The following is a 64,305-nucleotide window of genomic DNA, read 5'->3' as shown; positions in this document are numbered from 1 at the left end:
AAAAAGTAAAGTGTGCGGAAACCATTCAATGGAATTTCCTCACATCAGGATTCCAGTCAGTGAACTTTTGATAAGATCAAAACTGGAACAACAGACTTTGCAAGAAGTCTTATTATTTGACAAATTGAACCGCCGGTCGATCCGTCATCAGCCTTATCTCACGTTGGCATTTTCTCTCTGTATTGGAATTTACTGCTCTTTGCAACATTTTATTCCTGTTTTGAGTTAATTCCTGATTTTTAGACCATATTGTTTGTCTCTATTTGTCCCTTGTTGTGCTTCCCCTCCCTGTGCAGTTTTATCCCTTGGATAAAACATATATATATATATGTATATATATATATATATATGTATGTATTAGTTTGTTTTTTAATGTATTTTCTTTGTATTTGCCCTCTTGTATTGTTTGCTGTTGTTTTTTTTTTCCCACTGCCCACTTTTGTCTGTGCTTTTGTTCAAAATTTGGTTATTGATATTAATCATTGCTCTCTTTATCATCCCTATTTTCTTCGTCACCTCACTTTTTTTTGTTGTTGTTGTTGTTATTCCTCTTTCCAAAAGTTGACTGTAACCAATAAACTCATACAAAGTGGCTGATTAACGTCATTTTAAAATGACGAGCTTCCGAATTGCAGATCCGCCGGCGAACATGAAACGTTTAACGTTTAACGTTGCAGTCTTCTTTTCCTAAACCAGCTCCGGTAAAGTCAACAGTTTTCACACCCGCTGTGGGCCGAATGTCAAGTATCACCCGTAAACAGGAACAAATTTCTATTTTTTCAGCCGATGCTGTGTTACAACTTGTATCGGCGCCCTGACTCACTGCAGCTCCAGCTATCCGACCCGCAGGGTCACCAGATGGTTGGTTCCTGTCCAGATCAACTACTTTTGATTACGTTAAGACCTGGAAAAACAGCTTTGACCCAGTACATGAACTCTGGGCTTCTTTGCTTCGCCTTTTGCATGTTTTAGCGATATCACAACATTAGTTTTACGAGCAAATGCGACAATATAAACTTGGGCAGAAGTTCAAACGTGAGGCGAATCAGGTAAGTGAGGGAGAAAAGTCCGCAGTGGTTGAGACCGTCATCATCAATAACACTGGCGCTGTTTCGGCCTCGATAAGTTATTGTGTCAAATTGTTTTCATTTCAAACATAATTTTACACCTTCTGTTTGCACTCTTCATATTGTGGCCGATCCGCGGTGGCTTTACGCATGAATGTTGCCGTTCCTGTCGTCTTTTGTTTTGGCCCTTAGGGCGTTTCTCCAGTTTCAGGCGCAGCTTTAAGATTTTACCTGTTGAAAAGAAATTATTTGATCACTAATTACAACATGGATTGTAACTTTCACGCACGCCCTTCTCCACGGCGTTGACATAGAAAATTGTCATTTTTAATGATTTACCACCTAAAATGCAGCAAATGGTTTTTACAGAAAAAAAATCCCATTGTTTCATAGGAAAATTTGGCAGATCCAGACAGAGTACATTTAGATGAAAGTGGTTGTTTTAAAGTTATCGTAACAATCTTTGGCAAGCTGCTTAAGATGAGTTCTAACATGTTACTGCACAGTTCAGAAAGCTGGAAAACAGCAAATAACAAGTGGATTTTTTCTTCACAATTATCCGCCCTGATCTTATCTGTAATGTTTTCTCTCCTCACTACTGTTGGCAGCACTTATAAAGCAGAAAGAACAAATTGCCCCAAATGTGAATGTCTGTGTGAAGGCGTCATGATCAAGTTTAGATCAATTTACAACACGTTTGAATGATAGATAATCAGTGAGACTGCACACCAGTATTTATCCTTAAATGACATTTACGGACATTCTTGTGGCCTGCATTCAGCGACCGGGTTTGACTTGGAAATGCAGTTCGCTTGGAATTTTCTTGTTAAATGTGAGGGTAACAATTGCCCCCTTGTAAAATGGGTTACCCTGAAAAAAAAATCTAAATTTATATATCAATTTGGACCATTAACTAGTATAAATGTGGGAGGAAAACAGAGGCCTGCCTTCTGAAACACGTCCATCGATTGTAAGTAGTTGAACTAAACTAAACCAACTAAAACCGCCCTCTCGCTAGTTCTGTGTTCAGGATTTGCAGAAACAATGAATAAATGAAAACACACAAGATGTATCGAGGAAACGCCTTGTGGTACCAGTGCAACATTATTCTTATCATTTTCAAACTTCATGATTCAAACCAGTGAGTTATTTCTGTGTAATTTTGTCTCGAGGTTTTGTTTACAAATCTCCAGGTTCTCCGGTTTCCTCCCACAGTCCAAAAACATGCAGCAGGTTAATTGGAAAAAAAAATAACGGTAAAAAATTGCCCTGCACGAGTGAATGTTGCAAGCTTTGTACGGCCAACAGTCAGCCTTGTTTACCGATTTTACTTGAGATTCAGCCGACAGCAGGTGTAAAAGATAATGTTTCAAACTACAGGCCGAGCCGTTTCAGGTGCCCTCAGCCCTTGTGTGGGACGGGGTTTGGTTTCAAGACTCAAATGTTAATCGGACCCCCTCGCCTGAGAACAATTATTTATAATAATGACCTTTACAATGGTTAAGTGCTGGATCAGGTTATTCGTTGAACTCCAGCGAACAAACCCAGACACACAGAGATAATGTTTACTGTCCCCGGAGAAAACCTGATGACAAGAGGAGCCCCGATACACCGTGACTCGACAAACATTTAGGCTGCAACCCTGGTCCAATATTTAGCAATCCAATAGCATTATTTGGGTTAGATACCTTTTAAAAATATATCGTTTTTTGTGATATATTTTCACATTAAGAGGCTTGGAAATTATTTGAAATGACAGTATATATATATACACACACACACATACAGTATATAGATATATATACTGTATATATATACTGACAGTATATACATATACATATATATATACTGTCATTTCAAATAATATATATCACAATAAACAATATATTTGTAAAACGTATCTAACCCAAAATAATGCTATATGTATATATATATACTGTCATTTCAAATATGTACATATATATATACACACACATACATATATATATATATGTGTATATGTAAATGTATATATATGTGTGTGTATATATGTATATATTTGAAATGACAGTATATATGTATGTATTTGCATGCATGTACTATATACATACATAAATACATAAATAATAATGCTTAAATGAAAAAAGTCCAAATCTAGTATTATATAGAGTGGTTATGAATACTTTACTACCATTTTACTGGAAAAAAAAATGAAGGCAAAAAAGAAAAAGGCACACAAAAGTGTGGATCTTAAGGTTTTTATCTTTTGGTTTCCTCTTTCTCTTTCATGAGTCCCCCCTCCAATAAATACAGCGATAATCTGCTGTATTTGGCTGGGTTGCATAATGTTCATTAATTAGAAAATAGAGGCATGTTTAACATTGAGGAGGGGGAAAATGTGAATGTTCAAATTCGGTTCAGGTTTTTATTGTGGGCAGATTGTTGCCAGAAGAGTGATCAAATCGCTTCTTAAAACCTGCCAAAAACAGCAAAAAATCTTGGGCTGCGCCAGAAACGAGGGATAAGCTGTAAAAAGGATACATGAGTTGGAAAATTAAACAAAATCTTCGCGCATCAATTCATCTAGTACAAAAAAAATATAAATTGTGAAATCCCCCTTGGGTTTAGACAGTAACTGCAGAAAAGACATTTCTGAAAAGAAAAAAAACATTATTGAAATGAAATGTGAGCAACAAAATACCTGTACATTTCACGATGAATCTGATTTAAATATTGTTCTGTGTTGCCAATAAATGAATAAAAAAGAAAAGAAAAACAAGAAAAATGAATTACAAAAAATGAAAAAAAAATAAAATAAAATAATTTAATTTAATTCAATTTTATTTTATTTTATTTTATTTTACAAAAAAGAACTTGCATTGACCATTATTTATTCAGCTCACCCCAACAACTTCTGACATATTATTTCATGAGAATGTCAACAAAGTGTGTGCTATAAGTGAGTGAATGCAACAAAATTCACATTTTAAGCTAATTTTATTTGTGTTTGTGTTTTAAAAAATGTCACTTTATTGATGCCAAGCTATGAAAACCAAATGGTAAATTCTTTCTGCCATCCCAGTGCTATTTTTCTGCAGGCCAATATAATCAAAGCAAGGCTTACTTGGATAGAAAATAACCCCCAGTTCCACACAGCGATGTTGGTGAGAGGCACAAATATTTATAAATATGTGTGTTAACAGTTAAAGAAAGGGAAGAGGAACTGTGAAAGAGCGTCTCAACAACAATGTTTACTGATTCCCCCTGCAGCAGATGTGAAAACCATCGAACTGATCAGATGGTAAAAGAATCCTCAAAGTAACTGTTGGGCTGCAAGCAGGAATAAATAAAACGCCGTGGAGTTTCACACAGCACGCATTTAATTAATTGGGATTTAATTCTCTTAGAAGATGTGATTGAAAGAGGTTGGTCCACTGTGGTGCACATCTTTCACACAGCTGGACAACTTTGATTTTAAGGTGAAACAAATGGTCTTAAATTAACAGATGTAACATTTCACATTCCTCCTGCGCGGAAACAAAGATGTAGGTGTTAAATCGGAATCAGAAATACTTTATTGAGGAAATTGATTAGCTGTAATGCTTTTGCAAATTTGCAACCTTTTGCACATTCGAGGTGTTTTTTGGATATTTGTACTGGAAGTTGCTCATTGGAACTGTTTTGTTTTTTTTTTTTTTTCAACTTTCAACTTTGGCCCGACAAAGAAAATACCTTTTCTCTGAGCGATGTTTGAATTGTAGTCGGGAGAGGCAGCAACCTAGATCTTGTAAGGATGTGCAATAAAACCTCGGGCAGGACAAATATGATGTAAGCTGCTATAAACTGTATCTTAACAGGAGCAAAGAACAAATCAGAACGAATAGAGGCTCCCATTTCCCGACGCACGTCAGCGTTAAAATTGTTTTCATATTTACGTCAATGGAGCTTTGAGAGAAAAAAAAAAACAATTTGATTGCATGTTAATCTCCCGGAGGAAAAAAAAAAAAAGGGTTTGTGCTTATTTTAAAGTCATAATCTAACACTATGTGTTGCACCTCTTGCTTTTTGAACTTCTATCTCATCGTGTTTTCATCAAAACACCACCCGTGAAGTGCGATGGGGGGGAAAGAGAGGGAGGCGAGCTCAGTGCAAAGCGAGTAGAGAGGCTCCTCCTTATTTGCCACTGTTTCTCCTGATTTTCAGCCTCTTTCTCAGTCACTCTCTCCTCTGGCAGACGCTCAGAGGCTCAGAGGAAGATTCTCACCCTGATAGATAAACAACCTCATTTTTTTTTTTCTCAGAAGAGGTCAACAAGAAAAAAAGGTACATATAATGTGTTGATTTTTTGGGGGGTTGTGGGAGCAGCTCGGCCTCCTGCGTGGGTTCAGCTCTGCAGGATTGTGTTCCCAGATGGAGAGGATGCAGGGGCAGGGAGAGCTGGACCACCCGGAGCGCCCGAGTCCGCTGACCGACAAAGAGAGACTCTTCGTCCAGGACTCCTGGGCTAAAGTCTACGAAAGCCGCGACGAGGCCGGAGTCGCGATACTACTCAGGTATGTCTTTATATTTCTAGAATTTCGTTTTATTGTTAAATCCTCGGCGTGGATCGGCGTCTTGCTCAACGACGCTCCGGGGAATCGAACCCGGAACTTTACGGATCGGCTCTACCGGCTTAGCTACGCCTCTTCCGTTTTATGGATTTCAACGAAAGAAATAAGACTTTATCATGTCATGGAAGCCCGAGAGTCCTGAAAACTGAATTCTAAGAAAGAGGAACCGTGGGATTCTGAAAAACACAGGACAGAAACACATGGGTTTGAAACTGAAATGATTCACAAACCGTAAAAAAATATGTTTATTTGTCATTTCATGCTTCTTTTTTTTAAGTTGCATGTCACGCTTTCCTTGGGGGCAGTCGGAAATATTTCTCAAAAATTAAATAAATGAATTAAAAATCGTAAATAAAAAAAAATATATATTATTAAAAATATTATTAAAAAATATTGACGAATCATATTTGGTAATTCCCCCAACAGGTCAATAAAATATTACAGCGAGTCATGAATGTTGGGGTTCATGTTGATGCTTATTTTCTGTGTGACTTTGGGGGTTGCTGGGGATTTTGTGGTTGCGGTTCGGGGTGCAAGGAATTCTGTTTTTTTTTCTTTTTTACCTGGAATTGAGCAGGAACAGTTAGTTTTATTGCAGGCTTATGTGGCGTGGCTGTGGTCAACAACGGCGATCGCTTATTAAACTGACGTTTTACCGCCAACCGGTAGTTTTCCCTGATTAAAACGCTAAAATATCACATTATCTTTTTCATTATTAATCGCTTCTTTCCAGCTCACTGAAAGAAACGCTCTCTGCCATTCAAGAGAATGACAATTTAAAAAACCTGTTTTAAATTTAAACATTGCAACACAAACTCAGCTTTTCACATGAAGTGGCCCACTTTTTTCAGAAGAGTGAATAAGAATTGGAAAAAATCATCAGTTGTGCTTTTGTATATCACAACTACGTATGATCATTAATAATTGAACGCATGTTTTTCAAAATCCGCAACATTTCTGTTTAAATTCTGGAATGTTTACTCATCGATCCAACATGAATCAGTAAATGTGCGATTCAGGACGAGCGGAAAGTTTGCTACCATGGAAAATATCAGAGGCGTGAAAACCAATCAATCTGAAATATCAGATTAAAATCACGTGTTAGCTGTCATCGATCTCATCGAATTTGTGAAAGATGTTCAGACGAACGCGGGCTTTTGTGTTTTTGACGTTCAATTTTCTCACTCCCCCTTGTTTCCTTAATCCTGTTCATCAGATATCGGAGGAAAAGTACAAACACCGCAATCCATCAGCCAGACATCTTTGGCTTGCTCAGGGATCACACCCTCAGAGCAAGCCATGCTTGCAGCGCTTTCCTTTTCTTTTTTTTCCACAATCTTCTGTCAATGGGTTTCACTGTGCAGAATGTAACGGAAAAAGTGTTCAGCTGCCTTCCAAAAGGCAAACTTCAAACAAAAAAAAAAAAAAAAAATGATATATATTCAAACATGAAAGCAACCCTCATTTAGTAATAAACCCATCTTTTGTCAGCGAGTGAAAAGGTGAGTCTGTAGCAAATTTACAGATGAAAAGAATGCAAATTGAATTACTAAAAAAATGTGAAGAAAGTAGACGGGTGAAAAATCAGTTTGGAACTGATTTTAGAATACTTGTGATATTTCTTCATAATAATTTTAGGGTTAGATGGAGAAAGTTGATCCCCTGGAGGGAAAAGCCAAAAAGAAGAAGAAGAAGATTTCTTTATAATACTGTGTCATTTTAAAGAAAACAGAAATTGGTTTTGAAGATAAATTTCCCGGGTCACCCGTCTTCCGAGCACCTCTGGATCTTTGTAAAGGTGAAGAAATTAATTTTATCAAATAACCAACTGCTTTATCCGCATCAACCCTCGTAACGGAAAAGATGGTGAAAAGAAAAAAGAGGAAGATTACCGTGCAGACGGAGGAATTTGCATTTGGATCTGCGATACGTCTAATATGCGATGATAAAATTGCATCGATGAAACGGTCAAATATAAAGCAAATCCGTGCAGCACCAGAGGTCGCATTAAAAGTAAGGCATATTTCATTTTTCGTGCGTCAAAAATACTCTATGGCTCTCGATGAAACATGTCAAGAAATATTTGGCTTTTGTGGCTCTCCCACTCAAAGAGGTTCCCGACCCCTGATCTAAAGCATAGCTAAAATTCTTGTCGACATCTTCTCGTCGTGGCAACGGGACTTGAATATCTTGACTTGAAGATGTTTCTTCAGTCTCAGTGATCTGCAGGCAGGTTCCAAATAAAACCACCAGGGTTTTGGGCGGGTCGAGGCATCGGTGGTTTGTTGCGTAGATGGAAGAGTCGATGTGCAGAAACTCTACGGGTGTTCTTATGCTAACGTGGGTGTCGTTCGTCGGGGAGAAAAGAGCGACTTCTGCGGTTTGACCCGGACCGGGATGTGAAAAGATAAAGCTGGACAAAGGAGTGAAAGCTGTTGGATCACATGACCTGAAGCTCATGTGGACGTTGCTCCTGGTGGTTTGTCTTTCCTGGTTGTAGGAAAGAAACTCCTCTTGGTATCCATCCCGGTACGACGTCGTACCTTTGTGAAAGATCACGTCTGAAGCCCCTCCTCAAAGACGGACAAAGACGTCTCCTCGGACTCCTCCGTCCAACCATCTGTCTTCTCAGGCCAGGACACACACATTGTTTCCAAACAAATCGCCTTGGTCCTTCAGGTGCAGGTGGACCGCCGGGTCCTGTCCTGAAGTGGTGGCTCTCCTGTGTTGGACAGACGTTGTTTTTGTCTCCAATGGAGGCGTCGTCACGATCCTCGTTGCAAGTGAGAGCAAACATCACATTCTTCATCGTATGCCTGGATGTTTTGTCTTGAGGGAGCACCGGTTTTTGTCCCGGGCCAACATATGGTGTGAAATATACATATATATAATATACACACTGCTCAGAAAAGTAAAGGGAAAACTAAAATAACATCCTAGATCTGAATGAATGACATTTTCTTCTTACCTTTTTTTTTGTTCTTTACATAGTTGAATGTGCTGACAACAAAATCACACAAAAATGATCAATAGAAATGTAATGTATGAACTCTTGGAGGTCTGGACTCCAAATGAAAGTGTAAAAACACACGACAGGCCGATCCGACGTTAATAAAATGTCCTTAAAACAAGTCCAAATCAATCATTGTTGCTTCCTAAGTGGACAGCTTGATTTCACATAAGTGTGACTTGGAGTTAAGTGTTCCCTTTGTTTTTCTGAGCAGTTTATGTATATATATATATATATATACTGCTCAAAAAAATAAAGGGAACACTTGAACAACACAATGTAACTCCAAGTCAATCCCACTTGTGTGAAATCATAGTGTCCACTCAGGAAGCAACACACATTCATTTGGACTTGTTTTAAGGACATTACATCAAAGTTGGATCAGCCTGGAGTTTGTTTTTACACTTTAATTTGGAGTGTGATTCCTCATCCAGACCTCCATGGGTTGATACAATTGATTTCCATCGATCATTTTTGTGTGATTTTGTTGTCAGCACATTCAACTGTGTAAAGAGCAAAGTATTTCATAAGAATATTCCATTCATTTAGATCTAGGATGTGTTTTTTAAGTGTTCCCTTTATTTTTTTGAGCAGTGTATATATACATATATATATATAAGGAAACTCCCCACGGGTCGTAAGAACTGAAGAAGCCTCTGGAAGGAAGGGTGAAGAAATTCAAGTCCAGTTGCCACAACAAGAAGATTTTGATAAGATTGACTTGATAAGAGTGCCTCCAGGATCATAACAAAAACTATGAATCAGAATGAAATACAGTTAAATTTCAATATGAGGGTGGTTTGTGACCCATCATGAGTCAAAAAAAGCTTCCCATCATCATCATCATAGCTTCATAGCCCATGTCTCTGCATGTTTGTATGGAAATAAATGGCAAAAAGATGGGAAAAAAAAATATTAAAGGGTATCATCATGCCACTGCATGCCTTTATTATCTCTCAGGTTAAATTCAAAAACAGCACGGTAGTAAGTTTTTATAAATAATCCACAATGAGATTAACTGCCGCATGACTCTTCCTGAATTTCTCTCGTCTTTCCCGCATCACATTCCTCGGCAGAGACATCGTGACCTCGAGGAATTTCAGGAATTATGACCGATCGATAAGCGCGACAAGCGCAAATTCTCCAAACGGCTTTGAGAACGGACTCTGCTGAACCTCAAACCTACTGTCTGGATGCTGACAGATAACCAGGGCAGAAAACTGACAGGCCCTCCAGGAAATTAACAGCTTTCTCTTGATCTCGGTGCAGAACAGATAAGGAAGGACCGCAGATCATCCAATTACAAATGGTGGATTTTGAGCGTTAGTTTTAATCATTAGTTGACAGACAGAAAAATGAAATGGCTACTTTGGATGTAAGATAAGCGACTATCCGCAACTTTATTCTCTTTATATTTTACGAGGCCGAAATGGCCATTTGCATTGAATCAATTGTCTGGAATTAGCTTTAATTACAGGTGTAAAACATTTCCAAAACAAACTCTGGCTAACTTGGTCGCTCAGTCCACTATCAGACGTACATTTATTCATTTTGTTGATATTATTATTAGTAGTAGCAGTTAGTTTGATTTTTATTATCATCCTCGTCATCCATTTTTAACATCTTCAGCAGTTGTTTTGCAATTTTTAAAACAACACACCCCGAAAAAAAAACTTGACAAAGAATGAGAGAGGAAGTATTACACTTGCAAAAGTGCAAAGCAAGGAGGAAAAATCGCAGCAATTCTATTTAGATTTGAGCTAATTGTCCCATTTCATCTGACTAAAATCAAATTTGTGTTTTGTTTGTTTTTTTTTTCTCACGTCGGTGTGTGTTTGTTTATCTGAATGTGTTTTTGCAAGTGTGACGGGCTCTTAAAACATTATTCATTATTAGTATAAGCATTGCTTCTAGATGCAAAACGTGAGTAACCCAGTTGTGGGCGGCTGGATTACGCCGCCGTTATGTCGCCTGGTTATTAATCTTAGATGCGAGCGAGATAACATCTCCCGTCTTCCTCCCTTTCGAGACAATAAAATTCACAACCCGGCCCTGGAGAAACCTTCAAAACCGTTTCCCGAATAGAAAGGGTTTCGCTTCCTTTGTGTGTCGATGTTACGGAGAGAGGAGGATTAAATAGCCGGCAACCAGATGCTCTGGCCCGGTCCCAGATCTGAGGAGGGAGGAGTTTTTACTTTCCTCTTTGTTAATTTTCTCTGATGCCTCTGAGGGTCAAACAGGGGTGAAGTCAAAATGAAAATAAATCTGGATATATTGTTTGCTATCAAAAAATGAAATCAAATATGATATCCGGGGCCCGTCGCGGTTCATCCGTGTACTCGATTTAATACTTCTTTTTTGTGCCCGATAAACAAAACCGCAATAAAGCGGCGGCTCATGAAAATATAAACATCATCAAAAATGTATTCGGTCATCGTCGTGCGTCATGCAGGGGGGAAGTTTGTGGCAAAAAATAAACACGTTAATGTTTAAACTGAACCATTAAACAGTGAGATAATCACGTTTTACTCACAAGTGTTTTCAAACTTACGTTTTCAAACTAGCGATTCGGGTCATCGGAGTTTAATTTGCCGAAAGCTTGAAATTGGGTGAGATTTGTTTTTTTCGAAAGCATCTTTCCAGAACAATGTTTGCGGAAAGTTTGAAAATAAGCCGACACAAACAGTGTTATTGTTCCCCGCTGACTTCCAAACTTGAAACGATTAAAGCAAAGGGAGAATCAATAATCTAAAAGGAATTCCTTCGGGACAAAATATGCATTTTTTTTTTCTCCAAAGCTCAAGATTGAAATTGAAATCTATAATATAAAATGATGAACGAGTATGAAGAGTCAGGATCTTATATAAATGAGGAATAGCTTTGGTACTGGTGCTGGGATACGGGGTGTTTCACGGAACGCACAGCTGCAGGCTGGCTTTGGTGAGATTCATACATCATTAAATATCCAACACAGATTTGGGAATCTATTTTCCTGAGGCACGGCTGGAAACTTCAATCATTTCTATATTGATGTATTTAATATCTTTTAATTGAATGCACACCACCTGTCGGCCAAATGTAATTGATGTCACGAGGAAATATGCGGCGTTTTCATGTCAGTATTTGCAGATGATATCTTGCACGCTCACGCAGAAATATACAGGACCGTCTCCGAAAATTAGAATATTGTGATAAAGTTCTTTATCTTCTGTAATGCGATTTAAAAAAAAAAACAAAAATGACTTTTTCATGATATTCTAATAGTTTGAGATAGGATTTTTGAGTTTTCTTAAAGGCTTGCAAAAATTTCAGTTGATTTGTAATGAATCCAGAATGTATGACATTTTTGTTTTTGGAATTGCATTACAGAAGATAAAGAGCTTTATCACATTATTCTAATTTTCGGAGACAGTCCTGTATATCGTGGTTTTCCACGGGCGAACCGCGGCACCTGCTCCCTCCTTAATTCTTCTCCTCCCTTTTTCCAGGTTCTTCGTGAACTTCCCGTCATCCAAGCAATACTTCAGCCAGTTCAAGAACATCAAGGACCCGGAGGAGCTGGAGGGCAGCGCCCAGCTGAGGAGTCACGCAAAGAGGGTGATGAACGCCATCAATACGCTGGTTGTGAATCTGGACAACTCGGAGAAGGTGGCCTCAGTGCTCAAACTGATGGGCAAAAGCCACGCGCTGAAGCACAAGGTGGACCCCGTGTACTTCAAGGTACGGCACCTTTCACAGAAACTCCAGATTTTGATTTCCCCACGCCACGATTTAGTCTCTGGATTTGGGTTCTCTCTTCGTGTCCAGGAAGAGGTCCAAGTTCCAGCGTCCCTGCGCGCAGCTTGGATAAGAAAGTGAAACCAATTAAAATGATTTCATGAACATCAAATCACCATCTTTCAAAGAGATACTCGCTCCGAAAGGCAATGAGACGGTATCAGAGTAGCCCGAAGAAGTGCCTGTTTGCTTGGATGGTGATGGTAGAACAAGACGATGGACGGTTTTCTCTTCTCTGTGACCTTCAGACCTTTTAATCCTTAGCTTCGCCATTGGAGCAGTCGGCTGTCGGAAGCGTTAGCAAACAACGCAGAGAAGAAGACGGCATCAAACCTCTTCGTCCTACGACAAGAATGAGGGCAGACAAAAGAATAGCATGTAAAACATTTTAAAGCGTCAGTGTAGATCAGGGAGAGGGATGAAGGTTAGTGGCAGCAAGACAGAATATATGTGTGTGAATGAGAGGAACTCGGGTGGAACGGTGAGGCTACAGGGAGTGGAGATCAAGAGGCTGGAGGATTTCAGGTACTTAGGGTCAACAGTCCAGAGCGTAGGAGAGTGTGGAGAAGAGGTGAAGAGACGGTCCAAGCAGGTTGGAATGGGTGGAGAAAAGTGTCAGGGGTATGAAGAGGTAGAAGACTATCGGCCAGAATAAAAGGAAAGGTGTACAAGACAGTGGTGAGACCAGCGATGATGTTTGGACTAGAAACTGTTCCAATGACCAAAAGACAGCAGGCAGAACTAGAGGTTGCAGAGATGAAGATGTTGAGGTTCTCTTTGGGAGTGACCAGGATGGAGAGGATCAGGAATGAATCTATCAGAGGGACGGCACATGTTCGATGTTTTGGAGAGAAGGTCAGAGAAGCCAGACTGAGAGGAGGAGGGATGGAGAATATATTGGTAGACGGATGCTGGAATTGGAGCTGCCAGGCAGGAGGTCTGGAGGAAGACCAAAGAGAAGATTTATGGACGTAGCGAGAGAAGATATGAAGGTAGTTGGTGTGAGAGGGGAGGATCCAGAGAATAGGGTTAGATGGAGAAAGTTGACTCGCTGTGGCGACACCTGAAGGGAAAATCTGAAAGAAGAAGAAGAAGAAGAAGTGTAGACCAGGGGTGGGCAAACTACGGCCCGCGGGCCAAATCCGGCCCGTTGCTCTTTTTAATCCGGCCCGCCAAAAATCGGTTGAATGGTTGGTTGAATGAATGCGGGAGCTCTAACAGGAGACTATTTCATTTTCGGAGCTACTTGAGAACACTTGAGAATTTTCCTGAGCTGAAAGGCGCAGATTAGCTTTGTGATTTAGCCTTTACAGTGGACATACCGACACACAAAGCTACGAGGGAAAAAACAGTTTGTTCACGAAATGCAAACAAACGTCAAAACCGAGCTGCTTTTATTTTCAAAGCAAATGTCGGACAATGATCGGACGAATGTCGGATGAATCCGATATGCACTGGTAACAAATGCGATTTTTAGAATTCTTTTATATGTATCACATCTTGTGGTGACATAAAAATCGACTAATCTGTGAAGTGTTTCTTTTATTTCTGACAAACTTTGCATTTTAGTCTAACGTACGCAACACGTTCGCCACAGATCCTGAACGGCGTGATCCTGGAGGTCTTAGGAGAAGCCTTTCCGGATGTGGTCACGGCAGAGGTGGCGGCAGCGTGGACCAAAGTCCTGGATGTTGTCTACTACGGAGTGACGGCCATCTACAAGGAGGTGGGATGGACCGAGCTTTCGACGTCGGCTTCGACCGGGTGAACGTCGCTCGGCGTCCCGTCACGTGATCTATGGTGAACGGCGTCAGGAGCACGATGCAACTGCCTTCTGAGGGGGAATTCAAAACCTAAAGTGGATCACTTTTATCATTTTTAGCTAAATCGTGGGAAAGCTGGGAAGGGAATAATTTGAGATTGAAATGGAAATTCAATTTGACCGCAACGTCTTTGTCACATTTACTTACATTAACCGATGCATCCGTTGCATTCAACAATACCGGCTCTGTCGAAGTCATCAGTATTATCTCAGGTTTTATGATAACAGTTTTACCAGTTCGGTGTTCCAAAATATTTGTTCAGAACATGTTACTGTCAGAAAGGAGAGAAGACGGCCCTCGCTTGCCAAACCTCCTGCTCTGATTTTATATTATAATGCAACCGTCGCTCTCTTAAATGTCCTGGCGTTGTCAGCTCTTGACCGAGCAGCAAATGTACGGATCGATAAGGACGAGATGAAGGTGACGGCAATGAAGGGACTCACTTTGACAAACCTCAGAGATACGGTTCTTTTGTGATCTAACATCCTTGCGGCCGGCTGAACGTATGGTTTTCCGAAACAACAAACGGTTATGCGCTATTTTAATGGATTAGACGAAACAGCTGAAAGCTCTCGTCCTTTGTGAGGGTGATATAAAGGACCGAAGTATTTAGAGGAGAGAGAATGAAGCAAGCGAATAAAACCCTGTAATGGTGAGAGGTCACATTTGACTTGAATGTGCCTTCTAATAAATGTGCATATCTAAAAAACTGCCATGTAGACGCCTGTCTTCAAGAATATCTTCTGATGTTTCTCTGACAGTGTTTTATCGCTCCGTAACCGCTGTACATAATTATAATGAAGAATATCAATACATTTTTACATTTTTAAATGCAGTGATTGTATATGATGTCATTGTGTTTGACCTTTATACAGTATATTCACATTTAATTGCAATTTAAAATTAAAAAAACACACGGAAACACCTATGTGATGCCTTATAATTCTATCTTCTGAAGCAACCTAACATTTTGCAATGTGTGGGATTTAAAAATATATATATTCTTATCTTATCTTATCTTATCTTATCTTATCTTATCTTATCTTATCTTATCTTATCTTATCTTATCTTATCTTATCTTATCTTATCTTATCTTATCTTATCTTGTCTTATCTTATCTTAACTATGTTATGTGAAGGGCTAACCTGAAATTATCTGAAATCCACTAACATTGAAAACAATTAAAAAATATATGTGTGTGTGTGTGCGTGTGTGTGTGTGTTTGTGTGTGTCCGTATATTCCGTATATACTGTACATTCCATACACACACACACACACAAATATGTGAGAATGTCAGAATGTCCACATAAGCATAAAAAGAGTCAATAATGCCCCCAAGGATTTGCAAGAAAACATCTCAAGGTTCTATGGAATTCAGAAAATTTAGCAGGAAATCCCTTAAAATACCATTTATGTCATTCTGTTTCATAGAAATACAAAAAATACATTTTATATGAACGTATAAACCTAATACATTTGCTTTTCCAGTGGCGGCAAATGACGGATGGAGCAAATGTGTTTCCCACCATCAATGTGTTCGACACAATTGATTATCAATCTAAACAAATACAGGAACAGAGTGGTGTGGACAACAACATTTCAGTTTTTCAATTGCTTTTAAAACTTGAAATGTTGCCGCTTTAATCCATTTTAATACATGTTGCTCATCAAGACGATAAAAAGAAAGTGAAGAGCGTGAAATATTTTTTCAAATTTGTTATTATAAGTGAAATACTGATATAACGGACTGATTTTTTAACTTATTCTCATTTCATTTTTTTATAAAACTGAAAACCAGTTGCCATCTTACGTTAATTTCTTCACAAAGTCAATGAGCCTGTACTTCGTTCACTTTGTTCTTAAAGTCCTCCCTATTTCTTATTTTTATTTTTTTTATTTCGATTGATTTATTATTTATCTTATTTTATCCTATATCGCTTACGGAAGGACGACAGCGACGGGTATCGGTCGGCTTATGTACCGTCTGCCTCAACTTTTCACTTTATTCTGCAGTTTATTGTCTCATCAGCAAGAATAATTCTGTCACACTGACATTTAAAACATCACATAGGCTGTAGAAAGTCATGGTGTATATGATAAATGTAATATAATATATAATGCGTATAATACAATCATAATAAATGTAATGTAATCTATTACTTTTACCTCTATACCTAAGATAACAAATCTTTCTTTGGCGTGTTCAGAGGTGAGGCTCGGCGCTCCGCTGCCTCACCTCGGCTTTCTGCCCCGTATTTGATCTGGAAATAGGGGATCGATAAAGTAAAATTAATAAAAAGAAGTGGAAGCGAACATAAAATACATTTATAACATAGATCAGTTGACACATATTGATTTTTTTCACCTTATCAATATCAGTTATATTACTTTCACTTAAAACCAATTTGACCAGTAAAAAAGGAAAAACACTTTTTGAAAGACATTTCTTTCCATAAACAGTGACAAGTGCACTTTCTTCTCACAGTTAACAAACAAAATCAAGCTGTGTTCTTCAAACCACATTACACATGTTAAACATTGTGAAGTAAGAACATTGCTCAACAGGAAGTTGACAGGCGTTTTTTTTTTTTTTTTTTTTGTTTGTTTGTTTGTTGCTCGGTGCCAGCAATGAGTCTTTTTGAACTTTTGTTCCACCCGGATGTTGTTGCCCAAGTCAGTGTGTCGAGGAAGCTTCTGCCATCCCTTACAGACCAACCTGCGTTCACGTTTGAAGGGTTAAGGGGAAAAAGTCGATCCCGAGGCTCCGGAGATGCCGTTTAGTCTTGGCACGACATTTCCGGAGGCAAATAATCCTAGGAAAGGAGGAGCGCTTTGATACTTTCTTTTCCCTCCCGATCTTGTCGTTCATCAAAACAACAAGTATCGTTTCGCTCCCTTCTGTCTGAGCAGAACTGGTCCCGAGCCGCCATCACACCACTCACTTCAAGTGACCCAAATCCAGTTTTTTCCCCCTCCATATGACACAGATTGCATCTGGATCATTAAAGTGTCATCGGGGAAAAAACACACATGGAATCCCATTTCCTCAGAAAAGGCTCGGAGTTCTTTCACGTGTGGAAATAATTGGAAAAATGTGCAACTTCCCACATGTTAGTTGCTAAAACGCTGAAAGTTCAACGGCGGTCAAGACTGCTACTATTTTTCTGTTGTGTACATCCATAGGAAACTGTCTCGCTACTTCTAATCTGACTTCCTTTTCTGGGCTGGAAGACCAACTTTTAAGAAAATATCCTGCAGATCCACACGAGTCTCGAAAAGTGAACGCGAACATTCTGTCAAAAACAAAATCGTAGGCAACAAAAGCCGTGACCCGGAGCGGATATTCAGCCTTTAGGAACAAGAACGTGGCATTTTATTTGTTTCTCGGTGCTTCTAGAAATTATCGCCGCGCGCAAAATCAGCTACTCCTCATTCACGACGGCATCACGTGCGCTTGCCTGCAGCATCCAGCTGCATCCGTCACCACGACCCGGATGACTGAGAACCTCCACAGACACACATTCCTCACCTTCATCCATCTTACATCATTTCCATTTTATTTTGAAGGTTTATAGGTCATATTTGTTGGTAGGAAGCGGCAGTTTCTCGGTAGCGCTCTTCCAAAAGGGTGTTTGTCGCGTCAAACCTCGACGGCGGAAGCTGCTTATGTTTCCTCAGCAGACACCCAGCTGACTGCGATACGACATTTAAATTGAAAAAGGCTTTTGCAAGCGAATGAAAGAAGACGCTTTTTTTTATTATTTGATTGCATTTGTTTCAGGACGTCGTTTAACAAGCGTTTGAATGTCAGGTGTAAACACGCTCGTGCTAAAAGCTGCCCGCTGGTGATCAGATCATCGGGATGCATTTAAATGCCAGGTGTCAACATGCCAAAGAGCGTGCACGTGGAGATGCATTTTAATGGAACTTAAAGCTGTCAGTTTCTGATTGGATCACTCGCATTGCATGTTAATGAATCGTGTAAATAAGGCCTCAGTTTTAGGGGCAGGAGCTTCTCTTATCCCTGTCACAGCAACTTGAGGAAGTGCTCATTCTTGTGCGTGTATTCAGATTCGCCTTATAAATGTTGTACATTTTGTATTTGTATTTGTAATTCTATAAATCAATACAGACATCGCTTTCTATAAACGTTTCAGGGGTTGTTGTGCAGGTTAGAAGTCGATCTGCCAATTACAAAGTTATTCACTGTAATGAAAGGCATCAATAGATTGGTTAATAAGAAGAGATACGTGGAATGGAGTGTGTGTGTGTGTGTGTGTGTGTGTGTGTGTGTGTGCGTGCACACTTGACATGTTGCTCTTGTTGCTGCCTCACACACCCACTGACGCATGGTTGGAATAGCTGAACCGAGAAAACAGCAACCGCCCCTTTTGCTCTCAGGCAAACACAACACGAAATCTCGAATATGCAAAAATAAAATATCAGACGGCGATTATCAACAGGAAATAGAGATTTAATCACTGACATACTTAAATCCTTATTCCTGCAAAACCTGAGCTTAGTTTATTTTGCTTGAATTCAAAGATCATCCATCCATCCATCGCTTCACCATATATTGCTGTTTGTTTACTTTTGAAAAACAATATTAAAAATCAGTGTTAAAAAAAAAAACGTGTGCATGCTCAATATTTCCAAGAATAATTTTTGGGATTTGTGGGATATTAACAAATTGATATTTATTCAAAGATGGTCTCCTTAGATACATTATAGATGGATCATTTTTGTAAGTAAACACTATATTTTAAACAAAGGCCTCTCGATGTCAACGGCATATTTCCCTTTGCATTTTCCTAAAATTTAGAGACAAATAACAAACCATTTAGATGCAAAGAAGAGCGTAAAACTGGTGGAAAGACGTCAAACAAACTGCTGACAATTACAAGACAAAGCAACGAATTTGCTCTTAGCATCTGGATCAGCGGCGCATTTCTTGCTTTTATTGTTCACATTCCAGTGCTCAAACAGACACTTGCAAAATGTGTTTTGTCACATGTGATCGGCTCCGTAAAGCTGATAGAGTCGCTTCAGAATGTGAATTATCGCTCATTTTATTCTCATTAGACCATTGAGCTTTGAAAAGGCTGGTAAGAGATAAGGCGACTCCTCGTGCTATAGGCCTGCAGCGCTTACCTCAAGACACAAAACTGGTCTTCCCTAGATATCAAATGTTGTATTTCGGGATGATCTTGCTTGACTTGTGAAAAAATAATCCTGCAGATTGCAAGGGTAATATGGAAAAGTCACAGATCCTGTCATTTTGTTGAAATGCGCAGATGCGTTGTCTACCAAGAGAAGCCCAAGTGAATATGAACCACTGGAAAAAGCCATAAATGCAATAATAACACGGTTGTCTGATGTTCACATGTTATAAACTTTGTTAATCTTATCATCCAATCATTCTTTGCTGATATGTATCTGCAACCGCATTTAAATCTCACTCCCTGAATGTTAAACAGGCAACAACCAGTTCTTCCACAAAACAAAATAAACCTCCATCCACGTTCCCAAACACTTTGGAAATGAAGAAGATGTATCGTCCGTTTCCTGCCGTTGCGGCTGATTTTTCATTTCAGTTTGGAGGTTTGTTATCGTCTTTGTGCAGGCAGATTACAGGATACCGGACACACACTTTGCCACATTGATTGGGAGCAACTTCCTCCATGTGTACCAAAATAAATATTTGTATTTTAGGACTGAAACAACTAACCACAGAGTTGATGTTAATCAAGTGCATCTCTACATGAGGGGCCAATATGTTTTAAATGCTCCTCAAATTCTCAGAAAACCACTTTGAACTGTACTTCCATGGAGGTCTTTCACCACAAATATCCTTCTTTTTTTTTTTTTTTAGAAAATACATTCCTTCTGTGTAACCCGATCACAGACGCAAACTCAAACCCCCCCATTTGTGTTTTTTTTTTTTTTTTTTTTGTTGGTGACCTTTGAACCTCTGACCTGGATGAGGCAGACTTGGTTGTGCAATATCTTTCTCTGGTAAAGTGATTTCAGATTTCCCCGCTGGAAAGGTGTGGTAGCGTGGGTGGGTTCTGAGCGTTTGTGAAGTCTGAATCCAGAATATTTCATTTCGGGCTAATAGTTGGAACGCTTACGGCCCTCTTGATACTAACAATCAGAGAAAATAATGGTAGTTACTTGGAGTCAAAGTACTTTTTTGGTGCATTTCTACCTTCTTCTTCTTTGGACTTTTCCCTTCAGGTGTCACCACAGCGAATCCACCTTCTCCATCTCACCCTATTCGGCAACGGGCAAAATTTCCCTTTTTTTTTATTCAGTTTTTAAAATTCTATAATCTTATAATATCTATTCCCTACTCTGAGCATTTTCACATTTAATGTCTCAATATTAATTTCTTTATGTTCATTTACTACATAATAACCCTTTGGATCAGTGAACACACAATCACCATCATTTTTACAATAACAATATATAGTTAATATACAACTTTGATTATCAGTTCATTTGAACCCTTTTGTGTTGTGAGAGGACGATTATCCAACAGGTTCATTTTTATAATCTTCTTCATCTTCTTCTTCTCCTTTGGGCTTTTCCCTTCAGGGTCTCCACAGCAAATCCACCTTCTTCATTCGACCCTGATCTCTGGATCCTCCTCTCTCACACCAACCAACTTCATATCCTCTATCACGACGTCCATCAATCTCCTCTTTGGTCTTCTTCTAGACCTCCAATTCCAGCATGCGTCCACCGATATATTCACGCTCTGTCTTCCGTCCATGACCCAACCATCCCAGTCTGGCTTCTCTGGCCTTCTCTGCAAAATATCCTCCAATAGACTCGTTCCTGATCCTATCCATCGCTGTGACTCCCAAAGAGAACCTCAACATCTTCATCTCTAGTGCGTTTATACCTAAATAGCTGTTAATTTCAAACTATTTGTGCTCAGAGGGGTCTGAACAAAAGTCTCACCCAAAAACTCAAAATTGTCCTCATATGTGGACGGTTGGTTGTATCTTTTGTTGGACACCCAACACACAAGTGTTGCACCTTCTTAGAACATGCTTTTTTTTTCTTTAGATAAGCTTTTCATCAAAATACAAATTCCAAGTTCTAAGTTTGAAGGTTCTTGAGTTTGTGATTTACAGCTGTGACAGACACTATTATTACGCTGACGGATGCCACTTGCTTTCGGGTGAAAGATATCTTCTTTTGAGGACGGGTCAGAGTTGACCAGAGATAAGCAAATCCTAAAATGAGGAATTGTTAGAAGTAAAATATGTTGTTTGAGAGAATGACTTTGCTTTGGTTTTCTGCGAGGACGCCATGATTGCGTGGTGGTTGTTTTTAGAAGAGAAACACACAGCAGGCTCTGTTTGTCTCCAAGTCCTGCCGGCGAGATCCAACCCCTCCTTGATCCTGGCTAATCCTTTGAGCTAATCTCTCCCATCATGAGTGGGAGCCAGGAGGAGAGACGGGAATAGTTTGATTGTCACACCACCAAGTTGACGTTCTGCATCGGAGGCTTTCGATGGGTGCAGAGGTGGCGGCGCTCCATCCAGCGCTGCGTTCGGCGTGGGCCATGTGTACCACCATGATGGTGCTCACCACCGTTGCTCTTATCCTGCGCCAGAAATTCTCCAACAAAATCAGACCGTGAGTATAAGACCTCCATTATGACCTATGACACTAACAGAAAGAAGCACTTTTTTTTTTTTTTTTTTTTGCAATTTTTTCCTCATATTTTTTCAATTTGTGGATGATATATTTTCTAGTGTATGACCATTTTAAAAAAAATGACAAAATAAAATTGAAATTAAATAAAAAATGAAAGAATGGACAAATGGATGCTGTTTCAAAATCCAAACATTTACAAATATTTATTTTATGTGTAGGTGATAAAGACAAACAATTATAAATCAATTGAATTCCTTTTTTTCTTGTCTGGTGCAATTGTAAACAATTCCATACCAGTGGTTTCAGATCTTCAGCACAAAATGCAACGCAAAATATCTGTGCGCTCGAGTTCACAGCAGGAGATTGAACCGCAATCATTTCCAGTCTGTGATGGCAAACAGCCCCACGTGGTCAGAGCGCCACGCAGCACGCCAGCGTTAAGCTCACACAAATACAAACACACACACACACACACACACACAGTGCATCCTTCCCAGTTTTGCAGGAATTGCATGATGGAGTGTGCAGATTCATTTGTTTCATTCAATTCAGAGAGAAATGCTTTGTCTCATCGCAGGCATAAAGATGCTTCGGATAAAGTGGTGCCGGACGCAAAGAGCAGAGGAGCCGCCAACAATCAACGTTGAGACCGGCACGTCTTTTGTTAGGTAAAGAAAAGAAAACTACAGTAATGTATAGCTATAGTTTGATGGATCAATAAGGATTAGCGTTGGATTAAGGGTTAAGATTGGATCTATTGTTATTTGTTTGATTTAGGAAATTGGTGTTTTTCTGCAAAAAGTCTCATAATGTTGTAAGATAAATATTATCTTTTTGCTACAATAGCATTGCAATAGGCTGTGTTTGGCATTTCTGCCTCACAGCAACAAAGTTCCCGGTTTTATTGACACGTGGGGAGGATTAACCTCTCTGTTTGCAGTTTGCGTGTCAAAAAGTCACAACGGGTTCATCGAAACTCAACGTTCCGACTTGAAATTCACCCCAAAGCGTCCAGACATGTGAATGAGAGAATAAATGGTCAGATGTCTCCATATGTGGTCCTGCGATCAACTAGTGGTGCACAAAAAAGGATACAAATAAAGTCAAATAAAGTCATAGTTCTGTGTTGGAAGAGGTGCATCATTGACGATAGACAGTAAAAGTCATGACGTCAGATCATATGGAGAACTTTAATACAGCAGCATTGTAAAGTGGAAACTGTGCATCAGAATGTTTGCAATATTATGGAATTGCAGTTCTGATATTGCTCAGATTAAGGTTTTGGATTAAGAGATAATGTCTAAATAACATACCAGAGAGGACAGTTGTAACATCACAAGAATGCAGCGGCAACATTTCGGGAATAAAACCTTTCTATCACAGCGCTGAAATCATAATAATGTGAGCTGATAGTGCTACTATTGCGAGACCAAAGTTTTAATCCTACAAGCATGTGGCTGTAATTCAACAGGACAAAATGTCATAATATTATGAAACTAGAGTCAAAATGGGACTTTCGAAGAATCTCTTATCTTGAGATCACATCCTCACACATCACAGGTGGTTTCATGCAACTTCTTCAGTTTGTTTTTCTTCTGAAAAGACAGAACATTTTAATGTTTCAAAGCTGGTTTTTATCTACAGTAGAGTTGGACTTTGAACCCAAAAAGCATTTCACAATTTTTGAACCAATAAGATGCTCCAGAATCCTTGTTTATAAGAGAACGCTCTCTCGAGATCTTAACATTTCAATTCCATAAATTCCAATTCCCTACACATATATACTGTAAATATACAGTCCTTATTACTAATCTAGAATAAATAATAAGGAATGTATATCCTGAGAAAAATAATCATTACAACAAGGATGTGAGTCACCGAAATGGTGAGATAAGCCATAGGTAACAGGTCAAGTCCCCCATTAAGCTTATTATTAACCTTAAAATGTATCTGAACGTGCACTAAATGTTGATTTGGTTCGGAGGTCTTGAGAGTTCAATATACTGCAAGAAAACACACTGAAAGCATAGAAATCACTGACATTTCAGTTATAATAATAATAATAATAATAATAATAATAATAATGATGCTGATGATTATCATTATTATTATTATTACTATTTTAACTGAAATGTTATTATTTTATCATTATTATTATTATTATTATTATTATTATTATCATTATTATAACTGAAATGTTATTATTATTATTATTATTATTATTATTATTATTATTATTATTATTATTATCATTATTATTATTATTATTATTGTTGTTGTTGTTGTTGTTGTTATTATTATTAGGATAATTTACCAGCCATGGATAGGATCTTATAATTGATTTATTTTGTGCACTCAGGAAAAAAAATGCTGGAAATTGTTCACAGCGCAAAGACAGAAAATGGGGACAAGCTACTTGAATTTGTGGAGCAATTTTAAGTTTTCCCATGAAATACGTGCACTATAATATGTTTTGTTGGAAGCATCTTTATAATTTGAAGGAATATTTATTTCTTTATGTCATTGACTCATTTATTTTCCGAAAATAAGCCCAACTTTTATTCTGGCTAAAAATGATGTCAAATTTAAACATGTTTGTTGCAGTCTTCTACAAGTGAACGTGCACGCGGAGCACCTTGCAGGAGATGGAAACGCTGCGCATGTGCGTTTCACGGGGTTGCAGCAGGGGCTCCAGACAGCCAGAGAAAGTGGAGCAGTGGAACATGTTTCCGAGGCACAGATGCATAAAAATCCAAGATGCTCGTCCCACATTTAGCTTCTAAGTCCGGACCGCTAGCCTGGTCCCACTAAATGATTCAGATAAATAGACCCCCCCTTATATTCACCACTGCCAGAAACCCAAACATGTCCTACTGACTTCAAGATAGAGGTTTTGGTGGGTTTATGTATTTTCTTTGCAACGTATACAGATAAGACAGGGTTATTTTTCACTTATTAATGATTTGTTTGCTAAATAATTAACGGCATTGCATGTCTGCCCCCTCGCCCCACCCCCACCCCCACCGACATGAAGAGTGGGCCATTATGTGGAGTCTGCTGAGCAGGAGGTGAGCTCTCTCTTTTCCAATATTCTGAATTCGCCGGAAAAGGAATGGAGGAAACCGTTGAAACGTCTGTCTTTCATTCGCGTCTTCTTTTTTTTTCTCAGCGGCATCTGTCAAGACCGGCATCAACAGAAGGCAGAAGACTTCCTGTCTTGTTTTGTCCTGATTTGACACTGAATGTTCTGCATTTGACAGCTAACATTGAGGTTGGGAAAAAAAAACAAAAAAAAAAACAACGCTTGGCGCTAAAAACAAAGAGGCCTGTTTCAATCTGTCCAAAAGGCAGTCAATTCTCTGACATTACTTTGTGTGAAAAAGTGTGCCGACTTAGCAGAAACAATTACCCGACCTCTTATTTTGTCTTTAACAACTGTGGGAAATTTTTTTCATTTACATGAGATGGCACTGAATGACTTTGGTAGATGATAGCGAACAGATCAACCTCTGGATGCCTAAAGGTGCAAATCATCAAAATAAAGAAAATGTGTGTATGAGTCCAATGTTTCCTATGGGATTCTTCTTAACAGATAATAAACCCCATGTATAATTTTAATATCGGAATTGTACTCGGGGAAATCCAGGAATCTGAGTTTGCTGTTCGTGGACCTTTGTGTTATAATTGTGTGTGTGTGTGTGTGTGTGTGTGTGTGTGTGTGTGTGTGGTCATCACAAGAAGCTTGTTCTCCATCATCCACATGCATAGAAGTAATGACACATAGACTTACTAAGACAAAAAATATCAAAAAAGATAAATGACAGGCCTCTGTCATCACACTTACTTATGAAATGTAATGTTACAAAAGCATTCTGATGCACCTGGTTGATACGTTTCTGATAAATCTCAGAAGGTGTGTCAGAAATCCTCCTGTTCCACATGTAAGAACACATCGAGACGTAGGTTTTTGCTTTTATGGGGCCGACGGAGATGCTTTTGGGTGATCGGTCACAGCAGAAAGTGGGAAATTTTAGGGCTCATTTTACGTTTGACAGTTTTAAAATACTCATTTCATGTTAGGGTTGCTGAGAAACCACAGAAGTCACATCTTTACCTTATATGTTACTTTGACACTTTTCACCCTCTACTGCCACCGAGTGGCAAACAGGTTCAGCAGCGCTCAGCTCTTTGGACAAGCGGATCAGGTTTATCCAGAAAATAAACAAATGATGAACAGCGCAACAAAAACAGAGATACACATTCCTTTGCATCCGGACATTTTTTAATGGAAGGATTTATTGGACGCTGATGTTTGTGAAATAAAATCCTGACTTATTTCTCGCTCCGCCAGCTTCGGCATGAACATACAAAGGCAGGCTTTTTCTTTTTTACAATCTCAGAACTCTATTTGACAGAGTTCCTTTATCTAGATTGAATTGCTGGAACATTAGAATAAATGATAAATTCTTTTCAAAAACAAAGTTAGCAATATAAAGTTTGGTTATGTGCATTTAGAAGTATTAACATTTCCCCCACTCTACAACTAAATCATCTGAACACAAAAACACAAGCCGTCGATAATTCTCTGCCATCAAATGTCCATGAATAATCTTTATCTTCTAGCTCTTTGGCCTTGAAGGGATCTTCAAAAAGTTCTGTGATTCTTAACTTCTTGCAATGAAATCTGACATCTGAACATTGCAAAAATCTTTTCATTTGTTTTGTTATTCTCTCTTTGTGTGTGTGTGTGTGTGTGTGTGTGTGCGTGTGTGTGTGTGTGTACCTCCAGAATGATGACAATGATAGAGATCAGGGGTGTCAAAGTCATTTTGGTCCAAGGGCCAGAAATGGCCTATTTTTCCTTTGTTTTAGTGTAAAAGAGAACCGGTAAATAAGAATAAGAATAAGAATAAGAATAAGAATAAGAATAAGAATAAGAATAAGAATAAGAATAAGAATAAGAATAAGAATAAGAATAAGAATAAGAATAAGGACAACTTTATTCACCCCGAAGGAAATTGTTGTGCCAGAGTTTCAAGTAAAAACATAACAATAATAAATAATAGTAGGAAGGAGGGAGAAATAAGAAATACAAATAAAACCATAAAGTGTCAAAGTCAAGGCTATAAAGTGTTTTAAGGTCTTAAAAAAGTACAAAGATTTGATGTGATGTGATGTGATGTGATGTGATTTTTTATATGCAATGAAGTGCAATCTCACTATGAAATTCATTAATTTATCTAATAACACTACGCATCAGCTCCATCTTCTCAGTTCTCCGTGCATTTTGTTGTGTTTTCCATCACGGCGAGTCTAGTAGTTGCACCAAAACTTGCAGCATCCACACTGAGCATACAGATTTCATATGAATCTCAACAAACTAATCAGAAATGGTCCATTTTTCTTGGAAAACCCTACACTTTATGTCCATCTTTCTCTTTTTTGACAACAACATCTTGCTGGTGAGGGTGTCGTGGCCAACGGAAAAGCAGGTCCATTTCTAACAATAAGTAAAAATGCTGACCAAAGAGTTGCTGTGATTTTATTTTAAATTGAATCTACATGGATTGGATTGGATGCTAACAGCACTGAGCAGGCGAAAAACTACATTACCCACAATCCACCGCTGCCTCTGCAGGTCGTAATGGGGTCAGCGATCATGAATCACAACAAGCATTTATTGGCAAGGGATGTTATTGAATTAACGATTTAAGCTAAAAGTCAAGGGAACCAAGTTGTATTATTCGTCTTATACGGTCGATTTAATGTTAGCTGAGTAACGTGGTCCATCAAAATGGTCAGGCGGTGTCAATTTGAACACAGAATTGTCGACAGCAATGACTCGATATTTAAATGAATGAACAGATTTTTAATATTTTTTGTATCTTTGAGAGGTTTAACATTGACTTTGGGCTTCAGACCGTCGTGAATGTTGTCTTTCACATCCGAACAGGAGCGGTTACCCATGGAAACGAGACGCTAGCTAACTGCTAGCTACTAGCTTGAATGCTAAGGCTACTACTGGCAGCACAGATTCATCATGGTGAGTTTACTCTCATTTAAACTTTCTTAGATTTTTCTTTTGACCTGTTTTTTGTTTAATGCAAGCGTTTAGACGACTAAACAATTGTTGTATGATGCACTGATGTATGATGCATTTATAACTAATGATTCATTTATTCTTACAGGCTAAGAGGCTGAAAGGTAAACAGTCAAAAAGTAAGTTCCCCTAGTTTTGTATCAATGGAAAGTTTTGTATATTTAATTACATAATAATACAGCAGAGCTTTGATTGTTATATGTTGTAGCTTTTAGACATCTATGCACGACTCTGTATTTACAAATAAACAGTCACATTATTAGTTAAAGCGCTATACAAATCGTATGTATTATTATTATTATTATTATTATTATTATTATTATTATTAAAGAGCTAAAAAGTTTTGTAACGTGTATCTCTCAATGGTTGTCAGGTTTTTTTGAAGATGAGGAATTGCTTGACAGCTTATTTGACGAGCAGGGTAAGGGAGCGCATACCTAAGTTATTCTCTATTTTTTTAGTGGTTTTATCACTGAACTTTCTATGTTGATAATATTTTTCTCCCTAGAACACCCAGTGAGAGGGACCCGTGGTGCATTACTAACACGGTAAGGTTGAAACAATGAATGTGTTGAATACAATTTCGAAAGGATTTCTTCCATGTGCGTCATTTACTTTTCGTCCTCCAGCTCAGCGGCAACTGACAACATCTACAGTTTGCTGACAGAAGACGCAAAGAAGGACGTCGGGCTGTCAGAGGTACGGAGACTGACCTGTGAAATGCAACATGTAAAGTCAATGTCTGCTTTATTGTCAATTTCTCTGCATGTTCTGGACGTACTGAGGAATCGAGAAGACGTTTCTCACAACCCCGTGGGGACATAAAATTAACAAAATGAAAATAATACTAATAATACAAATAAGCAATATAATGCACTGTTATTTAAGTGTATAAAGTGTACGCAAATACAGACTAATTTTTGATATCATGAGAGTGTAGCAGCAGATTGCTTTTGTGTTTGTTTTGTGTTCAGTTTTGTGCAAAGACTAGTAGGTACCAAAATGCTATATGGTGCAATAGCAGCATGATGGTTATATTTTAATCTTTGTGTTTATTTTATTCTGAATTTTTTTTGTCCAAGGACTCAGACATCTCTGCTGCAGATCCTGAAGAAATATTGAAGAACATGAAGGTAAGTGAATGTTTGGAATAAAGGGCCGTCTGGGTTTTTGCCTGGTTTTGACTTTGCACGAGCTCAGACTGTTGTTTCTCCTCTTGCTGCAAAGGACATAGATGATATGGATGCTGACCTTTTTGGATCAAGGAAAAAAACAAGTTCAGCGCCAGAACAAACAAAGCAGATTGATAATGAAGATCCATTAGAGTACACTTCAAAACCTCAGGGAGCAGGTAATGCATGAATAATTTTACATTTTTATCCACACATTACAACTGACCTTGAAGTTTATGAAGTTGAACAGCAATTGCTGAACACGGAGTATTCCTCATTCCACTTAGAAGAAATCAGAGCGGAGGCGAGGCCAAGTCCTGCATCATCTTCACGTAAATACAAGAAGTTCAACTTTGGAGGTGAGAATAAGAATAAGAATAAGTACAACTTTATTCATCCCGAAGGAAATTGTTGTGCTAGAGTTTCAAGTGAGTGAGTTGCTTGTAATAGCTAGCTCAGCGTACCAAGCAGGAAATCATTTACACGTGTCACTCAGCTTGTTACAAGTCACTGTCGAATAATGTGTGGTACTTTATATTTATGACTCTGTATCATAAGAAGCAGTAAACAAACTTCCGAGTCAGATAGTTTGTGTTTTATGCTTTTTTACAGATCTAGATGATCCGCAGGCAGACTTCCTTGACGACCTGCTTCCTGATGAAACCAATGCTGAATCTAAAGCCAGTGTTAAACAGACCAAAACTGAAAAATCTCTGCAGTCTCCTTCAGCATCCCCTATTGCAAAACCTGAAAAAAGTTGAGCCGTCAATATCCCTAAAAACGTTTTTTCCTCACTATCATCGCTGCACACTAACCGCTGTATGACCGTTTGAATATTTCTTCAGCTAAAGCGGCGAATAAGAGAAGTGAACTTACATTTGAGGATGACCAGGACGACATTATGGATGCACTTGGGTTTGACAGTGATCTAAACCAGCCCAGGAAAAGAGAGATTACACTGTTTTCTAAAAAGGAAAGGTAACTGCTTTGTTTTCACTCTGTTTTTGGCACTCATAGGTGATAAATAATTGCAGCGTCAGTGTTCCCGGTTGTGTCTCAAAAACAGCCCGAAACTGTTCAGAACCTCGTCTTTCCAAAGTATTTCCGATGCTAGCAAATAAAAACCCCAGGATGTACTTGTAGGGCTCAAGACCCCTCCAGGAAGTAGTCAAATAGTGCCTTTTTGTACTCCTGTAGCGACATATCTCAATGCTGCGTGTGATCTCAGTAGTGAGCCGCCTCAGAGAGCTCGGACCAGACTGGGCGAGATTCTGGAGAGCTTGAATTCACCTCGTCACCTGGAGCCACCTCCCACGGCTGAGACCAAGGAGCAGAAGGAGCCCCAGCCTCTGGACAAGAAGCAGACCCCCACTGTCAAAGGTAATGGAGCATCAGGATGTTCTCCTTTACAGGTTTTCAATAATTACCTGCAACAGATAAAACAGGCTGTTATCGAATCTCCTAGAGACACTCTTAGATGACGACATCACGTTTGGGAATTATCAGCCAACTCTGGGTCCCAATACTGAAGGTCGTGAATCCCGCCGGCAGTCCGTCAGGTTTGTGTGCTTGTGTGTTCGAGTATCTGTCGTCCAAATGACACGTCGTCCCAACTTTTTCTCGATCGTTTTTCATGATAACCTCAGATTTTCTACCGAGGATATCAGTATTTCCACCCCCGAGAAGAAACACAAGCCCACCACCCCGGCCTCCACTCGTACCCGCAGCTCAGCCGACTGGCTTGGCCTCAAAACCAATGACGAGCAAAGCTACGAAGACGCCGACGTCGAAGGAAAGAAGACCCCCGTCGAGTCTCCGAAAGCTTCTTCCTCTCCCTCATCAGAGAGAAGACCTTCGCTCACCAGCGGTCCTGTCACATCTGCTATAAATGTACAAGCAGAAGCCTCAACTCAGAGTGAAGTCGTCACTAAACAAATGAGGCCAGAGATCTCCAGACACCAGAAGAAGGAAGAAGAGGACGACGACTGGTTGGCAGGAGCGCTCAGCAGGAAGAAGACTTTACCGGCATCGCGTTCTGAGGCTAAAAGCTCCAAGCAGGAGGAATCTCCCAAACTCGGAGAAGAGGTCAACCTGGAGTCATCAGTCAGGTAATGGAGAAAATCCAAACAATGACAAAAGGACCGTCATATGATAGTTAATTATTGGACCTTTTTTTGAGACCAGGGGTTGTCATACTTTTCAGATTTTCACCTCCAAAATAACAGCTACCCCTCGAAAGCAGCTGACATATACGAATGAGTTTAAATAGTTTAAGGTGATTTATTGCCGATTTTAACCATCACAATATTTTTGCTGATTTTGAGTTTCTTCCCAGTTTATTTACATTTCTTTGCACGAAACCAAGGGAATGGAAGAAAAAAAAGATCCGCAAATCCGCAACAATAACTTCTAAAGCAAAAATGTTTCATCACATCCAAACAAAAGCCTAGTGAGGAGGTCCTAACGAGAGGAAGCAAAATAAAATGTAGGTGGATTAGCGTCAAAAGTAAGGTGATGACTTGTTCTTTTTTTTTAGCAAACAAATCCCATCACAAGCCTCCAGGAGCAGAGATGACACTCCCGTGATCTTTCAAGAAACTGGGTAGGCTTTTCACAAGAAAATGTCTTGACAACAGTGGCTGCGCTCTGTACTTTTTCCTGTTTTTCAATTTTCTTTGTGTTTTCTTTAGCAACGCTTCTCTTCTGCAGACGAACCCCATCGCTCACTCCACCCCTCTGACGGATGAGAAGATGAAGCCGGGTATCCACTCCGACACACACGATACTCCCAATCACTACCGTATTTTCTGGACTATAGAGCGCACCTGTAAATAAGCCGCATCCGCTCTATTAAAAAAAAAAGTTAAAAAAAAAATATATATACAAGCTGCACCAGGCTATAAGCCGCAGATATTTATGTTGAAAAGAAATGTCCTCCAGGACATTTTCAAGTTCAGGCCACCTGCTTTTATGTCCTCTGAAAGCTTTTTTCGACTTTTGGCATTGCATATAGATTCATTGATGCTAAGCTTGCGTTTCCTTCGTGGATAGCAAGTTTGATCGTCTTCAACTTAAAACTTGCATCATACGAGCTTCCTCTTGTGGTTTCCATGATGAAGGGATGAGGATTTGAAAATAAGTACCGGTTAGTAATTTGTCGTGCGTGTTCTATCTGCTTTTTATCCGCTCTTTCTGCTATTCTTCTTTGCATTGATTCATACGTCTTATCTTATTTTGGATTTTACTTCCGCCCCCCAGCGGTGGAAGAAACATCCACAGAATAGCTGCACTCTTGTAAACGCCGCATGGTTCAAAACCTTGGAAAAAAGTAGCGGCTTATAGTCCAGAAAATACGGTACTCACGCTGACGGGATCATTACAAACTGTATTAAGAACACATTTGTCAAAGAAAAGACGTTTGGTGCGGTTCGTACAACTACAGTCTGGTGTATCTGCTTACATCTTATTCAAATTCATGATTCCAACACAGCGGCCTTTTAAAATATCCCAGAATTTACCCACTGGCCAGCATTACCGACAGTTCACACCTCGGCACCAAGAGTGCTTCTGCAACTTTGCTCTGTAGAAAGTAGGTTTGTGGATTCATTTTTACCCCATGCCGTAATCACATTCAGTACTTTGTTTTCCTTTCCGGCTCTTCGGCAACAAAATGAAACGCAAAATGCATCAGAAGCTGTCCTGCAACAGGTATTTGCTCTCTGCAAAAAATGTCACAACTTGGTAAAAATCAAAGAAATCAACGACCTTCCTGTGAACAGGTTACGTTTCCGGCCGACGGTCCGCAGCAGCTGTTACTGCAGCAGCAGGTGAGCGTCGTCTCCCTCACCTCTACCTGACACGCTCGTGCAACACGTGAAGACACGGACGTCCACGTTTGTCTCCGGTAGATGATGCCGTCTCAGTTCTTTGGTCTCGGGAGTGTCGTGGATGCTGGCGCGCTGCGGAGCCTGACGCAGAGAGAGCAGCAGCATGGAGATCATCCGGCTCGCATCATCCAGCTACAAGGACAGGTACGTGAGCGCTGATGTTTTGAGGAGGGACAGAACAGTCATGGGCGCCGCTCCATCTGTCCCGCCTTCCATCGTTCCCCAGCCTGAAGCCGGTGTGTGTTCTCGTCTAGATAAAGGCCCTGCAGCTGGAGCTACACCAAAACCAACTGCTGCTGGAGAACATCCAGCTGCGTCATAAGAAGGACTTGGAACTCACGGAGAATGCACACAAGTACTAATTTCCCCAAGGCTGTCATATTTCTGAATCTTCAAATCTTTGTACTTAAGACCTTAAAACACTTGATAGCCTTAACATTGACCATTTATATTTTATTGTATTTCTTATTCCTCCTCCTTCCTACTATTATATATTACTGTTATGTTTTTGCTTGAAACTAAAGTTGTTCTCATCTCATCTCATCTAAGTGGGAAAGAAATGTATTTATTCAACTTACAGTTGAACCTTCCTTTAATTACAAATTGGGTTTGGGTGCAAAATTAAAAATTTTCTTTACTTTCTGGAACTTTTACCCACAGAGTGATTTTTAGAATTTCTTGTGAATTTAGAGGTCATCAAGCACATTTCACGGTTTGTAATTTCATAGTTTCTTAATCATAATGTTTCGGGCCAAAGTAGTTGTTACACAACTTCTAGTTTCAGTGTTTTAAGACTTCAGGCAAAAAGGTATAAATGTAATGCACATCAATTCTCCCGTGAGTGTGTCTGCATGCTAAACACCGCAGATGATTCTGTGCACCGGCAGGACTCGCGTGAAACTTCTGGAGGAGTCGGCAGTCCAGAGGGAAACACGGATGCGTCAGGAGTGTGAAGATCTAATGGATCGTTTGGCCGCAGCAACGCAAGCGGCAGAGCAAGAACGTTCGGTGCTGCAGGTCCAGTACCAGCAGAAACTGGCCCAAGCCCAGCAGGACAGGGACCGGGAGGTGGAGAGGCTCCGCCAGCTTCAGAGGTGAACCTCCTACCAGGGTCCTTCTCATCTACTTTGTTGAGATATAGTGGCACATTTTATGTTGAGTTAAAAAAGTGAATGGTGGCGATTTTTCACCGGCACGTGGCCGACAGACGCTGATAGAAAATCAATTTGTGATATTGATCATAAAGGGTTTACTTTGGTGATTGGACAACAAAGTGAGTAGTGCCCAGAATCCAGAACCCGAAAATACAGTACAAAAATACCTTAAAGACATCTGTTAAATATGCAGGCAAGTTACTAGAACTGCTTCTAAACCCAATAATAATGGGCTATATTCTTCATAAAGTATTGTCATTTGGATGTACTTTTTTTTTTTAAGTTTTATCATTTACACTCAAGGAAATCTGTCTTGGAGATGAAGAAGGACCATGAAGACCAGGTCCAGAGACTGAAGAGGCTAAAAGAGGAGGAGATCGATGCGGTTACAAGTGCGACCTCTCAGACCAGGTTAGCGAGTTCGGTCGAAAATGATGACTTTGTGGCCGCATTTTACCATAAATGTAGGCAGAGTACTATCTTTTTATTGTTGACGGTGCCTCGTCCACCCAGGTCTCTGACTGCGGTGATTGAGCAGATGGAACAGTTCTCCTCTCGGCTGGAAGGTCTTTCGTCCCGGATCGAGAGCACGCATGAACACACAGCTCACGGTCTGGAGCAGGGCGCCCGACACCGAGACGAGCAGCTGCGAAGTATAGCAATTTTTATGAGTGAATCTGTACTCGCTGAAATCACTCCCCAACAGATACATGTTAAAGGGATAAATGTTTAGCGGTACCTCGAACCGATGGCCAGAAATCATGTGTTGAACCGGATCCCTGAGTCTCTCCGAATGTGTGTCAGTAATGCAGGAGCGTTTGGCTCAGCAGCAGAAAGCCATGGCAGAGGAGAGAGCTTACCTCAAGGAAATCATCTCCAGGATGGACACTCAGCTTAACGAACAGCAGAGGCAGCTTGAGAAGGTCTGGAACAAAGCATGTGGGACATTTTTTTGCTGGAAACCACATCAGAAACCACATCACTGCATGAATCATTTTTCTACGCAGCAGGATTCAAGATGTCATTTTCTTGTGACTCAGGAGCGCTGGAAGGTGACCGCAGAGCAGGCCAAGGCTGAGTCCACCCAGAGGAGTCTGGAAGAAGAGCGGCGTTCCCACAGCATGCAGATCAACATGGAGAGAGAGGAGCTCGAAAGAGCCAAGGTCAGCTCGACTCTCGTCGACGAGATCGTCAAAGATAGACGTGAACTTATACCTTCCCTTTTCCCCTTCCCATCAGAGCACCTTGCTGGAGGAGCAAAAGTCAGTGATGCAGCTTTGTGCAGAAGAGAGGAGGAAGCTGGCCTCCGAGTGGAATCGCTTCCACGCCCAGGAGAAGCAGCGGCACGACAGGGCCGAGCGTGAGGTCAGCAGCCTGCTGGAGAGGCGAGAGGGTTCCATCGTCAGCCTGGCGCAGGTCAGCGGTCCGTCCGAGGTTAAGAGTACAATCTACATGCCAGACACATTTGGGATCGATTCGGTTCAGTAGTGACTTGTTTTTCCTTTTTCTGTACGTTTTAACACAAATGTAAAATGCTAAATGAATCTTTCAGATTTCCTCATCGATCCTTGTATGCAAACCAGTTTTCAACTTTTCATGGAAATGTTTTCAAGTTTCTTAGTCCAAAAAAAACAAACAAAGTGTGAACTTTTCAATCAGTTAATTTCAACAAAAAACTTTCAGGTAATTTCAACTCGCATGTAGGTTTTCACTTTTTCTTAGTAATTTAATGCAATTTTGTGTTTAATTTGCTGAGGAAATTATTCGAGGTGAATTTGTTTTTCCTCTTTCATAACAAACCAGTGGGCACAAATTGTGTGACTTGTTATTGCTGACAATTTTTCAGGTTCACAACACATAAATAGATTTAACATGACTCAAGGTTTGTTGTGCCAAGGAAACCTGTTCCACTGCTCCACACCACCATTCATAAATGAATCCAGTGGTTTCCCTCCCAGAAATATTACCAACAGTGTTTCGTCCACAACTAAGGACTGGCTCACTGCCCTCTCCTTCTTCCTTGTTGTAGGAGCAGGCTGACCTGAAGCTCCGCGGCGCCGATCTTAAACAGAAGGAAATGGCAGTGACACAGGAGAGCGAGCGCCTGGACCAACTACGAGAGGAATTGGACAGAGAAAAAGAGAGAATAAGCAGCACGGCAATAAGACTTAAGGAGCGAGCCCAGGAAGTAGAAGCATTTAGCAAGGTACCCGTCCAATTTCATATTGAATGAGTGCTAACACGCATCAGGCAATGTTTCAGGAAGCGTATCAGTCGTTAGATCTATTGACACATCTTTTTATAGTTGTGCAAGCTGCCTCTTGTAGTTTGCCAAGTGTAAAAGATAGGGGTGACATTTTGGACAACTAAGCACCTGTGGTTTGCAGCTAGCTGCAGAAAAGTACGAGGAGGGGGAACGAGCATCACAGGAGGCGAGGCGTGTGGAGGCTTTACATGAGGCGAGGCTGCAGAACATCCAGTCCCACACAGAAAGGTTGCGGCAGCAAGAGCAACGTGCGCTGCAGGTAGGCCTTTCCAGGTGTCCCGTGACGCTTCGTCCCAAAATACACAAACAGAAATAAATATGGGCTTCGTGGCAGGAGAGAATGCGGTTGAATTACCTGCTGAAGGACACGGAGCCGGTGAAAATGGAACCTCCCCGCCTCTCCATTCCAGCCGTTTCACCCATTTTACCAGGTGATGCAAGTGTCACGTTAGCCATCAGTTCATGTTATTGATTCAAAAGTGATTCAAAATTTATCTTAAGTTTTTCCCTTCCCCTGTAGACTCGGGGAAAACAATCCCTGAGCCCAGCAGTCCACCTCAAGCCGTGTTTGCAAACGCACAGTCGGTGGCGCTTCAAGCCAGTCTGGCTCTTTGGAAGTACACCGCAGAAAAGGTCAGTCTGGGGGACTTTAAATACAAATCAACAGTGATTTATATTCCACAGAATTGGCAATGACTCTGGTGCTTACATGGAAAACCGGTTCATCAAAAAAACTCTTGCTTACTCACTATTTGTGAGTTAGATGATGAAAGATTTGACTTTTTTTTTACTGAATTGGTTCAATTTACTGGTATATAGTTATACATGCCACAGCTACCCATTTGAAACCATTACCCTTAACCTCCTATATGCCAGTGATTTCTATTCCATGTGCTCAGTGATTTAATCATGATATTAAATCAGTAATTAAATTAAATATTACAATTGTATCTTGCTTTATTGAAATGACCACTACCACCTGAGAATTATTGCTCAATTTAACTTTACTGTGAATGATACGGTACACTGAACATTGAAGCAGAGTCTGAAAAACATTACGACAGTTTCATTGACGTTAAATTTCACATGAATTTGTTCCACAGGACCGTGAATACCTTCAAGAAGAGCAGATATTCCTGGAAAACTTGAAAAAGAAGTCTCACAGATCATCCTTCAGTACACACTGACAGTCATGCTGGACACGACCATTATATTGTCAACAACATAGATCTTCGTGAATGTATTCGGACAGAGTAGTGAATTAAATAAAACTTCTTTCTCAGTGGCGTCAAATCTGGTCATTCCAGCCGCTGCGCCCAGTGACTTCACCTGAAAGTTAAAAAAAAAAACATTAGCACATTTTTTTTACAGGATTCAACCACTTAACTTTGTCCTTTATTAGTAAAGCCTCAGGTTACCATGACTCCACACAAGGGTTCAGACAGGGATAACTTTTTATCATCACTGGCTTCAAATGATGCCAAGTCTAACCCCACTTACTGATTCAGTTCTTGCCAGGCGCCAGGTCCATCGTGACTTTTCCTTCAAACCTGTCGGAGGCAACGGTACATTTAGATCACCGCAATAAGAGATGGGGAAACTTAAAACTAATGGGTCTGACAATTCTCAGAACAGCTTTTGCCATCTTCAGTTATCGCATCAGACGGCACTTCCTATGCAGCAAATTTCCTCACCGAAAGAGCGTCAAGCAGGACAAGAAATGAGGACTCATACAAACCTTTTGTAAAGATCCCCAAAGTTTTCCAATCGATGACCAGCAGAATTGCGACCCTGTTGAAGAACATTTCGTTAACAGCTGTCTCTTCTGCAAAGGCATGTGAAGATGATCCATGGAAGTCAGATACCATTGCTTTCCACACATCGTTTCAGACAGGGATAACAAACATCATCATTTTGCACATGAGATTCAGGAAAAAAAAACACTTGGGACAATAATTGCTACTTTACTTCTTCTGAAAGATCCTCCTGGCGTTTGTCTTAATGCAGTACTTTGCTTCGTTTGGACGTGAAGGAGTAGCATTCTTCAGCCACCTGTCGATATAGCGAAGGAATTCGGACATTCATTACGTATTCGTACATAGACAATTTGTCATTATAACACCACCATTCAGCTTTTTAAGTTACGCGAAATATAATAATTAAAAGTAGCCCACGTTGCAGCGTAGGTTATTTTCACTATCCATTATTCTTCACGCAAAACTCGCCGGTTTAAGTTGCAGATCGACATGCTCAACAAACACGTGTTTGTAGGACAGGCGGACAGTTAGCAGCTAGCATAGCAGCAGATTCGATTCAAACCCGCCTGAATAATTGTACTTTTTACTCAAAAAATCATCAAATATTACCTGTTCACGGAGGCTCAGCTGTTTCAGGGTTCATGTTTGCACAGAGACGCATAAGAATGTGTGACAATGACCGCATTTCACCGTTATGGGCTGGATGTGCTAGCTTGAACCTCCGCCGAAGATGTGGAGAAGAAGGACGGAAGTCTCGCGAGGAGTGGTTTTGTGTGGTGGCTACGTCATGACCCACGTGATTACTCAGGGTGTGGTGATTGGATCCTTAAGATACAACGGCGATCCACTCAGCGCATTCGATTCATAAAAAAGACGAATATTACACTTTTTCAAATACGGATTTTATTCAAAATAATTCAACTATGCTTTTTCAGAAGTCAGCAGGCGATTTACTGTATTTTAAGTGTTTTTTCTAAGATTGAGTGATTTTACAGAATGTATACCGGTGGCGGGCCATGCATTTTAAGCCTGGGCCTTCAGTGGTGCTCCCAATCAATCCACCCCCAATAATTAGTTTATGGCTATAAAAAAACTCTTATTATGCAGAAATGCAGTATAAAGAGAGGTGCATCGCAGACAGATAACTCGTGTAGCCACAATAAATGCCTTTACAGCAAACAGCTGCGACACATAAAAAGCACCAATAATAACCTTATGAACTTGCATGATTATTTGGGAAAATAGTGGCAATTTACACCAAAAATTCTGATTATTTGTAGACAAAATCCATCCTCCTTTTTTTCCTCAGAAAGAGTTCAATTATTCTGTTGTACAGATTATCCGTGAGCTTTGTAAATCCGTGTTGCTCTCAGCAATGAGAGAAAGAAGCTCCACATAGTTTCCTCTGTTTTTGGATCCAGCGCTTTCATCATGTCCTTGAAATGTCAGACAATTCCTTTTCCTGGCACAGGTTCCCTAACTTAGGAGTTGCCCGACCTTTCTAGCTTTTCTTCAAAACTCCATCTAGAAAATGATGCAACTAAATCAATTTTTTCTCCTCCTACAGTCATTGTTAGGCCAGCAGAGAAGGCCTTGCAGGCCTTAACATACTCCGCTTATATCTAATCCACCTCTATCTATCTATCTATCTATCTATCTATCTATCTATCTATCTATCTATCTATCTATCTATCTATCTATCTATCTATCTATCTATCTATCTTTGTATCAAGTTAATCATGCGTTTTTCATTGTATTTATTAATATTAATTAAATGCTCTGGAACATTCATATGTGATATATAAGGTCTTTTCTTAGCAAAATGTGATTTAATTAATGTGATCTGCGCTCTCTTTTCTGTCAAAAGAGATGAAATCATTTCCTCCTGAATGGTTAGTTGCAGTCCAGGTGTTTCCACTGACTGAAAATGCACTGAAGAAAACATTGACCTTTTTTTGTGAGTTGCTTTAAATACTAAACACACCCAGGTCATGGATACAGGATACATAGAAATGTTCACTGGTTTGCAATGACAGATAAACACTATGATTTATCAGCAACAGCTCCAGCAGGTTTTTACCACCGCCCTGGTAAGCATCGGCAACTACCGGGAGAGCTGGTGTCTGCAATTTGGGCTTCTTCCTCGGATTATGTGGCCACTTACCATCTACGAAGTCCTTCATATGACTTCATTCGTGAAGAAACGGCTTGGTGTTCCACGCTGTCTGACCGACATCAGCCTCTATGGCAAAGGAGTTCTGGAGCCGCCCGTCGCAAACCTCACCAAAGAGTACAAGTGCTCCAAAAAGAGGCTCCAAATGACCCCAAAGGACTCCAAAGATCGGATGATCGGCACGACCGCACCACCTCTGGCAACCGGGCGGAAGTGGACATCAGTGCAGAACGCCGTCTCAGCCTTCAAGCAAAATGATATCGGAGGTCGTGTCCAGTTGGGAAGATGAGGCTTTCATCAATTGGCAAGTACACCCACTTGGCTCAAGGCTTCCACAGCAGAAAGGAGGAAAATGGTGGTGGAGGAGGTCCGTCGCCAGGAGGAGGCTGGTAGAACCGCAAAGGCTGTTTCTCTTTCTAAGCAGAGGCAATGGATGACATGGGAAGGTCTCGACAGAAGAAAGCTCAGCTGGAGGAAGCTCCGTGAGATGGAACCGAAGCGTCATCATCCGGGCTACCGACGATGTACTCCCATCGCCAAAATATCTCCACCAGTGGTACAGTGAGGACCCAACCTGTGCCGAGGTTGGACCGGTCTGACACAAGGACGTTACACCAGGAGGCACAACCAGGTGTGGAAGTGTGTGGAGAACAAGGGGAACGTCCTTGACTCTTCAACCCCGAGAGCGACCGAATCCACCGTGGCAGCCTCGTTCATCCGAGAGGGTCAGAAAAAGCTCAAACGTACTCAAGCCTGAACAGCCTGAGATCGGAAAATGTGCGCTGACATTGGTGGCCGACTCATTTTTCACCCGGAAATCGCATCTACTACCCTGAAGCCAGGTTTGGTACTTTGGTCCCCCATCACTGAAGTCTTTGCACATCATAGAACTTACTGTTCCCTGGGAGAACGTGGTTGAAGAGGCCTACGAACGCAAGAAACCGCGGTACACCGAGCTGGTGATGTCTCTCTTGTTGAGGTGGGATTTAGAAGATTTGTGGCTTCCTCCATCATCAGGCTGCTGTAAGACCTCCATATTCAAGGACTGGCTCTTTGGCAGACAGTTAGATCCATCTCTGAAGCGGCTGAAAGAAGCAGTCGACAAGATAGCGAGGAAAGCCTGCTTGGTCTTGGGACTGAACCCAACACCTGCACCACCAGCTGGTGCCGATGGGTTCATCCCACCCGAACCAGAACCCGATGCTTCAGACGCTGCTTTGTGTCCACGGCCATCAGACCGGAGAACAAAACTCAACTCTGACCAGCTGGAGGTGCATCTGAGCTGCTTCCACAACCACAAGTTACTAGCTCACCCAGACAACAGAAGATAGCAAAGGCATACATGAAGAACTAGGCAGCAGGAAGAACAACAACAGCAACATCATCAGTGATAACAATGGACAACATAATGAAACAGTAAGGGTGACAAGTAGACAACCAAAACTAAGCGACAATATAAATAGAGTGACAATAGCAATGACAAGAAAATATGAATAAACAGAAATAGGCAGGATGCATGCAGGCTGAGACCAGCAAGGATAAGAGAGGCTGCAGTTTGGACATGTGACTGGGTGAGGTGGTGAGATGGTGAGGTGGTGGAAGCAGCTCAGATGCACCTCAGGCCGGTCAGAGTTGTGTTTGTTCTCCAGTCTGATGGTCGTGGACACGAAGGACGACGAACCGTCGGCTGAAGGAGCCGCCCTTGGATGGTGCAGGGGGCGGGAAGGATGGTCCAGGATCCCGGTTCGTCCTTCACCCTCCCCATCGGTCCAGGTTCGGACTTTCCTCACTATCTTGTTGCGCCTGTTGACCTGAGCGTTCCTCACCGGCGCACCGAACCCAAGAAGAGCACGTTGGCTACCATCGACCTGTGGAAGGTGTTGAGGAGACCTCGTCCTGCTCCGACCCTTCCTGCAGAGTGTCTCAGTGAGGTGCCTCCACTCCGGTTTTGATGTGAACCTAAAGGTACTTGCAGGAGTCCGCTATCTCCACCCTCTCACCCTGGATGGTGACCGGTACCCGTCTCCTCCGATTCTCACGGAAGTCCACAACCACCTCCTTGGTCTTGGAGATGTTGAGCAGGAGGTGGTTCTGGTTGCTCCACTCAACCAAACTCGGGATCAGCCCTCTGTCCGCCTCCCCGAGGTTCTTGTCCTCCATCTCCACCTCCTCACCCTGGACGGTGATACTTCACCATGCTGCCATTTCCTTTTCTTAGAATATTTCCATTGTTATTACACACATGACTACTTTTTTTTCTTCTTCTTCTCCGTCTTGCTTTCCAAAACAAAGAAACGCGCAAAAAATGCGGTGCGTTTTGCACGTCGGAGCCACCATCCCTTTAAGCCGCTGGCACACACAGCACCGGGAGCGCTTACCGGCGGGACGGCGGAGCTCCATCACCGGTGCCGTTCCCGCCTCCGGTCACTAGGGAGAGACTCTGAACCGGGGGAAAGCTCGTTGGCCCCCGGGTCCCACAACAGCGGCGGCGGCGGCGGCGGCGGCGGCAGCAGCGGCGGCGTCGCTCTCTCCGCCCGGGATGGAGAAGGACGCCTCCGAACCGGACGCATCCCGCCGGCGGAACGGGGCGGCGGGGATGCTGTACGGGGAGTTCACCGACGCGCTCAACGACAAGGTCCGGTACTCGGTGAGCTTAACGGAGAGCGCCCTGACCGTCCAGAGGATCTCCTCGTCTCCCGGCCGGACCAAGGTGGTGTTTAACCTGAGCGACTGCGTCGGATGCCGTGCGTCCCGGGGCTCGGACGGCGCGGACGAGGGCGCCTACTTCACCGCCTATTTCTACCCGTTGAGGCGGCGGTGGATGAGCGCCGGCGTGGCCCGCCAGCGGCTGGAGCAGCGCTTCCGGGTCGCGCTGGTCCAGGACCCGCTCGCCAACCTCCGGGAGGCGGAGAGGTGGGCGAGTGCCATCACGGACGCCTCGGTGCTGCAGGCGCCCCGGAGAGACGGTGAGCCTGGGTGGGCTACGTTTTTAAATACTACATTCACTCTTTTATTTGTTTGTTTTTTTGAACATATATTTATTCTTACAATATTCTCATCTCTGTCCTGTGGAATTTTGTGCGCCCCCCCTTGAGCCTGGCTGGGCTACATTTTTAAATACTGCATTCACTCTTTTATTTTTACTTTATTTTTTAACATATATTTATTCTTATAATATTCTCATCTCTGTCCTGTGGAAATATGTGCCCCCCCCCCCCCCCCTTGATCCTGGCTGGGCTACATTTTTAAATACTACATTCACTCTTTTATTTGTTTGTTTTTTTGAACATATATTTATTCTTACAATATTCTCATCTCTGTCCTGTGGGAATATGTGCGCCCCCCTCCTTGATACTAGCTCGACTACATTTTTAAATACTACATTCACTCTTTTATTTTTATTTATTTATTTGTTTATTTTAACATATATTTATTCTTATAATATTCTCATCTCCTTTCTGTGGAAATATGTGCCCCCCACTCTTTGAGCCAGGCTGGGCTATAGTTTTTCATACTACATTCACTATTTAATTTATTATTATTATTATAATTTTTAGCATATTTATTCTTATAATATTCTCATCTATGTCTTGTGGAAATATGTGCGCCCCCCTTTGAGCTTGGCTGGGCTATATCTTTTTTAATATTACATTCACTCTTTTATTTGTTTATTTTCATTTTTAACAAAAATTTGTTCTTATAATATTCTCATCTGTGCCCTGTGGCAATATGTGCCCCCACCCCTTTGAGCCAGACTGGGCTATATTTTTAAAAACTACATTAACTCTTTTATTTATCATTATTATTATTATTTTTTACAAATATTTATTCTTATATTATTCTCATCGCTGTCCTGACGATATATGTGCACCCCCTCTGATCCTGGCTGGGCTACATTTTTTTAATACTACATTCACTCTTTTATTTGTTTATTATCATTTTTAACACATATTTATTCTTATAATATTCTCATCTCTGTCCTGTGGAAATATGTGCCCTCCCCCCTTTGATCCTGTCTGGGCTACATTTTTTTAAATACTACATTCACTGTTTTATTTTTCATAATTATTATTTTTTTTTTACATATATTTATTCTTATATTATTTACATTTCTGTTCTGAGGATATATGCACCCCCCCCCCCCCCCCCCCATTGAGCCTGGCTGGTTTACATTTTTTAAATACTACAGTCACTATTTTATTTTTTGTTATCATTATTATTTTTACATATATTTATTCTTATAATATTCTCATCTCTGTTCTGTGGAAATATGTGCCCCCCCCCTCCCTCGAGCCTGGCCGGGCTATATTTTTAGATACTACATTCACTATTTCATTTGTTTTTGTTGTTGTTGTTTTTTTAACATATATTTATTCTTATAATATTCTATGCAGAGAATAGGGTTAGATGGAGGAGGTTGAATCGCTGTGGCGACGGCTGAAGGAAAAAGCCCAAAGGAGAGGAAGAAAATCCTTATAATATTCTCATTTTTGTTCTGAGCAAATATTTGAGCCCCCCCCCACCCCTTTTTTGTTTGCTTGCTAACAAATAATAACAAAAAAAAGACATCCTTGGTGAAAATATTCTTTTTTTTTCTTTATAAAGTTTCACGCTGTGTGGAAACCACAGTGGTGAATCCTTTACTGCTGAAGGCAAGTCGAAACTTTTCGTCACTTCTTGGTTTTTCTTAAGAATATTTAAATTGTACATACACCCATAAATCAAACAACATGACACAATGAAAAAAAAAATCTAATTTATTCACGATTTGTTTTTGTTTTTTGTTTATGAGTGTAGCAGCAGCAGCTTAAGTCTGCGCAAATGCACCCTCAGCCAAATCTGACTTTTCAGCCCCCTCACAATAAAAGACTATTACGAATACATTATCTAAGGGGTGGAAACAAAACCATCTGACCCTGGGCATACACACACGTGCACAAACGTGCACACACTCCCACGCACAAAGAATTCCTCATGCTATGATAGCACATAATGTGCTGTTTCATGTGATCCAAACTTGAAAAACCGCAGTCCACCTGGGCAGTGAACGCCTCTTGTTGCCTCCCCCGGGGTCAAAGGTTGACTGTTCGAGAAATGTTCTCTCAGCCAGTTCATGACATCATTATTTGCACAACATGGAAAAAGTTTGAATCCATTCATGTTTTTTTATTCTTTTTTTTTTTTTGTGTGTGTGTCGTAGCAGTCTGCACAAATGCAGCCTCAGTCAAATTTGAGTTTTCAGCCCATCGTGATATCAGACTTTTGCAAATATGATACCTCAGGTTTGAAAACAAAACCAGCCAACGTGCAAACATTGCGCACGCAATGTATACTTCATGCTACAATAGCACAAAATGTGGTTTCATGTGATCCAAACTTGAAATACCGCAGGCCACCTGAGCATTGAACGTCTCTTGTTGTCAAGGATGGGTGACTGTTGGAGGAATGTTTTCCGAACATCTCATGACAAATGAGCCATTTCACAAGGTCCGTATCCACAAAATCAGGTTTGAGAGAACCAGCCGTTAAATAACCTGCTCTACCAGCTTCCATTCATTTGTGCTTCGGTTTAAACTTCCAGTGCGGCCGCCGCTCTCGCTTCATTATTTCTGCGAATTGAGCTCCCGCTGAGAATTTATTGTTGACGGGCGGAACGTCGCATCAAAACAAAACCCTTTTCCATCCCGCGATCACGCAGCTGTGTCTAATTGGGCCTCATCACATCTTCCCCCTGTTCAAAATGCACTGTCTTCAGGTCCTTCGTCTCCAGATCTCATTAACAACCTCCTTGCAAGTCTGCAGTTAGACAGTAATTAACATGAATAGGCTTTGAAAAGTGTTTATGCCTCTAATTATTCCCATTCCTCAGTTGAGAAGCGGGCGTGGTGTGTGTGTGTTAGTGTGTGTGTGTGTGTGTGTTAGTGTGTGTGTGTCGGGGGTGGTGGTGGTGGTGACACAGCTTTTCGGCTCCCAAGGTTGTTCATCATCAGGCTACAATGTTCTTGTTACAAGATATCATGTTAGAGTGTTTTTATACAGAAACATCTATCAGTTCAAAATAGATGTGTAATATTATCGTGCGCAGACTGCATCGATTTTGGTTAGTTTCCTGTTTTATGTTTTTTTTTTTTTGTTTTTTTTTTGAGGTATTTCCCGTTTTAAAACTTGGTGATTCAGAGTTTTTGTCTCTTTGAATGTGTGCAGGTCACACTAGCGAATTATCAAAAACACTGAAAGACAAGACAACATCAATTTTTTAACAGTCAATATGAACTCCTTGCTGATTTTGCATTCATCTCACGCTCCATCATATCCCAGGATGTATCTTCTCCTCCTCCTTTGGGCTTCTCCATCTAACCCTATCCTCCTCTCTCACGACGTCCATCCATCTTCTCTTCTGGTCTTCCACTAAACCTCCAATTCCGGCGTCCGTCGACCGATATGGTCCCCATCCCTCTATGTTCTGATAAAATGCTTTCGTGACCAAAGTGTCACCACGTTGTATCGTGAGTCCATCCGTCGCTTGAAATTTAGAGCAAAAAACACGCAAAACGTGGTATTTCAGACCGGAGTGGATCGGAGATGTGGAGTTTGGAGGACGGGGAGTAAACCGGGCCGCAACGAGCAGCGATAAGAAACATTCGTCCGTCTTCTGGTGTGAGTTTCAGCCTGCTTTACTGGCAGGCAGATGGTAACCTGAGCGGTAACCGGCCCTCCCACCGCTAACCTCCCGCTGGACTCAAAGACCTCGACCATCGTAAACTAAGGAGCCGGTGCAACTGTCTAAACACTTTGCTGCATCTGGCGACTCCTCGCGTCTTCGGAACACCGATGTGATCAGATCTTTAATTTACAAGCTGTTTTTTTTTAGCGTCCGAAACACGCCGCGGCCGATAATGCGGTATTTAACGGAACATTATATGGATTTAAATGAAACATGCCGTGCTAATAGATGCGGGTAGGATATGGTAACGCTGCGCCGCCGCTCTTCCTGTAGAGGGTGTATGAAAGTCAGCCGCTAATCCGTCGACGAGTGCAAGTTAATTGCATGTGATCTCATCTGGCGTCGCAGATGGAAAGGTTGGATTAGAGGTGCAACGGTGGCACAAGATTCGTATTAGCGGGATTGCTAAATTGAAAAGTTTGAACGCGGTATATTCGCTATTTAATGAGGCGAGGTATAAACGACCGCCTTGCCGCGAGACGGCAACCGCAGCAATTCACAGTGATTTGGAGAACGTGTTGAAATCTATTACCCCGACGGTCCCGCCGGGTTTTATTCCGACTCATTGGAATGAATGAGCCGTAAATAATGAAGTGGCTGCTTACTAAATCAAAGCTGCGCCTCCAAGTTTGTATCTCATGCATAGAAGCTCCTCATTTAGACTGCAAGTGAAGGAAGGAGCCGCTGACCCGCTACCGCTAATCACACCGTCAGAACATGAACCCGTTTTTTCTAGTTTTAGGGGTCTAATATCTCGTTTCCGAGATCAGATATTCTTTTGTTATGGATTAAAAATGAGGAGTTATTTGTCCCCTTGTGATTTGGACGTGATAGGGATTTGTTCTTGAAATTAAAAGAATAATTGTTAGCCTCAGTGACGCTTGTGTTGTATTTAACAAAATGTCTGCATCATTTCTTGTGGAGTATATTTTCACAGTAATAATAATTATTACAATAGAAAATAATACAAAAAAAAAAAAAGGCTCACAGATTTTCATCATTTTTTTTTTTTTAAATAATTTTCAGGTACATTTTTGCTGTTTCTTTTATTCTTTTCACCGGCCTTCACCTTTGCTTTTCTACATTTCTATTTTTCCCATTTTCCCACATTTTAACATTTAACAGGATTCAGAGGATTTGTTCATTTCATTGTTTTAACATTAACCATCACAGCTGAAAAAAAAACAAACATTTGAACCACTTAAGTATATTTATAGCTACCTTAAGCTCCTTAAGTGTCAGAATGATCTTTGCTTAAATATGTGTCAAAGAAGTTGAAGTGAGGTATGCTGTGTTCCAGACCTGCAAAGACAATAGTGTTTTGGGTCAGCAGGTGTGTGTGTGTGTGCGTGTGTGTGTGTGTGAGATTTTTTCCTCCCCCGAGGCTTCCATGGTGGAGCAGACAGGCCTCGTCTGCATCACCAGACGACCTTTCACCCCAGCCGGCGTCTCGGTCCCTCAGGGGTCTTTGTCTTCTGCTGTGTGACACATGACTGTGATGGCCTGTCAGGCCACACACACACACACACACACACACACACACACACACACACACACACTGCCACCTAGCCCTTCTTGGCGGGTGATGCCCTGGTGGGCAGCGGTGTTTATGCTGTCAGCCTCCACGTCTGCTCGCCTGCAGACACTCGACCAACCTTGACATTCAATTTATTTATAGGCAAGTCACTCCTGTTCGATTAAAGATCTCACACACCGATTTAGACAAAATGATTTATTTCTTATTTCACTCATTCACGATCTACACCAGGACTCGGAGCTTTGGTGGAGGCTGAAGCCACATCGCCACCTGGAGAGACATTCAAGCATTCACTCCCTCATTTCAGGTCATACGAGCGTCAAACACTTTCGTTGTGTGTGTAAAACTTTCATAGTCTTTTCTGCAATAACCTGGATTTATCAGATATATGTGCTTATGAATACACATGTATAAACGTTACACTTTTTTTTTTTTTTTTTTACATACAATTAACTTGATTTTTTTTTCCTTTTTTTAATCTTTACCATTTTTTTTTAAATTTTATTTTTCATTATTCGTTCTATTTTGTCCTATTTTGACTCTATTTAAAGCAATTTTTTTCCCTTGGGGTTCAATAAATTATTGTGATTGTGATTTGGAGAGAAACCGCCGTTCATCTTCTCACACACACATCATGTGCAACCGTGCAACCTTTCACTCCGTCATGCACGAGCCACATAAAGAGATAAAACTCGTACATTATGCAGAGCCACGCAACCGTTCTCACCCTCGTTCACATGTCGGGGCAAACCGGGGTCTCCGATGAACCGACGGCATGTTTTTATGCAATTTCTTGCTTAAAAATAGAAATGGAGCGACATGTCGGAGGGTTCGGTGAATTTAACATCAGTTCTCTGCCGATGTGTTCTATCAGGACATCCGTATAAGAATTTGCGAAGGTTATTGCAGATCATGTTTGAGCAGTTTCAGCTGGAAATGTTGATATTTTTATTACATATGTGTTTTTAGTTACAGTTGATTTTGATCTTGCATGGCTTGAAATGATCTTACTGAGCATCCCAACATCCGACCTTCTCGAACACACACGTTATTTGACATTTTTATTCACAACTGAAAACATGGATCTCTCTGACGTTAATTTAAGGTTTGGATTTTTCTAACATTTCATTTTTATTTTTATTTCTGACATGTGATAAGCCAGTTCAGCCGGTTGCATCATAATTAGATTTAATTGACTGTGGCTGCTTCAAAAAGAAACTCCAATTTGCATTTAATCAGAAACTCTCATTTGAACATTGTACATGTACGTATAGTGTATAAGAATATTTTGTTTCTCAAATATTGATAATTGATCAGAAGATCCAGCATCAACTCAGGTTCTGATTCTGATTTAAGATGAATCATGAATTAATTCATTCATGTTTTCACCGCATGTGTTTTTTTAAAACCCGCCTTGTGATGAACTTGTGATAATGAGGTTACTTGTTATCACTGACACAAGTTCACTCTCTTACCTGTGTGTGTGCGAGCATGTGTGTGTGTGTGTGTGTGTGTGTGTGTGTGTGTGTGTGCGCGCATGTGTGTGTGTGTGTGTATTTGCATACCCATGAAATACACACAGTGCAGACTGTGTTGGATGGAATGTGGCTGCAGGTATCCGACTTCACACACACACACACACACACACACACACACACACACAGACACCAGTTTGTGACCCACAGTATCCCTCACCTCTTTTGTGTTACTGCCCTGGTTTCCCTTTCTCATGACAAATGCACACACACACACACACACAAGTACACGTTTCAATTCATTTTTAAGTTCAATTTTTAATTCATGTTGAGCTATTTTTAGCCAATATTTAGGTCAATTTTGACAAATGCCTTCAGGAAAGATTTACTTCCATTTGGACATAAATGATGAAAAAAAAAAAATAGAAAAAAAAAAATAAAATAGAATTATTTTTTTTTTACATTTTTCACATTTTTTTTTTTTTTTTATATTTCATCACTGTCATTTTTCTGGATTTCCCCCCAATTATTTTTGTATTGCTTTCAGATTTCAGTCGTCTTATCTCACTGATAAACGTTGCTATTCCGTGTTCATTGTACCATCAATGTAAAATGGTTTCTAACGATAACACGGGTGTGTTTCTGCCACATCCCCCGCTGTGGTTCGAGTGTGATATTTGAGTTTCCACAGGAGGATGCTGATATTTACTTTTAGATTTAAACGTCAAGTTTGACCTTTCAAAGGTCATCTGTGTTGTTCAGCCGGACTCCCTTGAGTGAAAAACCCGTTGCGAAGCTCTTTGACTGCCAAAATGCCACTTTCCTCTTTTGTGACTGATATTCTGGAAGTGTAGCGGCCCTTTGTGTTTACGTGCTACATTGTGCAATAACACAAGTAACGCACAATGGTGACCCTGTGTGGGTGAATGGAGCCACAGTTTAGCATGTGCCTGTGTGTTTTCACACACTTCTAACGAGTTCGTGTCTTTTCCTCAGAGGTATTTCCATGACGGAAGCGACGCAAATTGCATGGAAATGGACGCATCACGGCTGATACTTGGGTTGTTTTAACTTCTCTTCAGTTTATCATTAAATTCCGAAACCGACGTCCATAAATTCCTGATAAAACTCTGATATTTCATCCGTCGACTCCAAAGCCGGTCAGAGTGCGCCAGTCCAGCAGAGTCATGTTGTCATGGTAACGCTGTCCGTCACCCCTTTTTGGGCTCCGCCGCGGTCATTTAACAACAACAGCTCGCGGTTTTTGGAAACACCAGACAAGGGTCATCGATCCCGGGGACATTTTTTCATCTTAAAATAACCGACTTTTCACCATATCATGACAGAATGCATCACGCGGTGAAGGTTCTTGGTTGGAGTCCAGCGTCTGTGTGCAGTTTGCAATTTCCTCTCCGGTTTCCTCCCACATTCCACAGCCGTTCAGGGGGTTGATTTAAGTGTGAATGACCCGTAGGTGTGATTGACAGGGAAAGTTCTGGTCCGGCTGGAGATGCAACCCTGTTCGGTTCGTGTCCTGCATCGTTCCAGACTGAGACAGAACTGAGGGAAATCCACGCTGTCGTTGCCTTTTTATTTACTCCAAAGAAATGACTGGGAACGGATTCATTTCCTTTATGAAGCCTAAAATTTGCCTAAAATTCACACGTACGGTAACGCTACAGAACGCTTCGATGACGACAGATAGCAAAAAAAAAAAAGAATATTATACACAACGAGAAGGCTTGGTTTTAGCTTTATAAAGACGCCACATAAAGACTTTTCTTTCTTTAAGTCACCTCATCACATGAAGCAGTTTCTGCCTTTATTTTATCAAGTATATTTTGTTGTCGATGACGACAGATAGCAAAAGCCTCATATTATGTTAAGGGTCAATTTCACCCATTAACCCTTAACATAATATGAGGGTTAAGTTGATTCATCTCATGAAGCAGTTTCTGCCTTTATTTTATCGAATATATTTTGTTGTCAATGACAAAAGATAGCAAAAAAAAGAAGGATTTTATACAAAACGTGTTGGTGTTCAGAAGGCTTGATTTTAGCTTTATGATGACGCCAGATAAAGACTTTTCTTACTTTAAGTTGATTCATCTCATGAAGCAGTTTCTGCCTTTATTTTATCGAATATATTTTGTTGTTGATGACGACAAATCGCAAAAAAAAAAAAGAATATAATACACAACGTGTAGGTGTTCAGAAGGCTTGGTTTTAGCTTTATGAAGACGCCAGATAAAGACTTTTCTTTCTTTAACCCTCATATTATGTTAACGACATAACATAATATGAGGGTTACATCGATTCATCTCATGAAGCAGTTTCTGCCTTTATCTTATCGAATATATTTTGTTGTCGATGACGACAGATAGCAAAAGCCTCATATTACGTTAAGGGTCAATTTCACCCACTGGGTCAATGGGTGAAATGGGTCAAATTGACCCTGAACATAATATGAGGGTTAAGTTGATTCATCTCATGTAGCAGTTTCTGCCTTTATTTTATCGAATATATTTTGTTGTCAGCGGAATAAAGGGGGCTATATTGTATTTCTGAAACATTGTGATCTGAAGAGTAATCTCAAAGTACGGCAGTCAGATAGATGTAATGTAAATGTTTATGTAAATTTTTGTGAGCTTAGAACAATGTTTCCATGTCATGACTTCTTTTTAGGGTAACCGATGTGAAGGACTTCTTCTTCTGGCTCCTCCATCCAACCCCGACCTCTGCATTCTCCTCTCTCACTTCAACTAACTTCATGTCGTGTTCGTCTCCTCCTCCTCCTCCAGCTATATTCACTATCCCTCCCTTGTAAACATCCAAACCTTCTCAGCCTGACAAACATCTAACGCGCCGTCCCTTTGACCGACTCACCATTTTCCCCTCCGCTTCCTCCCGCTTTGCTCGCCGTCCCGTCCCAAGCGGATATTCGAAATGCGAAAAACGGCGGAAATTCACGTGAGTGTTTGCGCTCAATGTCGGTGTGTCTGCGTGTCGCAGGTGTGACTTACTGGGAGGTGCGTCGGCCGTGCAGAGTCATGATCCTGGTGAACCCTCAGAGCGGGCGAGGCCAGGCTCTCCAGCTGTTCGGCGACCACGTGCGGGGGATGCTGACTGAAGCCGCCGTGCCCTACACGCTGGTCATCACAGGTCACACACTCACATCTCCCTCCCGTGCACGCACGACACACACTTTGGCACTAAATAGGGTTTAAGGGATTAAACCTTCAATCTCACACCAAGAAGTAGGTCATCCCTCTTCTCATAAACACACATAAATAATCAAAGTGTAATTCAGTAGCTGCTACGCTCTTCACGCGCCGACGTGCACGGTTGCGTCAGTGTCGTTTCATAACGTGAGGAATGACTGTTTTTGTCGAAATGTGGGTTTAAACACGGCGTCGCAGCTTCCATCCCGCAGCAAGACGGTTACCGGTTCGATCCCGACGGGAGGCTGCACGGGTTTCCTCCGGGTTCGCCGCTTTCCTCCCACCATCCAAAGACACGCAGGAGGTTCCTTGGAGACGCTAAATTGGCGAAAGGTTATTTGTTCCTACATGCGGCCCTGCGATCGACTGGCCCGACGTTCCAGCTCCCCTCGGTGCAGGAGAAGCAGGATGGATTATGAATACATTCAAAATGATAACAAGACGGTCTGCTAGATAATAATAATAATAATAATAATAATACATACGATTTGTATAGCGCTTTTCATGGTACACAAAGACGCTTTACAAGTTTACAAATATTACAAAATAGACAATATATATGAAATATACAGATAGGCAATAAAATAACTATACAATATATAAACAGGCAATAAAATATGTATTTCGCCATCTGTAGTCCTGGACAATACAAATATGGACAATACAAATAGAAAAATGTACAAAATAGACAATGCATATAAAATAACTATGCAATATGTAATACACTTTACAAATACTCCATTTTTAGATTGTTCCTGACAAAAAATCATTTTGTTTCCAAGAAACTGATTGAATCAGCAAGAAAGTGCATTGCAACCAGCGAGAAATGAATTTTAAATGTGAGCAAAATGTGTTTAAAAAAAAAAAAACATGAAGAAACTGCATCAAAATATGACATTAGAAAGAAACCCAATGAAAATCGACAAGATTTTTTTTCCTGAAAAATGCAAGAAATGTATCCAGTTACCAGAAAATGTCAAAAATCAGTGTTTGTAAACTCCGACCCCAGAGAACGCTGTGGAGTTTCATCAACACTCCCAGACGCCCTTTCTGTCGCATATTTCCAAAACATTCACATTATTTGTCCTCTGACTCCACACCTGATTATCTGTGTAACACACACACACACACACATACACACACACACACACTGCGATTTGGTGGTCCCCTATAGCATTGCGTTCTTAGTGGCCGGTGGTATTTTATGACCTTTAGCGGTGCCAGTTATTGTCATCAGACTGCGGCGACCTCTCTGAAAACCCAGGAACAGGGAAAAGGCTTCAATGCCAACAGATGTGGAGAAAAAAAACTCCATGCCAAGTAACATGTGACCTTTTAGTTACCTCTGGAAAAGCTGCATAAAGTAATAATCATTTTAATTTGTGCTTCCAGGATTTTTATGTTATGTAGTCCTGGTAATTTATTGCAGGTTTTATTTCTTTTAATCGTGGATTTCAAATGCTTATGCATTTATTTTAATGGGATTATTTTGCCTTTTTTTTTTTTTTTTGTCATTTATTGAAAATTTTCTGCCATTTTGTAATAATATTGGAGCAGTTTCTTGCAGTGTTTTTCAGCTCATCTCATCCTTTTGTTTTTTTTTAGCCAATTTATTTTTATTTCCGGTGATTCTCGTTCTCAATTTGGACAGGACCAGTTATTTTGCCATTTTTTTTTGTCATTTATTGAAAATTTTCTGCCATTTTGTAATAATATTGGAGCAGTTTCTTGCAGTGTTTTTCAGCTCATCTCATCCTTTTGTTTTTTTTTAGCCAATTTATTTTTATTTCCGGTGATTCTCATTCTCAATTTGGACAGGACCAGGGTAAGGAGGTAAAAAAAAAAAAAAAAAAAAAATTTTTCAGGCAGACCTCCGGGACTTATAGGTCAGCCTGAAAATGTCCGCGGGGATAAAACAATCTGTGATTACCGAGACGGACCCAGAAGAAAAAAACACCAAAGCAGATCATAAAAGACGGGAAGAATTCGTCTCAGTTATCGGTTTCGGTCGTAGCGGCCAATCAGAAATGGGCGTTAGGGGGGGATTAACCGGCGAGCCCCTTCGCCAGCGCAGCTCGGTGGCCGATGTATCACACAGTCTTTGCCCGAGGAAGGACAAGCAGCGATGGAGGCGTCTCTTGTGCCTGCATGTACCTTCTACATACTGTATGAAGCTTCCAGAAGCTTCACCCCGCTTCACCTCAGCGTGGCATGAAGAAGAAAAGACCTGCTTTTAAAGTAAAACAACCCTAACGTTTTGTTGCTTTGTATGAACGTCGGATTTCACGCATCTCGGCAAGAGAACGCCGCGTGTGATTTATTAAGTTGTGCGATGGCGTGTTTGCGACACCTGAATAAGGAAGTGGCGGGGAAGTAAAGCGTCAGCTCCTGCTTCGGCGTCGTCGACGTGCTGAGTCAGCGGTTTGTTTCTGCCGCTGCTGCTGCCTCTGCCTGTCAACACGGCACTGCATCGCACACACACACACACACACACACACACATGCAAACACAAGAGGAAGGTTGAAAGTTTTCAATCAATATTTCAGGTGAAGCCGCTGTCAGAGGGTCAATAAGAATAAAACAACTTTATTTATCCCGGCGTTTCTTTGCTGCTCCGGTTCCTCTAACTGTGCAAGAAGCATCACCACCAATATGAAATATGTAAATAAAATGTTTTACTAAAGCCTGTACAGGAAGATTGGAAAGCGACAAAAATAAAAATAAAAATGATGAACATGGTAGGGATGAAAACAACAGCATCGTCAACCTGGGCAACCGTAATAACAACAGCAGTGAAAACCAACATTTTGATAACAGGAAAATTGATAACAAGGACATTGTTATTGTTGTTGTGCCAGAGTTTAAATTAAAAATATAACAATAATAAATAATAGTAGGAAGGAGGGAGAAGAAGAAATAACAATAAAACCATAAAGTGTCAAAGTCAAGGCTATAAAGTGTTTTCAGGTCTTAAAAAGTATTTGAATATTCTCTTCAGCTGAAGAAAGAGGAATAAAAAAAGAGTTAAAAAAAGGTATTTAAAAAAAATTAAAATTTTATAATTAAAATGATAAAAAAACATCTTAATTTCGAGGTGGGGTTTTAATATATCCTGGATGACGCAACTTTATTTATCCCGAAGAAAATTGTTGTGCCAGAGTTTCAAGTAAAAACATAACAATAATAAACAATAGTAGGAAGGAGGGAGAATCGCTCACGCTATAAAAATACTGATTACTATTAACTCTTAAAACGCCAACAATGAATTAAATGTAAAGCGATGACAAATTAAGACAATTACAAATAAGAATAAGAATAAAAACAACTTTATTTATCAAGTAAAACATAACAATAATAAATAATAGTAGGAAGGAGGGAGAATAAGAAATACAAATAAAACTATTCAGTGTCAAAGTCAAGGCTATAAAGTCTTTTAAGGTCTTAATAGTACTTAGTGTCTAAATAGTTCTTAGCGCTGCACCAGTTTGGCTCCACATTTTCTATTTCCTAGTAACTACCAGGCTAATGAGCTGACGGCTATTGAAAGCAAACATTTGTGTACGTTTCTGCTGATTTTTGAGACCGACGGTTGCAGTTCTTCGGTAGCCCGTTAGCCATCTCCCGCTAATTATTTCTAGCTTTTGACCAAAATGTTCATCCCCATTTTTTCGGTTTGTCGCATCTTCCTACATAATTTGCGAAACCATGCAGTCATTCATTCATTCGATATATTTCCGGAGGGGCTGAAGCCTATCTGAGCCGTCACTGTGCCGGAGAGTCGGGGTTCACACAAGATGGAGGAACGTGGAGAACCCGGAGGAGACTCCCTGAAGAATCAAGAATCGCTGGAATCAAACCGTGCCACCTGCAGAACCAGTCCAAACAGTGTAACCCTCGCCGCTTAGACAATTTAACGCCGTCCGTATTTTTTTTTTACGGTCGTCTCTTCCATTTCATCATCGGCGCGAAAACACAAAAAATTAACCACCTTCCGGCTGGAGCATCAGCTGGCGGGAAGCGAAGACTGTAATACTGGTGGGACGAGCGGACCGACCCGCCGGGACCGCCGTCGTAAAACTAGGCTGAACAAATATGGCGGTTAACTAACACACACACACACACACACACACACACGCATGCAGATATTTGCCAGCCACAGATGTTTGCCCGGCAGTTAAGCTGTTGAGTGGCCACTGGATTGGCTAATGTGATACGTCTGGCCTGATAAGAGAAATTGAATCTCTCTTCCGCTTAATCTCCCTGATCCGGCCCTGGAGGCCGGCGATGAGAGGACAGTGTGTGTTTCATTCTGCCCTCGTCCGTCCCTATTTGTTTTCCTTCCTTACTGAGTCCGACACAGTTTCTCTTTTTGTCCATCAGAGCACCAGAACCACGCCAGGGAGCTGGTCCGAAAGGCCGACCTGTCGCAGTGGGACGCCCTGGTTATCATGTCGGGGGACGGGCTGCTCTTCGAGGTGCTTCGCTCGCTGTTTTCCAGGGATATGATTACATTACATTACATTATATTACATTACATTACATTACATTACATTTGGCAGACACTTTTATCCAAAGCAACTTACAATAGAGGACATAAGGACTGCAAATACGCTTGCAAATACAAGATGCACAGGAAATATACAGAGCAGTAAGATTGGGTTAGTGAATTTTTTTTTTTTTTTTTTTTTGACAAAGACGTACACACACACACACACTGTATAGCCTAACTTGCTGCCTAACCTGATCTGGGGCATCAGCGCAGTAAAAAGTCCTGAAAGAGAAAAGTTTTTACCTGTTTCTTGAAAGTTGAGAGAGATGATGCTCGTCTTGTTGCTTCCGGAAGTTTGTTCCACCACTGAGGTAGTAGAACTGAGAGCAGTTTTGCCTGAGATCGCTTAGAGCGAGCAGAAGGTGCTGCTAGTAGGTTTGTATTAGAGGAACGCAGCTCTCTGCCGGGAACACAAGGTCTTATCATTTGGTTCAGATATGCTGGACCTGTTCCTGAGGTGGTTTTGAAGGCCAGGGTCAGGATCTTGTGCTTGATCCTGGCAGCTACTGGTAGCCGGTGCAACATGATCCTCAATCAGTGGGAGAAATGTCAAAATAACACCGGTTGACACGCTAGCGTTTAAAGAAAGGGGTCATAAATCCGGCAGAGATTGTAACAATGTGTAATAATGTATCACACCTTTGTGTTTTTTCTTTTTCTTTCAGGTGATAAACGGCCTGATGGAGCGAGAGGACTGGCAACAAGCCATCCGGACCCCTTTGGGGATCCTCCCCGGTGGCTCCGGCAACGCCCTGGCCGCCTCCGTCCACCACTACGCTCAGTAAGTCAGTCCGTTAATGAGTCATTTAAATGCATGGACCAAAAAGTGTAAGGGGAAGAGCAAAGAAAGAAAAAAAAAAGAAAAAAAAAAAAAGTAACCTTTCTGGTTCTTAAAAAAGAATGATTTATCTCATTTCGGCGTAATTATGCTAAAGGCTGACTGGGCGCGCGGTCTCTCCGGAGGGAGACAGTGGAGCGATGTGGAAGTGCTTCACTGAGCAGCGGAGGTCATTTTGGGATGTTGATAACTCTCAAAGCAATGATGTAATGGTTTGTGAAACCGTGCACGCTCGCCACGAGCGACTGGCGTCCGGCGCGCCGCCGTCACATCCCCCTCTACTGGACGCTTGCAGGAAAAGACAGAAAAGTAGCAGTAAAAGCGGCGTTTCTTTGCTGCTCCGGCTCCTCTAACTGTGCAAGAAGCATCACCACCGATATGTAATATGTAAATAAAATGTTTTACTAAAGCCTATATAGGAAGATTGGAAAGCGCGAAAAATACAAATAAAAATGATGAACATGGTAGTGATGAAAACAACAGCATCGTCAACCTGGGCAACCGTAATTACAACAATGTAATGTAAATGTAAAGCAATGACAAATTAACATAATTACAAATAAGAATAAGAATAAGAACAACTCTATTTATCCCGAAGGAAATTGTTGTGCCAAAGTTTCAAGTGAAAACATAGCAATAATAAATAATAGTTAGAAGGAGGGAGAATAAGAAATACAAATAAAACCATTCAGTGTCAAAGTCTGAGTATTTGAATATTCTCTTCGGCTGAAGGAAGAGGAATAAAAAAAGAGTTAAAAAAAAGGAATCAAAAAAATTAAAAATTTTATCATTAAAATTATAAAAAAACATCTTAATTTTGAGGTGAGGTTTTAATATATCCTGGATGACGCAACTTTATTTATCTTGAAGGAAATTGTTGTGCCAGAGTTTCAAGTAAAAACATAACAATAATAAATAATAGTAGGAAGGAGGGAGAATAAGAAATACAAATAAAACCATAAAGTGTCAAAGTCAAGGCTATAAAGTGTTTTAAGGTCTTAAAAAGTATTTGAATATTCCCTTCAGCTGAAGAAAGAGGAATTAAAACGAGTTAAAAAAAGGAATTAAAAAAAAAATATATATATATATATAATTAAAATGATTAAAAAAAAACAAAAAAAAACATCTTTATTTCGAGGTGGGGTTTTAATATATCCTGGATGACGCAACTTCATTTATCCCGAAGAAAATTGTTGTGCCAGAGTTTCAAGTAAAAACATAACAATAATAAATAATAGTAGGAAGGAGGGAGAATAAGAAATACGAATAAAATATAAAGTGTCAAAGTTGTGCTATAAAGTATTTTCAGGTCTTAAAAAGTATTTGAATATTCCCTTCGGCTGAGGGAAGAGGAATAAAAAAAAGAGTTAAAAAAAGGAATTAAAAAAATTAAAAATTCTATTAAAATGATTAAAAAAGCATCTTTATTTTGAGGTGAGGTTTTCAATATATCCTGTCATGGATGAGGCATCGGGTCACGCGTTATCTCGCAAAGAGAAAATCATAACACCGATGCTTTATCAATATGTTTCGTATGTAAAATGGCGGACGGCGGGAGCGTCCGAGCGATGGCGCCGTCACGCGACCCGATGTTTCCGCAGGTTCCCCCCGGCGTGGAACGAGGAGCTGCTTCTGAGCTGCGGGTTCCTGCTGTGCAAAGGCCTGGTGGGTTCTCTGGACCTGGTGTCCGTCCACCTGGCCTCCAGGCGACGTCTCTTCTCCTTCCTGTCGCTCGCCTGGGGTTTCGTGGCCGACGTGGACATCGAGAGCGAGAAATACCGCCACGTCGGCGCCATCCGTTTCCTGATGGGCACCCTGGTTCGCCTGGCGACCCTCAGGGTTTACCAGGGCAGGTTAGCCTACCTGCCCGTGAAGGAAACCTCCAAAGGGGGCGTCAGATCGCAGGGTCCGCCCTCCGCCGCGCCTCGACGCCCCTCGCTCCGCTCCTCCCTCGCCTCTCCCGATTCCACCGCCACCAATTCCAACCGAAACACCGTCTCCTCCGACGCCAAAAGCCGCCGGGCGCCGCCGGACGCTCCGCTCCCCGACCCGGACCAGCCCGTCCCGGAGAACTGGACCGTCGTCAAAGAGGAGGACTTCGTTTTGGTGCTGGCTATTTACCAGTCTCACCTGGCGGAGGATCTGTGGACGGTCCCCGGCGCCGCCGCCGACGACGGGCTGATCCACCTGTTCTACGTGACGGCGGGAATCTCCCGACCCGCGCTCCTCCGCCTCTTCCTCGCCATGGAGAAAGGCGCCCATTTGGCGTGCGGCTGCCCCTACCTGGTGTACGAGAAGGTTACGGCGCTGAGGCTGGAGCCGGTGTCTCCGCAGGGCGTGATCACGGTGGACGGGGAGATGGTAGAATACGGGCCGGTTCAGGCGCAAATCCACCCCGGACTGGCACGACTCATATGCGGATGAGCTCAGATTATGTTAATCGTTTTTCCGGCCCAAGAGCTTTCTCGTTTGGCCTTTTTTGCGCTCGGTTTTAACGTCCACGTGTAAGCTGTGCTTTCAGAAGTGCCAAAGACTTTTTAGCAGCCTTTGGAAAGTCCTCTATTTTTCTACAAAAAAAAAAAAAAACCCGTCCTATTTTTTAAACGCTCCCCCCCCGTCCTCCGGTTCCCGTTTCTGTTCGATTCAGGGTCAAAGCCATGGATTGTTTCCCCCTCGCCGCCGCTGGCTGGTTCCGGCTTAAAGGGGGAGGGATTGCGAGTGTGTGCATTAGAGAGACGGATCTCTACGTATGTGTGTGTGTGCAGTCGAGTGTGTGTGCACGAGGAGCTTTGGCACACAGCGGCGGTGGGGAAGTGCATTGTGCGCTCCGCTGTCGGGCCTCATAACCGTGACACATGCGAGGAGAGGCACGTTTTGAGCGTCCCGGGAGACTCCGGCGAGGAGAACCACGCCCTCCGCTCGCCAAACAGCCGGCCGCCGATCTTCCTCCGAGGCCTGACGGCGCCATCCCCTCCCCGTCTTTTCAAGCGGCGGGATTTGTGACTCTTCAAAAGGGAACCGTTCCTTCGGGCTCCGTTCTTCTCCTTGAGGATCGTCTTTTTTTAAAACATCTGCTCGTTTTACCTCCGCGATGAAAGTAACGCCGGAATCGGATGGATGATATTTACACAAAATAGGCTTTCATTTTGCATGTACAATAAGGTTTTCTAGCTTGGGGGAAAAAAAAGGCCTTCGCTTTGTCGATGGGAACCGAAATACTCCGGAGCCGTTCTAAACAACCAGATCTTTCTTGAAGATGGTCATCGCTCAGTGATGTCATGCAACAAGTCCTTCGTCGGTTTCTAATTGACTCGATCCAAATGTTTAAAATGGGGAAAACCCAAAATAAAAACAACCCTCGTTCGAATGGACCCCAAAGACGGTTCATGACATCACCGTGTTTAGCGGAGGAGCGCTTAATCCTTTGGGGATTTGACGGAGACAAATCTTTAATCTTTACATAAAGAGGTCAAATTTAACTCCCGTCTCTTTTCTAGAGCAGGAAAGTTGGTTCTGCACGCGTCCGATTTCCCGTCCCTCCCATTTACCTACCTCGCCTCATCTCCAGCCACCATCAGACGCTAGAAATCTCTCTCTCTCTCTCTCCGGATGGTTCTTTGCCCATCCCCCTCATCATGCATCCCTGCGACACCGAACGAGGAGGAGGGGAATTCACTCTGCGTACGATAACCTCGCTTCTTACATCCCAAGATTGTACTCTCTCTCTCTCTCTCTCTCTCTCTCTCTCTCTCCCGCCAGTTGAAAAGTTATTAGCACCTAATGTGTCCTTATTACCAAGCTTTACACTTTACACCTGCAAAGCCCAGCTGAACACGCTTTTAGAGCTTTTCAAGTCCTGTGCAGATCTTATGAGACTTATTTCCAACGCAAGGCGGGGGCTTTCGGACGTCGCGGGACGACCGAGTGGCCTTTTCCCGGGTCGGGCGGCGCCGCGGGGGAGGAGAGGGGAGCGCAAATGTTAGCATGAGCATCGGGGCCTCGCCATCCGGTCTCTCTCTTTGGTCTCACTTCGGTTTATTTAAGGTCGCGGTGACCGCCGCCGCCGCCGCCGCCGCTGCTACGCCCACAGGTATGCAGCAGCTGAGACTCGGCTGGCTGTCTTTGCTGACCTTTGACAAAAAAAAAAAAAAAACAAACAAAAAGACCTCTCTTCTCCAGAAATAATGTTTTATTTCGAGACAATAACGTGCAGATGCGTTGTAAGAGGCTTCAAAATAAGCGATCGTCTTTTAAAGGTCCGGATGAAAACATCGGAGTGATGTGTGGAAATGCAATAAAATGACGACACGTGATACGATCATCATTTTTTAATGTCGTCGGAGGGTCTGATTCTTACCGGAGCTTTCAACTGGAAAGGATTAATATTGTATTTTTTCATCGAATGCAAAACGCTGTCATGTACTTGAATTACTCGAGCTAGAATCCGTACATTTTGATTTCCATCTTCGCTGCAGTGCCGATTTTTGCCTACAACTGTTTTTTTTTTTTTTTTTTTTGTTTCAGATTATACATTAACTGTACAAGTCAAATACAACATTCAGTACTTTGTACCAACACTGTATCCTCATTTGTATCCAGGTGCTTTACCATGATCTGCAGGCCCAAGTTATTGTTTTTTAAATAGTATTTTCTTTTATATTTTTGCAGCATACGGTTTGTATTGTTCATTACCAAATATGTGAATTATCTCTCATGAGGGTAGAAATTAGCTATGCAAATGCAAAGTCATAGTTGCAGATGTCTGGACTGAGGGGTCCCTCTGCTGGACCGCTTCTCCGGCAAACCGACTCATTTCACTTCATGCAAATTCTCCAGCTGCAACCACTGTCCTGTTTTTTGTTTTTTTTTACATTTATTTTTTTTATATACTTAATATTTTGAATTCCGCATTAACCTCTTGTCACACTTAAAATCTGACTCGCTATTGTCTTACGTAGACCAAACAAACCACGTCAAATCACTCCAGCGGGACCGAAAGAAACAAAACAAATAGCGATCAGCTCTTTTAGTTTTACATATTTTTGACTTTATTTTTATTTATTTTTTGTTTGTTGCATGTTGGTAGTGAAAAAAAAAAAAAAAACGCTTGGGATTAATTTCAATGACGATAAACTATTTAGAGCTCAGGTCTCGGGAGGTTAATAAGAGTCAACAAATTCAAATTTATAATCTATCATCAGAGAAATAGTCTTGATTCTCACACTGAAACAGCTGAAAATAGTCTTAAGTATCTGAGTAAAAATATATTATTCCGTTGTTAAATCATGCTAGATTAAATCCACCAACAGGAGGACTTGTGTTTGTCTTCGCTGTCATATTTTAAAAAGAATTTTGAAAACGATTTCTATTAATACATTGACAGTCATTGACATGTGGAGGCCAAACAATATGTAATATACTTTAAATACGTTAAACATTTTGCTTAACTCGACATCTTTTTCGAGATGTCGTCTATAACACCTATTAAAAGGACGCAAAAGATTTAATACGCAA

The 64,305-nt window shown here is 41.2% G+C and overlaps 3 protein-coding genes, 1 long non-coding RNA gene and 2 other non-coding genes across 9 annotated transcripts in view; 3 read left to right on the top strand and 3 right to left on the bottom strand.

The window, feature by feature from the left end:
- The first annotated feature begins 5,259 nt into the window (after window positions 1-5,259).
- Window positions 5,260-25,486, top strand: LOC147230729 (cytoglobin-1-like). Of its 2 annotated transcripts, XR_015106733.1 has the most exons (8): window positions 5,260-5,369; window positions 5,457-5,599; window positions 12,155-12,386; window positions 14,041-14,169; window positions 20,865-21,917; window positions 22,516-22,606; window positions 24,973-25,006; window positions 25,108-25,486. XR_015106733.1 is itself a non-coding variant. In XM_086154228.1 (4 exons), exons 2-4 carry the CDS (start codon window positions 5,457-5,459, stop codon window positions 14,209-14,211), a joined length of 546 nt encoding a protein of 181 aa, XP_086010354.1. In that variant the 5' UTR covers window positions 5,260-5,369; the 3' UTR covers window positions 14,212-15,101. The 2 variants fall into 2 exon arrangements, 1 of the variants encoding a protein (XP_086010354.1); XM_086154228.1 differs by lacking the exons at window positions 20,865-21,917; window positions 22,516-22,606; window positions 24,973-25,006; window positions 25,108-25,486 and having other exon boundaries at window positions 14,041-15,101.
- A 2,105-nt stretch (window positions 25,487-27,591) lies between these two features.
- On the top strand, window positions 27,592-37,804 carry fbf1 (Fas binding factor 1). 3 transcript variants are annotated; one of them, XM_086154226.1, is made up of 30 exons: window positions 27,592-27,981; window positions 28,127-28,157; window positions 28,412-28,459; window positions 28,547-28,586; window positions 28,668-28,737; window positions 29,121-29,171; window positions 29,266-29,389; window positions 29,501-29,569; window positions 29,823-29,966; window positions 30,056-30,188; window positions 30,439-30,590; window positions 30,676-30,769; window positions 30,857-31,318; window positions 31,747-31,812; window positions 31,901-31,971; window positions 32,902-32,918; window positions 32,990-33,037; window positions 33,119-33,241; window positions 33,352-33,452; window positions 33,985-34,191; window positions 34,555-34,662; window positions 34,765-34,904; window positions 35,056-35,174; window positions 35,292-35,414; window positions 35,491-35,667; window positions 36,281-36,457; window positions 36,639-36,776; window positions 36,852-36,948; window positions 37,038-37,150; window positions 37,621-37,804. In XM_086154226.1, exons 1-30 carry the CDS (start codon window positions 27,979-27,981, stop codon window positions 37,702-37,704), a joined length of 3,330 nt encoding a protein of 1,109 aa, XP_086010352.1. In that variant the 5' UTR covers window positions 27,592-27,978; the 3' UTR covers window positions 37,705-37,804. The 3 variants fall into 3 exon arrangements, with proteins under 3 accessions (XP_086010352.1, XP_086010351.1, XP_086010350.1); XM_086154225.1 differs by having other exon boundaries at window positions 29,498-29,569; window positions 30,442-30,590; XM_086154224.1 differs by having other exon boundaries at window positions 29,498-29,569.
- LOC147230725 (uncharacterized) lies at window positions 37,701-39,021 on the bottom strand. The gene is made up of 5 exons (XR_015106732.1): window positions 38,884-39,021; window positions 38,486-38,569; window positions 38,256-38,308; window positions 38,018-38,067; window positions 37,701-37,846 (listed from the first exon to the last, which is right to left on the bottom strand). It is a non-coding gene; the product is annotated as an uncharacterized LOC147230725 (long non-coding RNA).
- Window positions 37,920-37,990, bottom strand: LOC147230727 (small nucleolar RNA R38). Its single transcript, XR_015106762.1, has one exon. It is a non-coding gene; the product is annotated as a small nucleolar RNA R38 (small nucleolar RNA).
- LOC147230726 (small nucleolar RNA SNORD49) lies at window positions 38,142-38,215 on the bottom strand. Its single transcript, XR_015106763.1, has one exon. It is a non-coding gene; the product is annotated as a small nucleolar RNA SNORD49 (small nucleolar RNA).
- A 3,781-nt stretch (window positions 39,022-42,802) lies between the features above and the next one.
- LOC147230724 (sphingosine kinase 1-like) overlaps window positions 42,803-64,305 on the top strand; it is a 21,954-nt gene continuing 451 nt past the window's right edge. The window contains exons 1-5 of the mRNA XM_086154223.1: window positions 42,803-43,413; window positions 53,196-53,345; window positions 57,785-57,879; window positions 58,619-58,734; window positions 60,393-64,305. The exon at window positions 60,393-64,305 is cut by the window's right edge and continues 451 nt beyond it. Of these exons, the coding sequence (XP_086010349.1) occupies window positions 42,987-43,413; window positions 53,196-53,345; window positions 57,785-57,879; window positions 58,619-58,734; window positions 60,393-61,215 (1,611 nt within the window). The 5' untranslated portion in view covers window positions 42,803-42,986 and the 3' untranslated portion in view covers window positions 61,216-64,305. The remainder of the gene's footprint in view (window positions 43,414-53,195; window positions 53,346-57,784; window positions 57,880-58,618; window positions 58,735-60,392) is intronic.

Source organism: Fistularia commersonii, chromosome 10 (assembly GCF_037954325.1).
Source record: "Fistularia commersonii isolate RoL2024-O1a breed Wild chromosome 10, RoL_Fcom_v1.0, whole genome shotgun sequence".
Lineage (NCBI taxonomy): Eukaryota > Metazoa > Chordata > Actinopteri > Syngnathiformes > Fistulariidae > Fistularia > Fistularia commersonii.
This window is presented reverse-complemented; position numbering and strand designations above follow the sequence as displayed.

What these genes read in the sequence shown, in the direction of transcription:
- LOC147230729 (XM_086154228.1), top strand. Translation starts at nt 5,457, where the DNA reads ATGGAGAGGATGCAGGGGCAGGGAGAGCTGGACCACCCGGAGCGCCCG. An exon ending in GGAGTCGCGATACTACTCAG is followed by an intron (nt 5,600 to 12,154) that starts GTATGTCTTTAT and finishes CCCTTTTTCCAG; the next exon opens with GTTCTTCGTGAACTTCCCGT. An exon ending in TGGACCCCGTGTACTTCAAG is followed by an intron (nt 12,387 to 14,040) that starts GTACGGCACCTT and finishes CGTTCGCCACAG; the next exon opens with ATCCTGAACGGCGTGATCCT.
- fbf1 (XM_086154224.1), top strand. An exon ending in AGCTGTTACTGCAGCAGCAG is followed by an intron (nt 33,038 to 33,118) that starts GTGAGCGTCGTC and finishes TGTCTCCGGTAG; the next exon opens with ATGATGCCGTCTCAGTTCTT. An exon ending in AAGAGCAACGTGCGCTGCAG is followed by an intron (nt 36,777 to 36,851) that starts GTAGGCCTTTCC and finishes GCTTCGTGGCAG; the next exon opens with GAGAGAATGCGGTTGAATTA.